Source organism: Beta vulgaris, chromosome 1 (assembly GCF_026745355.1).
Source record: "Beta vulgaris subsp. vulgaris cultivar EL10 chromosome 1, EL10.2, whole genome shotgun sequence".
In the NCBI taxonomy this organism is placed as follows: Eukaryota; Viridiplantae; Streptophyta; class Magnoliopsida; order Caryophyllales; family Amaranthaceae; genus Beta; species Beta vulgaris.
The window spans coordinates 33,198,904-33,270,992 of record NC_079202.1 but is presented as its reverse complement, the minus strand read 5'-3'; the positions used below and the strand labels follow the sequence as shown (position 1 = coordinate 33,270,992).

At 35.4% G+C, this 72,089-nt stretch overlaps 4 protein-coding genes and 1 long non-coding RNA gene across 10 annotated transcripts in view; 3 read left to right on the top strand and 2 right to left on the bottom strand.

Moving 5' to 3' along the window:
* The window catches only part of LOC104897827 (protein TORMOZ EMBRYO DEFECTIVE), a 16,915-nt gene extending 6,513 nt beyond the window's left edge, over positions 1-10,402 (top strand). Inside the window, exons 4-15 of one of the 2 annotated variants that reach the window (XM_048644470.2) lie at positions 160-371; positions 503-788; positions 931-1,065; positions 1,531-1,649; positions 2,750-2,906; positions 3,945-4,188; positions 4,263-4,339; positions 4,546-4,650; positions 6,416-6,535; positions 7,058-7,188; positions 7,341-7,515; positions 9,826-10,402. In XM_048644470.2, the coding sequence (XP_048500427.1) occupies positions 160-371; positions 503-788; positions 931-1,065; positions 1,531-1,649; positions 2,750-2,906; positions 3,945-4,188; positions 4,263-4,339; positions 4,546-4,650; positions 6,416-6,535; positions 7,058-7,188; positions 7,341-7,515; positions 9,826-10,182 (2,118 nt within the window). In that variant the 3' untranslated portion in view covers positions 10,183-10,402. The remainder of the gene's footprint in view (positions 1-159; positions 372-502; positions 789-930; positions 1,066-1,530; positions 1,650-2,749; positions 2,907-3,944; positions 4,189-4,262; positions 4,340-4,545; positions 4,651-6,415; positions 6,536-7,057; positions 7,189-7,340; positions 7,516-9,825) is intronic. The other variant, XM_010684777.3, reaches the window with a different exon arrangement.
* A 2,757-nt stretch (positions 10,403-13,159) lies between these two features.
* LOC104898145 (MA3 DOMAIN-CONTAINING TRANSLATION REGULATORY FACTOR 2) lies at positions 13,160-25,902 on the bottom strand. Its single transcript, XM_048635799.1, has 4 exons — positions 25,766-25,902; positions 25,131-25,185; positions 24,935-25,033; positions 13,160-15,001 (listed from the first exon to the last, which is right to left on the bottom strand). Exons 1-4 carry the CDS (start codon positions 25,900-25,902, stop codon positions 13,160-13,162), a joined length of 2,133 nt encoding a protein of 710 aa, XP_048491756.1.
* A 467-nt stretch (positions 25,903-26,369) lies between these two features.
* Positions 26,370-26,954, top strand: LOC104898156 (uncharacterized). The gene has a single exon (XM_010685189.1). It carries the CDS (start codon positions 26,370-26,372, stop codon positions 26,952-26,954), a length of 585 nt encoding a protein of 194 aa, XP_010683491.1.
* A 16,434-nt stretch (positions 26,955-43,388) lies between these two features.
* On the top strand, positions 43,389-61,973 carry LOC104897835 (uncharacterized). 4 transcript variants are annotated; one of them, XM_010684787.4, is made up of 15 exons: positions 43,391-43,578; positions 43,662-43,721; positions 43,838-43,943; positions 45,416-45,488; positions 45,590-45,635; positions 47,482-47,592; positions 49,760-49,835; positions 50,243-50,339; positions 53,529-53,589; positions 53,700-53,830; positions 54,471-54,588; positions 57,148-57,271; positions 60,762-60,875; positions 61,005-61,079; positions 61,559-61,973. In XM_010684787.4, exons 1-15 carry the CDS (start codon positions 43,513-43,515, stop codon positions 61,639-61,641), a joined length of 1,341 nt encoding a protein of 446 aa, XP_010683089.1. In that variant the 5' UTR covers positions 43,391-43,512; the 3' UTR covers positions 61,642-61,973. The 4 variants fall into 4 exon arrangements, 2 of the variants coding, with proteins under 2 accessions (XP_057249122.1, XP_010683089.1); XM_057393139.1 differs by lacking the exon at positions 61,005-61,079 and having other exon boundaries at positions 43,389-43,578; XR_008968494.1 differs by lacking the exon at positions 61,005-61,079 and having other exon boundaries at positions 43,390-43,578; positions 60,773-60,875.
* A 2,921-nt stretch (positions 61,974-64,894) lies between these two features.
* LOC104897855 (uncharacterized) lies at positions 64,895-66,692 on the bottom strand. Of its 2 annotated transcripts, XR_790704.3 has the most exons (3): positions 66,377-66,689; positions 66,171-66,298; positions 64,895-65,166 (listed from the first exon to the last, which is right to left on the bottom strand). It is a non-coding gene; the product is annotated as an uncharacterized LOC104897855 (long non-coding RNA). The 2 variants fall into 2 exon arrangements; XR_007268411.2 differs by having other exon boundaries at positions 66,171-66,692.
* Between the last annotated feature and the right edge of the window lie 5,397 nt (positions 66,693-72,089).

Sequence of the window (72,089 nt, the reverse complement as noted above, 5' to 3'; positions counted from 1 at the left end):
CGGATTTTGAGATGGTTTCCTAGCTTACTGTTCTGAAGAATTTGTTTGTTGTGCTGGAAGCTATATAGAGACGGCACCATAGTTGGTGGCCATAACTCTAATTCCTTTCATTTTCTAAATTTTACCTGTGCAGCTTTAATAATTTTGTCTTTAATATAGGTTGTTAATATGTGGGACCTCAAAAGTTATGAATGCAAAACGACCATACCTACATACGAGGTGCTTGAAGCTGTTTGTGCTGTTAATTCTGGAACTGCGTTCTATGACATTTTGTCAGTACAAAAACCTAAGAAGAGCAAAAGTTCCACGCAAGAAGTTTACTTTTTAACTGTTGGTGAACGTGGGATTGTTCGAATATGGAACTCAGAAGGGTAATATGACAACTTTGAAGATTTACATTTTGCATGTTCAAGGCATAATATCTCATGGCTATAGACATTGTTTTGCATTGCAATTTATAATAAGAAATAATTATATTCTACTTATTATGTTTGTGCAACAGTGCAGTTTGTATATTTGAGCAGAAGATTTCAGATGTAGCTCTTAGTTCAGACGAAAATGATTTAAGAAGAGGTTTCACTGCTGCCTGCATGCTACCATCAAATCAAGGATTGCTATGCATCACTGCTGATCAGCAGTTTCTGTTTTACTCCCTCTTGAAGCATTCTAAAGAAGATCTGGATATGAGTCTTTGTAAGAGGCTGATTGGATACAATGAAGAAATTGTCGATATGAAATTTGTAGGTGAAGATGAAAACTTTCTTGCTGTTGCCACCAACCTTGAACAGGTAGACTTTATTTTATCTCCTTACTGTGGTTATTAATGTTTTTGCTGCACAGAAAATCCTTTCGCGGGCTTCAATATTTTTTTTGGATTATAGGGATATGACCCTTACATTATTTTTATCTACTAATACTCTATGTTTGCAGGTGCGGGTTTACGACCTTGCTTCAATGTCATGCTCCTATGTACTTGCTGGGCATACTGGGATCGTTTTGTGTCTTGACACCTGCATAGCAAGTTCTGGAAATACACTTATTGTAACTGGAAGCAAGGACAATAGCGTAAGCAGTCCTTCCCTTTACATTGCTGACACTCTGTTGATTGCTCCTTGCGTAATACCGTTACCATATTATACAACACTTCTTTAGAAAGTTCAAATTAGTTGCAACTTTACTTTATTTGGTAATGGGTTCTCGCTCTCTCTCTCATCACATGGGTCCCTCTTTGTTTCTCTCTATCTCTCTCCACTTCACATGCATTACTTAGTTTGTCTCCGTCCATGTTGCAACTAATAAGGAACAGAGGAAGTATTACTTCTGGAGGGGCAGCACATGTTTGCATGGGGAAGTGACCATTTCTTCCCTAAGTGCTTGATCATTGACATGCTTCTGGCATCATTTATGCAAGCTATATATGAAGTTGTGGCTCTCTAGAGATCTTCTGTGCGTTAGCTGGATGTTTGTGTCCTACATAACTTCTTAGAATTTGTTTGTTTTTATCACATTTTATATTACTGTGCCAAACAGGTCAGATTATGGGATTTAGAAACTAAAAGTTGCTTAGGGGTTGGAATTGGTCATACGGGAGCTGTTGGAGCTGTTGCTTGCTCGAAGAAGTGCCGGGATTTCTTTGTTAGTGGTAGTAGGTGAGTGTTATATTGATGTGATTTGGTTTATATCTTTTGTCTCTTGCTTATTTGTACTAAAGTCTGGGTCTTACGGTCGGGAGAACTACGTAAAACAATGAAGAAAGTTGACAGCTGGATTGATGTACTTGGTTTCTAGTTTTTATGGCAGTATTAACTTGAAGTGGTTCAATGAATGTGGGAATGAGAGAGAAATGGTTGTTCAACAAACCTGCAGACATATTCAGTGTCGCGTTAGAGCTTCCTGAATCTTGAGGCAATTTGCCTTGAGGTGTATATGGGAGTGTCTAGTAGATTATTTACCTTCGACGTGTACTCTTATCTGAAATTATTGACTAAGGTGCTGTAGCATGTTGGATTTTATGATAGAGATTGTTACTTATGATGAGAGATCTTCTATGGATTCTGATGTGATTATGTTGTGCATTATGATGACCTTGTTTTTATTAAGAGGGGAGGGGGTGTCGGAGATCCCCCTCCCTTTTATCCGAGGAAGAAAGAAGAGAAAAGGTAGAGCAAACATAAGGAACTGGATTGAGACACTGGTATATTCTTTTCCCGAGGGGTGCTGTGGGGAGAGTTGTACCTACGACCCTCATTCCCGCCCCTGTTTCTATTCTGCCATTAGTCTGACAAATGAGCACCAACTGGCAACTGCTGTGAATTGGATTACTCTTTGATCGTATTTTTGCTAACTTCTGCTAGGGATTATAATTGTATGTAACTATAAAGTATAAAGAAATTAGGGGGCGTTTGGATGAGGTAAAGGGAATGGAAGCAAGAAAGTTGTACAGGCCCTACAGAGGAAAAGGAAAGCAAAACCCTTAGATTTGAAGTGTTTGGTTGGAACATTGTCATTCCTCGTTTTTCCTCCTCTTACCATTCTTCCACCATAGCACCACCATATCCTCCCTCTCTTGCTGTGCCCCTGCCACCCTCCTCACCCAGTACAGTCGCCATGTCGCTGAGCCATCGCTCCCCCCTCCTCCCTTTCTATTGTATGGTAATATAAAGTACAGTAGGAACCGTTACAAAAATTTTACAGTAAAGAATTATCTAATGTTTTGTATAACCTAATATGACTGCTCTCATTTGCACAGTGACCATACAATCAAAGTGTGGAGCTTCGAAGGGCTTGACAATGATACAAAAGAGGCGACCAGCCTTAATGCAAAAGCCGTTGTAGCAGCTCATGACAAGGATATTAACTGTCTTGCTGTAGCACCTTTCGACAGCTATGTCTGTAGTGGTTCTCAGGTTTGTTTACTGCTAATCTGTTGCAATTTTTTTTTTTTCACAAAATTTGATAAGTTGATTGTCAGCAGATTAGCCAATTCCCATGTTAACTTAGAATAAATTCTTTGATAATAGGAACTTTTGAAAGTTCTGTGCTCTGCACATTACCTTCATCGGAAAGAATGCATGTTTAGCAATGTTTGCCTATTATTTTTTGTTCAACTATAAGTCAACTGAAAAGTACATGCAAATGTTAGTTTAGATCATTTTTTTGTTTTTCTATTTATTTTCTTTTCAAGAGTCAAAGAACAGAACAGTGGTAGAAATTAGATCATTTATCTGTTTTTGCTTTTCTATTTATTTTTATTCAAAAGGTTAGCACAATGGTTGAACGTATGTCTATTGTCCACTCACACATCCTTATTACCGTGTTCTAGTTCATGTCTTACAATGTCTAAATATTTCCCCTTATTTTGTATATGAATTTTCTGTTTTTCTCCCAATTAGCATCATCCTTGATTCTTTTCTTCTATCTTTTGGGGGGAATTGGATAGGCAGGAGAGAGATCATGATATATAGGAGCTTAGGAAAGAGATGGGAGGGGGGATCTTTGGTGAGGGAAACTAAAGTGCAAGGAAAATTGAAAATGAAAATGGGTGTATGAGAAATGCACTTATTCAGCCAATTGGGCGCTAAATGAACCTTAGAGATTTTCAAGAAATCATGATGTCATGAGATTCTAAGATTTGCCTATGTGAAAAGTGGGGTCCTGCAGGTGGGTATCTTTTATATACCAATCTGATGTTCATGTCCTTCTGGCTGTAAAATTTATACATTACTTCATGAGAAACCTTCTGTAAGGGCTCATGAGTCATGTCTTTTTTTTCAGCTCTTTTCTTGCCAGTGAGAAGGGAAGCTATGTTTTTACTGTAACCATGATTACTTTGTTGCATCTTTGTATGTGGCTTTCCTTGGATAGACAGATTTAACATTAACCTAACTAGTAAGGTAAATTTCCTGTTTGTTCCTATCTAACTTCCTTAATTTTGTCATTATCAGGATCGTACTGCTTCTATATGGAAGCTTCCAGATCTAGTGCATGTGGCAAAACTCAAGGGCCACAAACGAGGAATTTGGTCTGTGGAGTTTTCACCTGTTGATAAATGTGTCTTAACAGCATCTGGAGACAAGACAATGAAAATGTGGGCTCTCGATGGCTCTTGTTTAAAAACATTCGAGGGACATACATCTAGTGTACTTAGAGCATCCTTCATTACACGTGGGACTCAATTTGTTTCGACTGGTATGGAGGCATTTCGTTTCCTGACAAATTATTTGTTGATTCCATTAGTGACTAAGATGGAGTATCTATTCCAGGTGCTGATGGGCTACTGAAGCTTTGGACAGTAACAAGTAATGAATGCATTGCTACTTATGATGAACATGAAGACAAGGTTCTATTGTTTTTCACTATTTCTAAATACCCAATGCTTGTGTCTCACATAAATAAAGCTGCGGAAATGTCAGAAAGTGGAATTATCTGGATTCTTTATTTAGATATTTCTGTTCGTAGTTATCATTCAAAAAATTGTAGCCATTTGTTACCTGCGTAGCTGCAAATACTGTTAGCTGATAAGCCAAAGCTGCCCTGCTTTGGCAGATGAGACTATATGTTTTGAGGAGATTGCTCATGCCATGGTGCTTCGCTCTCCTACTGCAGAAGATGTCCTCTGCAGGAATAGAAGGATTATGGGAATTAATCCTGGTACCCTTGAGTACTCGTTTTTTCCATTCATTTCCTTTCAAGTAATGAGCCTTTAGCTGATTCACTACCTCAAATAATTTGTCTCTACATTACATGAAGCCCCATCTTTGGATTTTTTGACTAGATGGTGAGGTTCTTTTGTGAATTTTTCTTTTAAAATAATCCTCGTGAATGCAAATTAAGTGAGGCTACAACTTTTCTAGGGATCTAAAGAAGAGTTGTTCTTTAATGGGACTCTAGATATGAGAGAAATATTGGGGTATTCAATGTCCTTCAACAATCACATGTAAAAAACTCAGGATGTGTCTACTTTCCTAGTGTCAAACTACATTTAAAAAATTGAGATCTAGAATGCGGTCAAGCGTTTACATGTTTAACTTATTTGAGAAGGCTCTATTATTACTCAAAATGTAATTGTACAAAATTTCCGACCAGAATGGTGTATTTCGAAAGGATATATGTCTCTTAAACATGGAATGGTGAAACGAGGAATCACTTTTTTTTTGTATTGTCACTTCGCTTTAGTCTTTCAAAACAGGTTATTGGACAATATGAGATATCAGTGGTTTAAATTCTATAGGATAGATATTACATTAGAGTTATTATATGGGTATGAGTGTTGGAAATTTAGGGAGGATCACAATAAGAGATAAGGGTACCACAGATGCACATATCGAGATGGATGTGTGGAACCACACTGAGATAAAATTTGGAATGAAGACATCCGGAAGGGGGGGGGGGGTTTAAAGTTGCAGATAAGGGAAGAGAGAACTAATTGTTGTTGTGTCATGTGTGGGCATGCAAGGCATTGATTAGAGGACTCATCGGTTAGACTAGGGGAAAGTTATGATATTGGAGATTCTAGTAGAAGTTAGGGAGGCCAAGGATGACTTGGATACAGGATTTTCGAAATGATATGTTAGTTTATGGGAGCGTATAGTGCTTGACGAAAGTTGGGGAGGCCAAGATTGACTTGGATGTAGGTTTTGGAAATGATAAGTTTGCGGGAATGTATAGCACTTGGCAAAGAGAATGTAGGCAAAAGATCTATGTGGACGACAGAGATAAAATCTTGACTCATGTCGCCATCTTCATCCTATTATGATTAAGGCTCTGATTTTGTTTTTGTAATGATCAAGCTTTTCTTTTTTTCCAACAAGATCGAGGTTCTTTCAGGTTGGCTATGATGGTAGGTGTGCTTGTCATACTTTATCTTGTCACTGGAAAATGATAAGAAAGGCTCTGGCACTGTTGTTGATTGAATTTCATTGGTTTGCTCGCCATTTGTCTTTTTGCAATGATCACACTTCTTATTGTTACTTCATCAAGATTGTGTTGTTCCAGGTGGGCTATAATGATAGGTGTGCCTGTCATACTTCATCTTGAAAATGATAGCACTTTTTGGGATGGAAATATTATTACTGTTTAGTGGGCTTTGTGAGAGAAAATCATAGTATCGTTGGTTATCCCTTTGGTGCAACTCAATAGGGGTTTTTCTGGAGCTCTTTTTGAATGATGTGAAGGATGATCGATAAGCTATGTTTTTAAACTGATCTTGCTTAGAGGTATCCTGGACTGTTACTAATGATTGCACCTTCATTGTTCTTATAGATCATAGAGATTATCGCTTTTTTTTTACTCAGCTATTTTTTCTCCTGTCTTTTATTACGTATGAGCATATCCTTCAATTTTTGCGCTTATGAGTTGTAGTTTTTTTGTCCGTTAGATGTGTTGGATCCATCTTGAATTTAGTTGTGGACTACAGGTATGGGCCCTGGCAATTGGAAAGAAGACAGAAGTGCTTGCTACAGGAGGTGGTGATGCAGTTGTCAATCTATGGAGTGATTCCACTGCTGTTGATAAGGAAGAGGCTTTTCGTAAAGAGGTGAGTCTATTTTCTACAACTTAATTATGTATGACTGAAAATTAAAAACCTTAGTTAAGCGTATTGTTAGTTGGCTATAGAATTGACCTTGTTTCTAGCTACAGCTCATTGTCGTCATGAATGTCTTTCATTTCTATTCATCCATGCCGATCTTGATTGAACTGCCTATGCTTCTCGTGATTTTGTTTTGGTCTTTCAATGCTGCCTGGATCACGTCGCATTTAGAGACTTATAATTCATCCTGTTGCTCACCCTCTCCACTTCCTTTTATTAGTCAACTTGTGGATGGCCCTAGATCAGAAGCTTCCATCTCACACGTTCAAAATGACGATTAGTGCTAGCACTTTTTTTGTGTACAAGTGAAAGGGTTTTGTCCAACTTTGTTCCTCTTGGTTTTTCCATCTGTGTTCTGGTGTACTGTAGTGTAATTAATTGTTGCAGAATGTTCAGTGTGTTATGGCTTATGATCTGTTATGTAGATGCTATATTTAACTGTCTGATGGATCTGTGTTCTTGATACAGGAAGAAGGGGTTCTGCGTGGTCAAGAGCTTGAAAATGCTGTATCAGATGCTGATTATGCTAAAGCAATCCAGATTGCCTTTGAGCTTAGGAGACCTCGTAGGCTCTTTGAACTTCTTTCAGAACTTTGCAGGTCAGAATAGTAATAGCCTTATATCTGAAATACAGCTCTGAGTCCCTTGCTTTCTTTTCGAGCATATTTGCATAGAGTATAAAAAAATCTGCTTTATGCAATTATTCTGATTCTCTTCTTATACTGTCATTTTATGTGCAATAATCACACAGGGAAAAGGATGCCAAAGATCATATGAGGAAGGCTCTTCAGACTCTTGGAAAGGAGGAAGTTCGACAGCTTTTTGAATATATTCGAGAGTGGAATACTAAGCCGAAGCTGTGTCACATTGCACAGTTTGTGCTTTTTCAGGTTTTCAGTATGCTTTCCCCTAAAGAAATTGTTGAGGTGAGTGATTTAACTATAGGGTATTTTCCATTGAATTGATTATATGCTGCTGCAATTTAATTTCGCGCCCTTCATTTTATATCATGTATCCGTGACTCTCTGACATGGGCATATACACTTAACACTTTATTTTGGACCAAAGCATGGATATTATAATAAAATAGCCGTGACCGACCTGTATAGTCAGGTGTATTGATCATGGGTCCAAGGTACAACTCAGACCTGGTCTGACATGATAATGGGTCTAAGTCAAAGTTATTTTAGATCTAGCAGGTGGGTCCTGTGTTGGCCCGAGTCTCATGATTTCAAGTCCAAATCTGGCCCATAGAGACATACTTCCTTCGTTCTTGTTTACTTGCAACACTTACCATATTGGGTTGTTTCAATATACTTCAAACACCATCTTTTTTTGATATTCTTTCTCTATCTCTATCTTCATCACGCGGGTCACCTTTTTCCCCATCTTTCTTTCTTTCCTCACCTAAATTATTGTGCTTCCCCCCCTTGTTGCAAGTAAATCTGAACAGAAGAAGTATATATGTATATATCTTCAAAAATCTAAAATACAGCTTAGCAACTAGTAATGTCCACTAAGCCTAACTCAAGTAGTGCTGGTAGCCTAGTACTCCCTCCGTCTTCTTTTATTGTTCTTGTATCCCGCATTGGGAAATGTCAATATATTGTTTCTATTTTGAATCTTTCCATACATAGAGTAATTTTATGACTTAAATCCCCATTTGTTTTTAGCTGTAATAAACGTGTTCACGCTATTCAATAGTCATGTTTTACTCTTTTGCCCCTCAAACTTTTATCTTATTGGTTGCCTAACATAGGTTAACTCAAAGATTTTGTTAGCTAATCTATTTTTATTTAGAATAGTGGAATCTTCCACATTTTTTGATTGCATTGGTTTCTCCTTCGATTCCAAATAGGAACAACAAAAGAAAAGGGAAGGAGTACTAGATAAAGCCATTCATGCTCTCTCGTGGTGTACTATGTATGGAAGTGATCATCTTTGATAATGCTGGATTTTCAGAGTTCTTGTGTAAATGATTTTCTAATTGGATTAGGATATAATGGTTTTTTGTTGAGTTATAAATATAGCTTCATCATTCACGTTGTAGTCAGTAATCGGGCTTTGTGCTAACTTTGATATATACGTAAAAGTTGGACAAACTTCATCCATCCTAAAATAATTGAGACAAGCGAATTATGATTGGTTTTGGTTTATTTTTGGCCCAGGGCGAATTCAAAAGGCAAATTAGGTAACATTGCTTCCCATTCAAGGAAGTTTCAAAAGAATTGCAACAATATCTTATTTGACTAATGGATTCTCTCTCTCTATATTTCTTCACATGACATAGGTCTTTTGGTTTTATCTCTCTCCTCATCACATTGACACGTTAAATATTGTCTCGCTGTCATGTTGCACTTATAATAGGAGGAAGTATACAATAAAGGATGGACGATAAAAGAAGACCGGAAATAATAATATATGCATTTTTTACCCTGGATCCGCTAGACTTAGAGCAAGAATATCGGTAGTCTGGAGCACTGAGTCTCAGCGCAGACTTTGGTGAGTCTGGCTCCAGACTACCTATATTTGGACTAAATGGAATGATGAGTCTGGGAATGAGTTTTGGTTTCCCAGACTCAATCTCAGATTTGGTTGTGGGTTTTTGGTAGAATGAATGTTATCCAAAATAATGTTCAACTTTTGATAGAGAGTCTGGAGTGAGTCTGAGGGATAAAGTGTAAAACTGGAATGAGTATGGAGTGAGTCTGAAAAATAAAAAGTAGATAAAAATTAGTGGAAAGCTGATGTGGAACAGTCTGAAGGATGGGTTTGGGTCTGAGTGATAAACTCACCCTTAGTGTATCTGGGTAAGGTTTGATATTGTCATTACCCATTTTCTGTCTTCTTTTCCTTTTCTAAGCAGGGTTTCTCTTTTTGTAAGTCCTTATGTAGGACCGTTGTCAATAGCCCGGGGTTGGTTGGGGAGAAATTGTAGAGCGTGAGGGGTGGTTGGGGAGAGAAGACCGGAAAATAATAATACATTTATTGTGCCTGTGTAGGGATGGGAAGTCGGATTCGACTCTTTCCCATCCCCTCTCAAATTGGAGCTTAATGGCTTAATGCTCTACTCGTCTGCTTTGTTTGTGTACCCACATTTCCTAGAATATACTGAAAACTCGTGGAGACAGTAGATAAGATTAAGTGTTGTGGTAATGTGTGGTTTAATGGTTAACATGTAGAGTAAGGACTTCTGTTAAATTAATTGAACTGTCTTTGGATTCTCTTATGTACAGGTGAAAGGCGTGGCGGAACTTCTTGAAGGGCTCATCCCTTATTCTCAGAGGCACTTCAGCAGGATCGATAGACTTGAAAGAAGCACATTCTTGTTAGACTACACTCTCATTGGCATGTCAGTTATTGAACCTGAGTCTGATAGAGGTGAAACTAGAAACAGCTCCAGAAAGAAAGTGGACACAGATGACAGCTCTGATGATCGAGCAGCAGGAAAAGAACCTGTGTCTGAACCCACTGCGGAGACACAGCAAAAAAAGAGTTCCAAGAAACGAAAATCTAAGAAATCTGTAGAGGTTTGTTACAAGAAGGTTAAGTTACCGGGTGCAGAGGATTCAGCTGTATCATTGCAAGCGTAATGTAGCTATAATGGTTTTTTGTGTTCTGGCACTTGCTGTAGAGACAAGGCATTAAATATTCGTCTCATAATTTAATCAATTTGTACAAAATCACAATTTTGTAGCGATGAGATTTAGAAAAGTAGAAGGAAGAGAGCCTACTGTTCACACCTTGGAAGAGTCGTTAGCCTTGAGCATTTTATAGAACATATAATCTAATAGATTTCAAGAAGGTTTTTTTGGTTGTCAATCTTTCAAGTATCTCTATTGAGCCATAGTCACGCACCAAGCCATCACCCATGGAGTAGAGCTTAGTAGGGTACACTGGGTGTCTGGGTGTACCAATATACTAATAATTCGGAGCTGAGTTTTAGAAAGTGAGATGTAAGATTCAATGTGAGGTATTTAGTCTTGAAAGTAAGAAAATTGAGTTTATTTTTAGGAGAATATTGAGTTTATTGAGAGTTGAGTACTTGAGTTCTGCATTTATTAAAATAAACTGTCAGAATGAAAAAGTTAGATATAAGATGTTAAAATGAAATCGGAGTATAACCTTGGAATTTTAATTAGAAAAAATGTCAAACAAAAACTAAGCAATAAGACTTGTATGACATTGATGTTAATCATGAATGTTGGTGTAGCCTCATAGGTGCATGGTGGTAGTAGTGGTGAGAGTGATTATGGTGGTGGTGACAGTGTCGAGTCACTTGGGGTCTGGGTAACATATAACCCTTGAGGGAGTAGATAATCAAGGTAGATGAGTTTAAAGTAACTCGAGGGAAGGAAAACAAAATAAAATAAAGTATGTTAAAAACAACTTTTTTAGATATTACTTTTTGTCAAAAACAACTTTTAATTTTTTTTTTGGCAATTTCAGACCTTAAATTCTTTTTTGTGAGAAACAACCTTAATTAAATTTCCGGTGTTGACTAATGGATTTCGGCATCCCTCACCCTGCCTTTTACCTTATAGTACACGAGACAAAAACCTCAAATATTGGGTTGATGAGAATTGAACTCCCAACTACGAGGTTAGGAGGTGGGAGCTCCAACCATTAGACTCCCACATGATTCTTGATTGATGGCCCCTTGGTCCTCGGAAAGCTGCATCCATGCATAATACGTGATATTGGTACCATTTTTGTGTTAAAATGATACTTTTTAAAACAAAAGTTGTACTAATAATAAGAAGTGTTTTCTTTGTTCTAGCTAGGAAGTGACTAAATAGTATTAAAAAAGTGTTTGGTTGGTACTAGATCAAGTACCAAACATACATATAGTAATACCAGTATATACCCAAATGGTACTACTCTTTCTTGCAAAAGGTACCATTTTAATTTTTTTTTTCTTTTTACGAATTAAAGAGAGTCCATAAAGACAATTGATGTAGATGAGATGTGATCTCAAGTTTTAGGCATCACCTTTTAACACTTTAACCAACTAAGCTAGTTTTTTTTTTTTTTTTTTTTTTGATAATATAGGTTGCTTGTATTTATTTAACCAAAGAAGGTACACTGCAAGTTTCTCCACTTGAGGCAGTGGGTATTACATGATATCACCAATACAAAACTTATTACTTGCGTGCTATTGAAATACAAGCTACTGCCACTATTATAGCCAGGCTAGAAATTCATTCTCCCTCCCGAGTCCTTGTTTTGCGAGTGCATCCGCAACTATGTTAGATTCCCTTCCCTTGTGTATTATCCGGAAGTTCAAATGAGATGATCTAGCTGACCTTATGAAATTCAACATAAAGTTCAGTTGCCAGGGGCCTCCATTGGATGCATTACACCATTCCACATCATTTGATGAGTCGGATTCAATGACGAAATGATTGTTGGTATTATTTTCCCATGATAAGGAAATCTTTATTGCTCTGAAAATGGCATAAACTTCTGCATAGTTTATTTCCATTGGTGGTATGGGAGACGAGAATACGCATCTAAATACACCGAAATCATTTCTCCAAACTCCACATACTGCACTTTGATTGCGAAGGGGATCAACACTTGCATCAACGTTCCATTTCATACATGAGGAGGGGGGTGGGCTCCAAACACTTGATGTTCTATTACCATGACGAGGGCCTAACAGAGTTTGCTTTGAGTTCCATCGCAAGCATGGAGGATAGCGAAGGATTTGCTCAGGTGTGTATGTGAATTTATCTCCCCACCCCTTTATCCACCAACCTAGTCTCAATAAAATTAAATCACGAATCTAGGATGGAGTACTAGTAGTGCCACTAAAAATTCGAGCATTCCGTTCCTTTCATGTAGACCACAAGATGATGAAAAAAGAGGCCAACCATACCTTCTTGAAGAAGAAATCAATTTCACTAAGCTAGTTGACATCCACAACACCATTTTACTTATAGATTGGTATTAATCATGTTCGATCAGATAGATGCCTATCATAGCTCTACACGAAGTAATATTATTTAATGTATGGTTTCTAAAACGAGGACGCAAAATAGATAAGTGGTAGTTAGAAATCTCCATTAGATTTTGAAAGCATTATCATCAAATATGATCCTGCTATCTTATTTTATGTATAACAAAAGTGGAGGTAAACATTTTATGTTAGATTTTATAAGGAGTTTGTTTAAATGAAATAAGAATAACCATCATAATAGATGTTAGCTCAAACTAGATGAAATCATGCAAAGGTTTACAAAATTATGAAGCTATACATGTCATTATACACATAACTATATTAAAGGCCTCAAACGCGCATTCTTAAGTTAGTAATGTAGTTAATTTCTTATTTCAAGATTGCAATAATCAAAGAAAATAAAGAAGTTAGTTATGCTTTCAAGCATGAAACTTTTTTATATATAAATAACTTCAAGAATGGTAGCAGATTAATGCAACATAACAACTAACTATATATTCCTTACTTTTATAAAGGAGTGATTCCTATTTACTTAGTGGTTAATTGTCTACTTGTCTGTTGATGGATCTACTTAACAAAATGTATAACAAATGAATTGAAAGTATTTTTTATGAACAAAAATCATTGTTCTTGACTACATGATCCTTAGGTTTGTTTGGAAAAGATAAAGCATCCAACCAACCTGAACTCTTAGCCTTCTGAACAGAAGATGTAAATTGTTGCTTAGCATCTGGCACATCTAAAGCTAAGTCATCAAGGCATTCTTCTACTCTTGCAAAGCCCTTTGCCATTTGATTCATAGTTATAAGTCCAGAGGTAAAACACTCTTGTAGCAATTTCCACAATCTTTCATTTCTCTTTTCCACTACTATCACTAATGCTTTTTTCACAACTTCATGATGAAAAAAAGGCACTCCTAACTCCTTTATGCACCTACATGCTTCCCTTATATCCCCTCCACATTCATACTCTTCTAAAAGTTTCCCAATCTTGTCCTTAACATCATCGACGGTCCATCCATTTCCTCGACTTCCCTCTCCACCCCAACACCTCAATATACGCTCCCCTGAAAGACGAGCTTTGAGAAGTGAGTTAGTCATTTGGATGATCTTATGTCCTTTTGAATCACACCGTGTGAATTGGTTACCTATGTCCTCTAAGTGAGAAGGCGCGATCACTTCATCAACTATTGCTCTAGCTAGAAATTTTACTAGGTCCTCGACAATTACTGGATTATCCAAGGCAATATCATCAGCTGATTCTATTAGCATTATAAATCCATTAGCGACATCATCAGCTGGTAGACATAAGGATGAAAGGAGAACAGATGCCATTTCTTTCTCCTTATTTTTGCGATCCATTGCTAAATTCACCAATCTCTTTACAAAAATGGCATTCAACTGAGAAGACGAAGTGCAATTCTCTGATTCTAGACAATTATATACTTCTATTGTATCGCGTGATGAAAAATACTCATGAATGATAGCTTGAGCCTTCATCTTGAAAGATCTTGCAACTCCTTCTTCTAGTGATTTAATTTTTGGCTCTACTGAAAATGACTTTAAAGAAGAAGCTGATAACCATCCTTCAGAAGCACATTTTGAGATTATGGACTGAAGAATTTGTCTTGCATCTGGTATGTCCAGTGATAGATCATCGATGGTATCGATCATTCGATTAAATCCTTTTGTTATTTGACTTGAATTGATTAGACCTTCTTCTGCAGCCATTTTTAGCAATTGCAAGATCCTATCTTCAACTTTTCTTCTCTCCATCGCAATTATCAATGCGCGCTTCATGATTTCATGGTGAAAATATGGAACATTCAAATCTTTTATACACATACAAGCCTCTTTCTTATCACCACTTACAACAAATTCTGTCAGCAAGTTGTTAATCTTTGTTTTCACACCTTCAACTGAATTATTCTTGCTTCCTCCCCATTTGTTTTCTATTATCTCTGCATGATAAGGCACATACAGATAACCTTTCTCTGTTCTTTTGATCACTTCAACTCCTTTGGACTCTTTTGGCAATATAGTTTTTTGCTTTTTCAGAAAAATAGGTGGGAGAATATCATCTACTATAGCTCTTGCAATGAATATAGCTAGTATATCTACAGCATTTGGTATATCCACAACCAAATCATCTGCGCATTCGACCAATTTCGAAAACCCCTTATAAACTTGTGCAGAGCTTATCACATCTGCATAGAGTGAAGATAGTAACACTGCAGCCATTTCTTTCTCTTTGTCATGTCTATCCATGGCTATTGACACAAGTTTTTTAACAAAATAATAATCATAGTTAGGCATCCCAAGCTCTCTTAATTCGTTTGCAGTCGAGATAACATCATCATTTGTGAAGTATTCTTCTATGATCACAATTGCTTTTTTCCTATATTCCTCCATTGCTATGCTTCTTGTTCTTGGGGTTAATACTTCATTTTCCTGCAATAAGATCGCATTCCATATCACATAACCAAAACTAAAAGAGAAGAATGGTTTAACCTTATAATTTCCTTCGTCTTATAATAAAGGGTTTTTCTACATAGTACCCTTGTATTTTACGAAATTCTATGTTGTACTCGACGTTTTTAAAATTTCCATGTTGTACCCCTAAGATTTCTTAACGTTACTCACAATACCCTTATACACGATATCAAACAATAGATTTTGGGACTTTCTTACCTTGTGGGGGTAGAGTAGGATGTTTTAGCCTTGTTAGTTGATTGAGGTTTGGGATATGATCTGATAAATTGAAAACTAAGTGAGGTTTGGAGTAGGATTTTCTATTAGTAAGGGTACTTTGTGTGACGTTTAGAAAGTTTAGGGGTACAATGTGAAGAGTTCAAAAAAGCTGGGTACAACGTAGAATTTCGAAAAACACAGGGGCACTACGTAGAAAAACCCTATAATAAAATTCACATATGATGATGCGTGTTTAGATGTGTTAATATGTCAACCATTATATTCTATCACTACATCATTAGTGCAAAATTGATAATATTGTGAAAGCACATTCTAAACATATATTTTAACCTTATAACTTTGGCACAAATTTTGTTTTTTTTTTCCAAAAAGAGAATTGGTTACACAACAAACAATATTGTTTTTTTTTTTTTTTGTTAGGAGAACTAACAACAATATTGTTATTTGTATACATAGGTAGTAATAAAAAATTTCCATTGGAATGATTTCATCTATGACTAGTTTTCTTGAAATTCTTCCATTTTAAAATACTTGTGACACTTTGACTTTGATACTTATTAAATAAACATGTTGATTATGTATTAGTGAAAATTATAATATCTTTTATATCAAGATTATACATTAAGAGTAGTCCAACCACGCATAGATAGTGCAAATTAAGGCCGCAGTAGAAAAGGTATTTTGAAGTGAAAGAAGTATTAAGTATATCTAAACTCTATATAATTATCATTCTAGAGGGTATATTCTTAGAAGATACCCATTTTAATGACAATTATATTTATTGAATTTTTGAATTAGTTTAAATACTTCAACTGATATAAATGTAAATTAAGTAAACCATGGGAGTGTTAGCTTTTTCTTTCATTGTTTTATTTAAAGATAATTCAATATAATACTCCATCCGTCCCATAAAGATCTGCACACTTGTTAGGGATATGTAGTTTAAAGTTGATTTGTAGTATGGCTATTAAATGTTATTTTATTAAAAAATTAGATGTGATACGCGTTGATGGGGTACTTTTATATTGGAGATCGAAGAGGGAAAGTTGGGTACCTTTTTACTAATAAAGGTAAAGTTTGGGCCAAAGGATTGTAAATGAAATAATTTAGTAATACCAAGACCACGTCATACATGAAAGTGTTCAACCTAACTTGAGACAAACATAAAATAAAAGTGCCCAAACTATAAGCAGAGGGTTCAAACTATTAAAGGACCAGAGGGAGTAAAAAATTAAATATAAAATTCGACGGGGATGGGGGATTCAACAAGGGTGGGGGAAACTCGATGGGGGTGGGGGAGCTGCGGGAGGCTCGATGGGGGTGGGGGCGAGCTGCGGGAGGGTGGGGGAGGAAGGGTGAACCGTGAGAGGGTGGAGGAAGTTGTTGGGGAGGGGATGGTGGGAGGGTTAGAGTTAGGGTTTAGGTTTAGGGGTTAAGGTTAGTTTTAGGGTTAAGGTTCTGGTTAGTTTTTAGGATTAGGGTTAGGATTAGAATTAAGGTTATTTAGGGTTAAAATCAGATAATTAGAGTTAATGACTAACGACAGTGAACACCGTTAGTCATTAAGGGCATTTGGGTGTATTATGTTGCAACTGAGGGGTATTAGGTTTATTTCGAAAAATGCGAGGGTACCCGATGAATTTCGTGAAAATTCATAGGTATTTGGTGAAAGAACCGTAAATATTAAAACCTTAAGATTTTGATCTTTTTGAGACACCTCTTAAGTTTGAATATGTTTAAGAAGACTGGCCAAAGTTGGGTATGTCTCTAGATTTGTTCACACAAGATTCAAGAATTTATACCTTTGTTCTCTTAATTTCCCTCATCTCCTTATCGGGTTTCTTATTCTTTTCTAGTACTCCTTTTTTCCAAACAAAGAGTCAAGAAATGGAAAAATGTATTTCGAATGAACTAAATTAGTTACCTCATTCATGTAGTTGGGATCGTTATGATCAAGGGGATATGTACTATCTCTATCTAATAGATCGTCACATTTTTCTTTCCCATCTACTCCATCTGCATAAAAAATATTACTCATTTTAAGTTATAAAAGAAACTCTTACATGTATTACCATAAAAAAAAGTTACATATACACACATTTATTATCATTGAGAGTTGAGACCCCCTTCTCTATAGAATGGGGATGTTCACTAGTGAGAGTTCCAAAAAGACCCCATCAAGGTATTTTAGTATATGTGTCTCTTTCAATTGGTACATATATCTCTTTCAATTACATTTGAAATTGTAATAGCTACATGAGTACGATTGGTATTGAAATGGTGTTACTTGAGTACCAAATGAAAGAGACATGTATGAAAATACCAAAATTATCTTTGGTGGCGTCTTTTGGAGACTCCAACAATCGAATACCAACACTTTATTCTCATTAACTTTTTTACCTCTTGGTAGACTTATATTGGCTGATTTTATATTTCCTTCCATCTTTGGAGATGTTGTGGACTCTAAGAAGATCTGGATTCACGGAGGATTCTCACTTTCACAAATAGTTTGGAGTAGCTCTTGACTTTCCTTTTGGATTGAATGATCTTTAAACTCCGTTCCTTACATATTATATCCAAATATTTGCTATGTTATTTTTATTGATTTTACTTGAGCATTACAACATTGGCTTCATCAAAATTACAATTTAAATAAAACAAAAGCAAAATATGTACAATACATTAACGATCATTAAAAATAATAAGCATGATGTATAGATAGATCAGACTTAGGAGTTAACAATTATAATCATTTAACATGAAGATCAACATTCTAATTGTGACAAGGAAGTTAGGTTTCTGTAAAATTTTAAAAATGTCTATTAACATGATGGAATCTATAATATCAAAATTCATGTAAAGATTTCCTAGGTTATTAGAGTTTCACAACTCTAAATTCAGTATCATAATCTCTTATTAAAAAGATTATTAAAGTATATTATTTTTTTTTTATTAAACTCTAAATGAAAGATCAAGTTTGTAACAGTAATTATAAGAGAAACCTTTCTTTCACAAAATTTATAGATGAATAAAATTCATTCCGAACTATTTAATATTACATTATATTAGTTACCATAATAATTATCTCTTCTCATACTTTTATAAAGTTTGTCTATTGATACAAACTTTCCAACTCTAAGATAATAAAAAATAATAATATTATTAATGATAGTTTTGTATCACACCCCTAATGGGATAAAGCTAATTTTAACAAGAATTTCAAACTCTTTTTTCAAAAATTAATGCTCCAACATAAGTTGTAAAATTTATGCTAAACTATTAGAGTTAAAGTATTTGAATCAAGATGACACTATGAGAGATTATGTTAGTGAATTCGAAAAAGACAATGATAAAGTTTGATGTTCAACTTACAGATTTACTAGATGTTTGATTCAAATGTCATCATCAATTCTTTATATGTTGGAGTGGAGCAAAATGACTTTGGTTTTAAGTTGTATGTTTTAATTGTAATTTGTTTCCTTGATGCAGAACAAGTGAATTGTAGGAGATGACTAAATTTGGCAAGTAAGTTTTCATTCTGTTACAAATCAACATGATTTTTGACAAGTTAAACTAGATTAGTGGTTGTAGCTATCCTTATTTTTCTGCTTTGAGATGAAGAAAAGGAAGTCCGAGAACATCGTTGGCCTTGCAACTAAAAAGTTTAATGTAATCTTGAAAATGATCATAACTAATTAGAGTCCAACCAATTTTCAGGGTACATTCTATTATTGTCCTTTATGAGCTACGTCATGTGGAGTTAAAATAAGTGTACATATTCTCTCTTTATTACATTTATTTAATATATAAATATATCTTTTTTTGATTCATATGAGCCACGAAGGCAGTACAAAGTACAAAGAAGGAAAGGGGGATTCAAACCTGTGACCTATCGTTCACAGCACCTCAATCTTAACCACTAGGCCAAGACATCCTTGGTTATTTAATACTCCCTCCGTCCCATAATATAGTGCTTCATTTCCATTTTGGGTGTCCCAAAATATAGTGCTTGGTTCTATATTTAATTTCATATTTTTTCGTGATTTGCCTAGAAAAACCGTGTCACCATCATTTATTTGCTTTGTTTATTCAACCCAAGGGTTTACATTTATTGTTCTTTCACCAATTATTCTCCATTCTCTCTCCTAAAATCACCTTTTTCCACAAAACATTTATTTTAATAATAAAAAGTCTTTACTTTCCTCTTAGATTCTATTTACCTTAATTCCCGTGAAAAAATGGAATCAAGCACTATATTATGGGACGGAGGGAGTATATAAATATGAATAAAGATATCGAAGGTTATTGATATCATCTATGGCTTCGTCGGTGCAATCTATCTAAATGAAGACATGAAATATACTTAAGTTATATAGAGTTCCAATTATTTTGTAAAAGATTCTTTAATATTGTATTATATTTTAAACATAATGAAGTTAATGCAAAATAATCATGGTTGTAAATAAGTTTCTAATGGCTCACCATACGATTTATATGACCTTCTGTTGTTGTTCTACTGATCTTCTTCACTTAAGTAAACACATCATCAGTTCCTCCATTGTTGGCGACAACAACAAAAAAGTCCCTGCAACTCACAAAGAGAAAGCCAAAGATACTAATAAATCACGTATTAGACATCAATTCTAATATAATGCACACATTTTTTTTTGTCACATAATGAAAACATATAAGCCTAGTTTGAATAAGATTTTTCACGGTTTTTTCTAATTTCACCACTGTAAAAGTCAACAAAGCATTACACAGTTAAGTCATGCCTCCACCAATACAAACTATGAAAATATAACAACCCAAATGAAAAACCATAATTCTTCTCAAATTATGATCAACTACAGAAAATGAACTTGAAAAATTCAAGGTTAAGTCTTAACAAGGGATATAGACATAAGACATATAAATTTGTTTCCCTTTCTAGCGTGGGATAATGATGAAGATATCGTTGTCTGGATAAGTCTGAACGGATAAAGAGCAATCGAAAGTCCTAACCAAAATCTTTTTGAGTTCGAGAATATGTTTTGAACCCCATTAAAAAAGAATACCCAATTAATAATTCATAATAATTAATTGAATTCCCAAATATATCTTTCATTAAATGATTTTCTCAAAATCGAATTTAATTGTTTTAATTCGTTATTGTTTGGTAATGGTTAATAATATATAATTTAAAGCAACTATTTAAAGATAAAATGGAAATCTAGCAAAAGCCAGTTGGGTGCACAAAATGCAAAGAGTCCGAGTCAGATGCAAGACTATGTGCACGTGCAAACCAAAGATAGTTTGCAAAATCAGAATCTAACAAACGACGTCGCGTTTATGAGAACCGTGTGCATCACATATAGTCGCCGCGCGTAGGGCACAAGCTCTATTTTTCTTCACTGCGGATTTTCTCGAACCCTAATTTCTCTTTTCCTTGTGAATACTCGAGCATTTCTCACAGATTTTTAACATAAATTTCAACAAAAAAAAAACAACATATTTTCAATACATGTTCAACATTATAAAACTCTAATATTTTCCACAAACACATTCAAATATACTAAACAAGAAGCTTCATTCTTTCTTTTTTAAGTTTATTGCTTTTTCAAGGCTTTATGATTGATTCTTTCGATGTTTGTAATATAAGATCTACACCAAAAAGGTATTAAATCTGATAGTCAATTCCATTTTCTCTCCTTTTGTACTAAGAGCATGGTTAATCATGAGTAGAAAAAAGAAGATTGTGAAGACAACCTTAATTTTTGGGCCTTTAACCATGAGTAGAAATAAGATTGTGCAATAAGTAGAAAAATTTAGAGGATTGAGCCTAGTGAATTGACGATCAGACGTAGGTGGGCACCCAGCCACTGCCTGATGTGTCGATTAAAATTTTTATTGCTCTCGCTCCATTCAAAACGACGCGTTTTGACTAGAGGGAGAGCAAAAAATAATGCACTGCAACTGACACACACCCATTCCAACACACCACTTGCCACACATTGATTGGGGGGGGGGGGATATGATGTAAATCTAAAAGCACCCTCCAAAGGATTGGATGATGATTCTAAACTTACGAACAATAGAACACTCACTTTGACAAGAAATCACTCGAAACAAGTAATAGTACCAAAACACAAGAACACACTCAATGTTTTGGGGTTCTAGGTCAGAGATAAGACTCACTCAATCTTTCCTAGGCTTATCACTCAAGACTCACTCAAAGTAATAAAGGTTAGCAATACTTGAGACAAACTCAAAGTAAAAACTATAAACACAAAGGTTTTTTTATCAAACTCAAATCTGATCTTCTCATAGCTTAAGCTCTCCTTATATAGCCAAATGAAGTAACAAACACACAAAAAACATCTAGCAATCAATCCTAAGCTACGGTTTTAGGAGCTCCAAATGCTCCTTGATTTACGCCCCAAGTAACTCCACTTTATTAGGACTGTTACAATGAGGTTACAGCAGCATTTCTTCACCCTAATATGATGCTTAGACTTCCCTAATAATCAACAAACCACACGCCTTACATGAGCTTTACTTGATGAGTAAGCTCATGATTTATTACAACTCAAAACAAAGAAAAACAAATAGATTAAATAGGAATCCAAATAGAACTTGGACTTCCTTTACAATCATGCTTGAAACCCAAACAGAACTTGGGCTCTTCAAAATGTGATGCACGCCTTAATCCACCATCCAAGTTAAATAATAAAAACACCCACAAAAGAAGCTCAACACGTCCAACTTCAAGCAGCAGCTCCTTGGGTCTTTAATCGACATCCTATGTAATGCAACACTTGAATTCAACCTAAAACGTGTCCAAATTAAGTGTTTGACCACTGTTTCCGTAAGTTCAGAATGTGAACTTATTGATGGACCTATTAAAGTCCACGAAATGAGCCAAATTGACCGAGTTATGGCTGTTGGAAATATAAGTATCAACACTAATGCATAGGAGTTTCTTCTAGACCTTGGACTTGCATCAGGATATAACCATTATTAATTTGCAACGTTTATTTTTAAAAAATGCAAAGTAAAAAAAATACCGAGTCAATTTTATGGAGCTCTACAAATAAAGACGTATCTTGCAACATATTTGACACACCTAATTTTCTCGATCTTCACTAATTTCTTCGATTTGTTCTATTTTATTTCATAACTCTTCCATTGATCTTTGTTTAAAGATCTCTACAATAACCCTAATAATTAAAAAAATCAAAACCAAAACCACTGAAAAAACCAAATACCTATACAAAAAAATCGCCTAAATACCTCTTAAATTAACTCAAATTATCGCCCCCATCTCAAATAAAAACGAATGAAATGGGTTAAAATTCTCAGAATTATTCTGCTCAATATGATAACCTTAACCTTGAAGATCCATATCAAAATGTTAACATTCCATATCATCAATCTTATTATGATTACGGATTTTTCAAAACCTAGATGAGCCATCTCAAAACCATGTGGTCGATGTTGATCATGAAGGTGGTCAATACCAAGAAAATGATGATGATTATTAAGAGTTTGTTTAGCCAACTCAATCCTTATCACGGTTAGTACTATCACCTTCTGTCTCTCAGCCACCACCTCCCCCACAACCACCACCCATCAATCACAAATCCCACCTCCAGAAACAAATTGTGGTGGTTTCAGAATCCGTTCACTAGTGGAAAAAACCCAAGGGGATGCGGTCAAATGTGGGCTTTCGGATGCGGTTTTAGTCCGCAACAGGTGGGCTCGCAGCAGGTGTGTAAATCATTTTGATGCGGTCCAAAATCGCCTCAGAATTGGATAATCTGATGCGGTTTTAAAGGAAAATCGAATCAGATTAGATTAAAATCTGATGCGGTTTTCCCAAAAAACTGCATCAAATTATGGTCTTGGCACCAAGGTTTTGGATCTCTAGGTGTACAATCTGATGCGGTTTTCTCCAGAATCGCATTAGGTTTTTAATATATAAATAGAGTATATATATGGAAAATTTGCACAAAACCACCATAAGTTTTCACTTATTTAGAAACTCCCACCTTTATGTTTTTTTTCTTAAATTTCCACCTAAACTTTTAAAAAAATTTATAAACTCCCACCAGTTAATGCATTTTGCCAAACTCCGTTAGTGGTGGGACCCACGTCAGTTATTTCTTTTATTTTTCCTTCCAAACAACTCACTTCCCGCTTCTTATATAAGAGAATTTCCCTCCAACACAAGCAACAAAGGGGACATACCTCCTTCTGATAAGATGTGGGTGAAGGATCAAAGGGTGAAAAGGGAATTTTTCTTATATAAGAAGGGGAAAGTGAGTTGTTTGGAGGGTAAAGCAAAAGAAATAACTAATGTGGGTCCCACCATAACGGAGTTTGGCAAAATCCGTTAAGTGGTGGGAGTTTATAAAGGTTTTGTAAAGTTTAGGTGGAAATTTAGGAAAAAAATTCATAAAGGTGGGAGTTTCTAAATAAGTAAAAACTTAAGGTGGTTTTGTGCAAATTTTCCTATATATATATATATATATATATATATATATATATATATATATATATATATATATATATATATATATATATATATATATATTATATATAATATAATATATATATAAACCTGCTTAATTAGAAAATATCTCACGCACATGTCGTATAAAGTACTCAAAATGGTATTATTATATATAATATAATATTCATAATGTACTATAAATGAAGTTAAAAATAAGTACTAAAATCAAAAATTAACATATGAAGTGAGTGTAGCTAGTAACATAATCCTAACAAAATAGCTCAAAGCTGCGACATCATCCTCACATGCAGGTGTCGGTAAGGTAGCATGCTAGCAAATCCCGAACCTCGTTTATCTCGGAGGTGGTGAAAGAATCCTTCCTTGGCTTACCCTTGATGAACACCTTTTAAAAACATTCATAACGAAACACACATAAGAAGTCAATAATGGGACTAAGTACGGGAGGTTAAAGAAATTAAAGTTGAGCTAAGAAGTCAAATATTGACCCGAAATGACCTTCATTTACCCAAATTGGGTTTCAAAGCATAAGAAATGGTTTTTCTTGACTCTAATGGTTATATATGTAGCTATTATTACTATATATGTCTTAACATGTGGCTAAATATGAGAATTTAAGGAAAATGAACATGAAAGTCTAAAATCAACCCTAAATGAACCTTCATTTACCCAAATTGGGTTTCAAAGCATGAAAAATTGTTTTTCTTGACTCTAATGGTTATATATGTAGCTATTAGTACTATATATGTCTTAACATGTGGCTAAATATGAGAATTGAAGGAAAATGAACATGAAAGTCTAAAATCGGCCCGAAATGACCTTCATTTACCCAAATTGGGTTTCAAAGCATGAGAAATGGTTTTTCTTGACTCTAATGGTTATATATGTAGCTATTAGTACTATATATGTCTTAACATGTGGATAAATGTGAGAATATATGGAAAACGAACATGAAAGTCTAAAATCGGCCCCAAATGACCTTCATTTACCCAAATTGGGTTTCAAAGCATGAGAAATGGTGGTTCTTGACTCTAATGGTTATATATGTTACTATTAGTACTATATATGTCCTTGTGTCTAAATATGGAAAAATATGTAAATTGAACTTCAAAGGCCAAAAAAGGTCCAAAAAGGCGAAAATGGGTTGTCATGTATAATACCTTGTCAATATCCCCGACTTCCTTGCAACATGAGGCTATATCAAACATGAACCTCAACACATAGTAGCCACACTCGGTTCTCCCAGGTTGTTGAGCACACTAATTATAGAATTACATTAAAAAAAATCATGTAAGAAACATACATGTTTGTTTATTGTAAAATTAAAGAAAGAAGTAGAAAAATAATATGAATTACCTTCATTGCTTTCCACTGAGGAACTCTTCCTGTTCTCCCAACCTTCTTCAAGCAGCTGTAGATATTTTAATTTCATGTCAGAAGCGGACAAAGGAAGAAATTAGTGGAACGTGTTGGAGCTAATAATAAACATACCTATTTATGCATGATTTGAGGAGTAAGGATCGTGGTGGATGTTGAGCTGCATAATCAAACTGATATACTGTGTTGTTTGTAGGAGAAATCACAAGAAGCGACCAATGGGCACTAAAATCATAAAATCAAGTTACGAAGCAATCATGTGAGTACATACTTGTATTGTATAATAATTATTAAGTGCTAAAAATGGATAAGGTTAAGAACTATACTCTTCAAAACAAGGGGAAAATATGAACTTATATTGTGAACATTGAGCTCTTTGGAGACATAGCCTAATACACTCCTTAACCTCAGCTTGGTTTTGCAAATAGTTGTCAGCTCGGACGAAATCTGGACATAACCACCCAAACTGACCGCGTCCACAAGGAGACTCTTGGAGTAATGTTCAATTCAAATCACAATCATATACATAACATAGATATATTATTAGATATTGCAAAGAAAGTTCATACATTTCATAAGTACCGATGTTATACCTCATGAATGCTTAAATTAACGAAACATTCAACATATCTCCACAAAGGAACTCTTTTACATCATCCTTGGACACCCATGTCGACAATTCCTCGTGGTAGTTGAATTCCGTGGCACCCAACTTAACCTCCAAAGGTGTATCATCCGGCATATCACGCATATTTGCATGTAGCCACGAGCATGCCTTACTGACACCTTGAAGCATTGATGACTCGATCCAAGTAGGTTTAGGAGGGTTTTGTTTGGGACAAAAACCGCATCTGATACAAAGTGACATATAAGGTTTTTTCCATTAGTGGTTGTATGAGTCATTCGTACCGAGGGCTCAAATCCCGCTCTTTGCATATATCTATCAATAACCGAATCTTACTATTTGATTTCTCTTTTGAATTTATTAAGTCTTTTATCATCATTTTTTTCACATTAGATATAGACGAAATATAGTTTCTACTTCAAACTTGGGATCTAGTAGAAGATGAAAAATTTATCTCAACATTTATGAACACTTCTCTTAATAAGGTGGTTGGGACAAATCAAAATAAATGCGTCTTCTGGGAAAAATTTAGGGAAGCTTTCGAGGCAGGAAAAAGGGCCAATCTAATATAAATTGCTCTAAGAAATGCGGATATGGTGAAAGGTCTATGGAGTAGGATTACTCCGTCGGTTTTAAAGTGGGCGGCATTCTATGATGAAGCTCTTACGAGAAAGAGGAGTGGTCAAAACCATTATGATGTTCTTCAAGAAGCTCACTTATTTCACAATAAGAAACATGGTAGGTTCCTTCTTGAACATGCTTGGATAATGATGAAAATATTTCCTAAATGGATGGCCACGGTTAAGAAGTCATTGGAAAATCCACGTGGTCGTCGCAAAGCTCCACAAGAAACTGTGGATTCACCTAGAAGCAGGAGTAGTAGTAAAAGGTCGAGAGTTGATGGACGTGATTCAATGCCTAACACACCTACCAGTGGTGAAGAATGTGAAGTGAAAAAACGACCCGAAGGTGAGAAGAAGGTAAAGTCCAGGCTCAAGGGTGTGGCTGGTGAAATAATTGAGTGTTTCAATTCATTTAATGAAAGACTTCGGCTCCATTTAGAGTTTAGGAGTAGACATACTGAAAGAGAAAGGGAAATGTTGGAGGTCCAAAAAGAGAAGGTTGCTCTAAAGAAACAACAAATGGAGGTGGCAACTAGAAGCTTAAACTTGCAATAGTATCGCAACAATTGGGACGTACTATGTAATAATACCACTCATTGCCAATAGACTTGACTCTGTATAGGTCGAGTGTTACTACTACAAACATTGTCTATGAAGGAAAATCGTTTGCCATTTGAGAAGGCAATGATACAACAAGTAACAACATGGTTTGAGAACTATAAAATGGTTGGAGTTAATTTATTATTTGAATTGACATCTCAATGCAGCTTTTTATATTATTGTTCTACTTTTTACATTATAGTTCTGCTTCTTATATGGCATTGCTTACAATATATAACCATAGCATACTTATTCACCATATGCTCACACCAAAAAAAACCAAAACTAAATACATAGGTAAATTTGTTCAATGAACTTTTACAAATTAAACTTCAGCTCTTCAAGTTCCTCTAGTTCTGAGGACGAAAGAAGATCATCCCGAGCAAGATGTGATCCGAAAATAGATTATTTCTTGATCAGTGTCCTTCAAACAACTTTTCCAACTCTAATATCAACTGCTACATACAGAATAGTTGGGGGGTACGATGATCAGTACCTCAGACTTAGATCTTCTGCTGCGGTTTGACCTTATGTAGGGTGTGCACACTAGGGGTCTTTGTCTATAGTTATCCGGAGGGCCTAGCTAGCTCAATAAGGAAGAAAATGCATTACATTCCATAGATTTATGATTCTAAGATTCTGGAAGAAATTATTTTAGCAAAGACAATAGAAGAATATTTAGTTTGGAAAAGAAATGAAGAAAAATGCTTATAATGTTTTTATTTAGCATTGTGGTTGTAAAAGAAAATGATTTGTAGGATATGTTTAATGTATCCTACCTGCATATATATTTGGCTTTATGGTATGAGATCTTACTCAGCCAGTTTGGCTGATACTACATGCCTGGTATATGCAAGTACATGAAGGTAATGTATAACGAAGAAGGTTCGATGTTGGAAGTTTGTTGTATGCTTTATACTATTTGTATCGCAGCGAGGATGATCAACTTTGTAATATTATAATTAATAGTTAAATTGTAATGAAATTAAAAAAGTTTGAGTTTGTAAAGTCTAGACTGGTTTTGGTTGTTGGGTTTTGAGGATACATGTTATGAATCGAATGCGAGTCCTAAATTAAGTTTTAGGCGTTATGTATTACAAACGAAACTCTACCGAATTTTCTTTAGGATTTTAAAAACAAAACTAGTTCTTCAAAAGTTTAGGAGCATTCACTTAATATAGTTTATTAGAGTTTAGAGGTTTCAATATAGTCATTACCATCTGAAAGTTTTAATAAGTCAAGGTTTTTGAACTCCACACTCGTGATGAGTGTGATGGTAATAGCTCGGATTAGGTTTTCTGCTGCATTTAGATCTTAATTTTAAAGGAGTTGGGGTACATGGTGAGCGAGCCATGGCTTTTCACGGGAGATGGATTGATCAACATCCCTGTTACAAGTTAGCAAAGGTTCCTCGATATTGTAGGTCATTTCTAGAATACGGGGTAGCTCCCGTATTTCGTCTTCTTAGTGAAGGCATTAGTAGATAAGACAACTCAGGTCCAATAACTATTCCATTTGAGTATTAAAAAGATATTTAGAGTTTAGTTCAGTTAAATGTTATATGGTCATACTATTATTTATCCCTGCATGTTAATTATTTAGTATCATGTTAGGAATATTATGTATTAGTATGTAGTACTCAGCTTTGCTGATTACGTGCTTTGTTTGTGTTTGTGATCATGACTTCGCCTTATTGATCCTGTGATGATCCATTTTGGTGAGCAGATTCATTAAAGCATTGACATTACAGGTTCGCAGATGTGCATCATTGGGAATCTGAAATGGAGAGAATATGTGTAACTAGTATATTTTATTTTTCCGCATTAGTAGGAACATTAATTATTTAGTTTGTTTGAAGAAGACTCATTTAGATTTGTTGATTTCTAAATACTTATATATTTAATTAATTATAATAAAAGGTTAAACTTTAATTATATGTTTACGCGAGCGATAATACTTGGGTAATTCTCTACTTTTATATTATAAAGGTATTTCTGAAAAGCGAGAATTATCGGGGTGTTACACGTACAACGCATATAGCTCGTATCTTGTGCTTATGTACCCATGTTGTGCGTCGCACTCCTCTTTGCATGCGATACAAATTACGTTATTGCGTCGTTTTGCCTTTCATGTGACGCAAATAGGGCAACGCAAATCGTCATTTTCTACTAGTGGTATACAAGATAATAACTACAAGTAATCTGATTACCTACATAATAAGATGTTAGCAGATAGGTGCAAACAACTCAGTTTAAACACATAATAATGATAAAATACAAACTTAGACTCTCTAAGGATGCAGGAAATGTTGTGCAAGGATTAAGGCTATGCAAAGATAAGGAAAATGACACGTCATGCAAGGTCAGGGTTACGCAAGACTAGGATACATGAAATGGCAATGTAAGGTCAGAGTTTTGCATGGCTAGAAGATATGGATATGTAGAATGCTGGAATAATGATCATAAATAGATTGAATGATTTTGAAAAATCATTTTTAGTAAATTAGCAACGTCCGTAAACGAGGTGCGCAAATTACAACTTTTCGGGAGTTTAATTTGGAGGAACCACCCCATGTAGGAAGACCCCACTTTGGGTGAGCTTATCTTGAATTGAGCGTCTCGAGTCTTGATTGGAATGTAGTTGATTTGTCTTGAACGTTCAGAGTTTTCATTGGGGATTCTTCTTTGGGAAGTCGATAAGGCAAAGTCAAATATCGCTAGAAGCTATAGAGTAGTTAGAGAGTCCTTTAGGGAAAATGAGAGTTTGTATAACACCCCGACAATTCTCTATTTTTCAAAATATCTTTTTAATATAAAACTTAGAGAACCAGCATCAAAGCATTATCGGCTTATTAAGAAATTTGCAACGGAAATAATAATGGAAAAATTGATAGGAACAGTCCCAAGTATGGGCGTTCCGTCATTTTCAGTCCAACTAAGGATTATTTATGAGAGATCCCAAATATGCATCATTTTTTACAAAATTGGTCCCACCAGTTCAATGACCTGCTAAAATAGGTAAAATACTTTTTTTTCTTTTTCTTTTTCACCACCACATATTCAACATCACCCCATCACCCCACCATCGAGCACCACCAACACTTTCTCTCTCCACTGCAAAAACCACCACCCAGATCCCTCTCTTTCCATGAAACCCCTCTTTCTCACATCACCCCCTCTTTCTCCTCACCCACATGTGCTGATGAACCTCCCCCCAAAACCCAACATTCGTCACTCCGATGAAACACCCTCGAGGCCACCAGGTGTGGCGCTGCAGCCTCCATCTCTCTTTCTCATCTCGTTTCTCTGTCCTTAATTTTTCTCTCTCATAACTCATATTTAATCCAACTCACCAGACCTCCTCCTCGAAACCCTACTAATGGAGACACATCCCTAATCCTTTCTATCTCCTCTCGAAGCTTCAGCACTGCATCACTACTCGCGCAATTCCTTGTTTTTTATTTTTAAGCACTAAACTTTAAGCTTCTGCAATAGCTATGTTGATCTTTATTGTTAGGATCCCTCAATCCCCTCCAAACAATCTATTTAAAGGAGTTGCTGGTGTTTATGCTAAATGTAATTTGAACAAGTTCTTTTTTGTTCTGAAATTTTGGATGTTTCTAGGGGATTTAGGGCAAGGGAAGGGGAGAGGGGATTTCGGGGCTGGCTGGGAGGGATTTCGAGGTAGTTGGAAAGAGGGGATTTTTGGGTTCCTCCTATCAAACTTCCTTTTCCAAATCGTCAAATCAAGAGTAAGTTGGACCTACAATTCGGTAAGTTTTTGGAAGTCATCAAGAATCTTTAGGTAACCGTCCTTTTCACAGCATTAATTACTCAAGTGCTTGCTTATGCAAAATTCATGAAGATATATTGACCAGAAAAATGGCTTTTAATGAGGTGGAGATAGTTGCATTTACTGAGGAATGCAATGTCTTTTTACAAAATAAGTCTCCACCAAAGTTTAAAGATCTTGGTAGTTTCTCTATTCCCATTGGTAGACTATTCATAGATAAATTATTGTGTGATTTTGGTGCTAGTATGAGTTTTATGTCATTATCTGTTTCCTCAAAATTAAATATAGGAAGTATGAAAGTTACCAATATTACTCCGCAAATGGCTTACCGTTTTGTTAAATACCCCTAGGTATTCTAGTGGATGTGCTTGTTAGGGTAAGTAAAATTTGTATTCCCGTTGATTTTATTGTGTTTGATGTGAAAGAAGATACGCAAATTCCAATTAGTTTGGGGAGGCCATTCCCTCTTACTGCGGGTGAAGTAATTGATGTGAAAAATGGTAAGCTTTCACTATCCGTAGGAGATGATGAGGTCACTTTTAATCTGAGCAGACTTTGAAAAGTCCTATGCTAGAGGAAAAATGTTACAGTATTGATGTGGTTGATGTGATTTGTCATGATAACATGCCCCAATCTCTATATGGAGATCCATTGGAGGCGGTACTTTGTCTTGATTTTTCCACAGGTGATGGCAGTATCTGGAGCAATGAAGTAGATGCTATTGAGAAGGCTCTAGCAAGCGAAGCGGTCGGTCTTGGTGAATGCCACAAGGTAAAGAGGTTAGTTCAATCTATGTGCAATACTAAGGTAAAGAAACCTGAACTTAAACCTCTCCCCTTTCACTTGAAGTATGTATTTTTAGATGAGCATGAGTTAAATCCTGTAATTGTCAGTGCTGCACTTGATGACAACCAACTCACCCAATGTCTGGATGTTTTGAAAAATCATAAGAAGGCTATCGGGTACAGTATTGATGATTTGAAGGATGTAAGCCCCGATTTTTGTTTGCACAGGATACACCTTGAGGATGATCATAAGTTGTGCATTCAACCACAAAGGAGACTAAATCCAAACATGTAGGAAGTGGTTAATAAATAAGTGATGAAACAACTTGATGCAGGTATTATCTATCCTATTGTTGATTCTAAGTAGGTTTGTCTTATACAAGTAGTACCAAAAAGGTGGTATGACTGTTGGGAAAAATAAAAAGAATGTGTTAATTCCTACTAGAACTGTGACTGGATAGTGTATGTGTATAGACTATAGGAGACTCAATATGGCCATTAAAAAGGACCACTTTCCTCTACCTTTTATTGACCAAATGCTTTAAAGGTTGGCTTATCATAAATACTTCTTCTTTGGATAGGTATTCATGTTTCTTTCAAATTCCCATTCATCCTGATGATCGAGAAAAGGCAAACATTTACCTGCCCTTATGGCACTTTTGCATATTGTAGAATGCCCTTTGGTTTGTGTAATGCACCTGACACTTTTCAACGATGCTTGATGAGTATCTTTTCCGAGTTCATAAAGTCTATTATGGAAGTCTTTGTGGATGATTTTAGTGTGTATAGTTCTACTTTTGATAGATGCTTACACTAGTAGAATTATTGCTTATTGTTGTGGTGATATTGCTGCGGTGATATTGCTGCCCGTACGCAGCAATATATCACGTTAAAAGAAAAGATAAAATATAAAACAACCATATTGTTGCGGTTCTCGACAGAAACCGCAGCAATATTGTTTCAATGGAAAAAAGTTTGAAAAAAAGTTAACATTTGACCAAAAATATTGCTGCGGTTTCTGACAAAAACCGCAACAATATATTTAAAAATTAATGTTTTAATAAATTGCTGCGATTTTTGTCAGAAACTGCAGCAATATATCTAACAAAAAAATAAAACCCTAAATTTAAGTTAAGTGGGACGCCTCTCTCCTCCTCTCAAATATCCATCTCTCGTGTAAACCCTAAAAAAACTCCCGGCCCTCTCTCTCTTCCCTCTCTCTTTTTTATACCTCTCTCTTTCTCTCGTGTAAACCTTCGGTCATATACCCTCTCTCTCACTCCCGGAAATCTCACTCTCTCTCTTCCTTTTCGTTCGTCCTTCGTTCCACCAACCTTGTCGGCCGTTTGTTCAACCAACCTTCGTCAACCGTTCGTTCGTCGCTCTTATCAATGGACCAATGCCTGCTGTGGCGGTCCTACTTCGCATAACGAAGCAACGAAGACCAGTTTTCTTCACTGAATTTTTTGTATTCGTTTTATATAGTTTTGGGGCTGAGCGGCGGCCGGTGGTGATTTTTTTTCAATTCATTCGTTTGTTCTTCGTCTTCCAAGTCATGGTGATTTCATTTTGAGTCTGTAATTTTAGTCTCTTCTTTTTGTTTTTGTTTTTTTCATTTTGAATCTGTACTAATTAGTTAATCTCACTAAGGTCATGAAAAGATGTGAAGAATATAATTTGGTACTAAACTGGAAAAAGTGTCATTTTATGGTGACTGAAGGAGTTATTTTAGGCCATATTGTTTCTAATAGGGGCATCCAAGCGGATCGAGCTAAAGTCCAAGTGATTGAGCAATTACCAGCACCCACTAATGTTAAAAGGGTACAAAGTTTCCTTGGTCATGAGGGGTTTTATTGTCGCTTCATCAAGGATTTTTCAAAAATTGCTAAACCACTGATGTAATACTCCGTATCTTTAGTAAGTTATTATTTATAATTTTAAAAGGGTTTTATTTATCAAAAAGGTTTATTATTAATTATAAAGATTTTAAATAGGTTTTTATAATATATTATAGATTTTTCAAATACATTATAGCCCAATTTAAATATTGGGCCTGAGTTTACAAATCATAATCCAAGTAGTTAGTTTATAGTTGAAGATATTTCTCAAAAGAAAATAAGAAAATATTTACAAAAAAGAAAATAAAAAAAGGAATTATAAAAAGAAAAAGAAAAAAAATTTAGCCACAATCTCACGCGACAACGTGAAGTGATAGTCTTTGGTTACCCTTTTCCATTTTAACTTATCTTATAATTTTTTACCTGTTATAGTTATGTATTATGGGATACTTTATATCTTTTACAAATCTTAGTTGGATAATAATAAATATTAGTTAGATCTTAGCTAGATTAGTTTATCTTTTTCCCTAAATTTATCTTTTAATTTTCTAGTCATATTTCGGTTCTACCTATCCAACTAGTATAAATAAGGGGTCTCCATCCATCATATTATTCACACCAAAATTGAGAAATTAAATACATCTCTTTTCTCAAGTTTAAACTCTCTCTCTCTTAGCTTACCATTTCTCTACTCCCTTAGTAGTTATTAATTTTCAAGGTGCGTGTATATGTAGATCTTTAATAATTATTTATCTACCTTATTATCATGTTTTTAGGAAAATATTTTGAATTGAAGTCCATGTTTTTATAAGTTTTCATTATGAATTATATGTGTTTTGTATGAACATGTTTGAATATTTAATTTCATTACGCACTTGAATCCTGCCTCTAGTTCAATATTATTATAAAGTTTGATTTTTGAATCTATATTCATATGATTTACAAGGAGTTTTTGAACTAGTATTATTTTTCAAAGGTTTACCCCTTGAGCGAGCTATTTTATTTATGCCTTTATATGGCTAAGTTTGTAAGAATTATTATTCTTTTTAAATGAGGATTATTTCCGAAGGATTTCTATTAGATATATGATATTTTATGATCGCAATTATAAAGAGGCAACAACTTGTTATTTATTAACAAGAACGGAAGCTAATAATATTATTTATCCAAACAACGGCTTGTTATTCATTAGCAAGAACGGTAGCCATTATATTATTTACCCATGTACTTTTTGTATAAGTCATGTGGACAAGGTAGTAACTCCTCGTAATAGACTCGGTAAGGAATACTAAACTTGGGGGGTGCACACTTTAGGAAAGGTATCTAGGCAAGGAAAAATAATTTTTATCAAGGTTATATACTTTATATTATACAAGTATTATCAAGTATCCAGAAAGGTTTTTCGAAATTAAATATTTTAAATGTTTAATTAAATAAAGTGTTTAATATTCTACAAATAAATGTACTCAGTATTTTTACTGACACGCTTTTATTTGTTTTGTTTTGTTTTATGGCTTTGTCCCTGTGATGATCCTATTTTGGCGAGCAGATTTTACAGGTTGATATGATGCATATTTCATATGGGGGAGCTAGTGAGGAATCATAATTAGTCAAGGAGTTGTTATTTTATTTTCTTTATTTCCATTGTTATATAGTTGTACAATAAAGTTTATATTAATAAAGGCAAGTTATTTAAGTTATCTTCACTGCATTAGTTTAAGTTCAATTAGTAGTTAATTAGTATTAAAGCCTTTAACGTTATCACGTGGCGGTAATACTCTCAAGTGTCTCAAGGAGTTTTATATTAAAATAAGTTTTCCAAAAGAGAGAAATTTGGGGGTGTTACAACTGACCCAACTCCTTCTTAAGGATGCTCCATTTAATTTTACTGATGAGTGTCTTGAGTCTTTTGACACGATCAAGTAAGCTTTGATAACTGCACCTATTACCCTTTCTCCCGATTGAGAACTCCCTTTTGTGATAATGTGTGATGCAAGTGATTATTTAATTGGAGCCCTACTCGGCCAATGCAAGATAAGGTCTTTCATGCTATCTATTATGTTAGCAAGACACTGGATGAGGCTCAAGTCAACTATGCTACTACAGTTTAGGGACTTTCAGCTATTGTCTATGCTTTAGAGAAGTTCGGATCTTATCTGATTGGCTCTAAAGTCATTATCTACACTATTCACACTGCCCTGAAGTACCTTCTCTCTAAACGGAAGCTAAGCCTAGCATCATTCGATAAATTCTTTTGCTCCAAGAGTTCGACATAGAAATTAGTGATAAGAAAGGAGCAGTGAACGTAGTTGCAAACCACTTGTCAAGGATTCGGTATGAAGATGGTATGAAATCAACTACTATAGATGATTTTTTTCCCGACGATCATCTGTATGCAGTCACCTCATAGATTCCTTGGTTTGCCAACTATGTTAAGTACTTGATAGGCGGTATACTACACCCTAATTTTGTCATACCAACAGAAGAAAATGTTCCTCCATGATGTTAAATTATACTTTTGGGATGATCCTTTCTTGTTTCGTGAATGTTCAGATGGTCTTTTTTGTAAATGTGTTCCTGAGTGGGAGGTCAATGGAATTCTGAATCGCTTTCATAACTGACCTTATGAAGGGCATCATGACCCTTCGAGAACTGTTGCAAAGCTCAACGAGTCGGGTTTCTTTTGGCCCAAAATGTTCAAGGATGCACAGTCTTTCATCATGTCATGTGATGATTGCCATAGGACCGACAAACTTTCAAGACAGCATGAGATGCCCCAAACAGGTATTTTAGAAGTTGAAATCTTTGATATTTAGGGTATTGACTTTATGGGACCATTCCCATCTTCCGTTGGGAATTGTTACATCTTGGTTGTGGTCGATTATGTTTCTAAGTGGGTTGAAGCCATGGCGTCTCACTAGTAGAATAAATGCTATTTGCTGCGGTTAAAAAGTGGCATATTGCTGCGGATTTGGGCGCGCAGCAATTAAGGGCGCAGCAATAGGTAATAATTATATTGCTGCGGTTTTAAACCGCAGCAATATCTACAAATATTGCTGCGGTTTTTAGTCCAAACCGCAGCAATATTATTATGTATTATCGATTTAACAGAGAGTATTGCTGCGGTTTTGGGCCAAAACCGCAGCAATATGTCAAACTATTGCTGCGGTTTTGGCCCAAAACCGCAGCAATAGGTCCTGGTAACCAAAAAAAAAAATTTTTTGTTTTTTGCATTTTGCAATCACCTTTGGAAGATTAAAATCAGGCAACAAATCCATCCACTATCCACCAAATTCATAAATGAACTGAAGATAAAATGACATAAATAACTAATAAAGTAATTACATAAATAATACAAAAAATAAAATGAAAAAGCAAAAATAAAAAAACAGATACAACTAAATAACTAATAAAAATATAATAAGAACAATATTAAAAAAATAAAAAACTGAAAACAAAAAAAATAAACTGAAAAATGAAAATGAAATATAGCCAAGAACGTAAGTTCTTCAACCCGGCGAACAGCGATTCAACCCGGCGAGCAGTGAGGAGGACGAACAGCGACAAAGAGGACGAACAAAATCTTGCAAAAATAAATGTAAACAACTTAAAAAATTAAAATCGCAAAATTTAAAGCAGAAAGGAGAAAATATCGAAAAAAAAAACAAGAAATTGAATGTCAAAATCAGAGAAATACCTGACGAAAATAAGATCTGAACGACGACGGCTTCGAGAGGAAAGACGAAGGTTCGCCAGGAACGACCATCGCGGGCTTCGAAGGGTCGATCTGAAATACGACCGAACGCAAGTTCTTCGACCAACGAGAAGAAATCTCGAGACGACGAGACGTTGCGATGCTTTGTTGTTCGGTGGTGGAATCTCGAGATGGGCCACCGAGACGCGATGCCGACGACGTGAGAGGTGAGAGTAGAGGGTGAGAGGAGAGAGAAAACGATTGAGAGATTTGAGAGAGCATTTGAGGAGAGAGAGGATGAGAGGATGAGGGGAAACGGCTGAGAGAGCATTTGAGGAGAGAGAGGCGCGGATGAGAGTGAAAAAAAAACCCTACTTAGCATACACACGTAACACGCTGGCCATGCCTTATTTTATTTTTTTAATAATTTTTAAAGATATTGCTGCGGTTTTTATAAAGAACCGCAGCAATATATTAAAATATTATCTTTTGACATCATTTTATAATATTGTTGCGGTTTCCCGCCCAAAACCGCAGCAATATTAGTCTCTCCAAGCCCCATATTTTTTTTAAAATGTATCCGTTGAACAATATTGCTGCGGTTTTGGGCGGGAACCGCAGCAATATTGTTATTTTCTATTTTTTCGTTTTTTTTTGCGTGTAATATTGCTGCGTATAGGTAAAACCGCAGCAATATCACCGCAGCAAATAGCATTTATTCTACTAGTGTCTCATACCAATGACTCTAAGGTAGTCATGGCTTTGTTCAAGAAAATCATATTCCCAAGGTTTGGGGTCCCACGAGCCGTGACCAGTGATGGAGGCTCCCATTTTCATGAACGACATTTGGATACCCTTTTGAAAAATATGGAGTTTACCAATATACTAGATTAGCGTACCATCCTCAGACGAATGGGCAAGTAGAGGTTTCAAATCGCAAAGTTAAGTCCATTCTTGAGAAGGTAGTTGCAAGGTCTAGGAATGATCGGAGTACGAAGTTTGATGACACACTTTAAGCTTACATAACTGCATTCAAAACATCAATTGGTACTTCACCGTATAGGCTCGTGTATAGGAAAATATGGCACGTCACTGTATAGGCTTTTTGGGGGATCAAATAGCTTAATATGGATTAAAAGCTTGCAGGGGAGAAACAACTTCTACAACTCAATGAGCTTGATGAGTTTCGGTTGTTAGCTTATGATAGCGCACGAGTATATACAGAGAAAACGAAGAAGTGGCATGATAAAAATATCCCACCAAGGGAGTTTACAGTGGGAGACAAAGATTTATTGTATAATTCTAGGCTTAAACTCTTCCCAGGAAAGTTGAAGTCTAGATGGTCAGGCCCTTTTATGGTTATTAGAGTGAACAAGTTTGGTTCTGTAGAGATTATGAAAAAAAAAAAGTAGAAGTGTTCAAAGTGAATGGTTAGCGTCTGAAGTCGTACTCTAGCATCATCACCACTTGACGAATAAGGGAGGTAAACAGTCGTGTTCGAGAGGCAACCCAATTTTTCATTTTTTTCTCTTCCTTTTTCTCGTAGTATTTTTTTTTTATTATTATTGTTAGAACAGTGAGAGCAAAATTTTCATATAATGAAACTTTATAGTGCAGGCATGTGTGTCAAAGGGTCACAATTCGAAGCTTCACAATGAGAAATAAAAGAAAAAAAAAAAAGGAGGCAAAAACTCAAAAAATCGAGTTCACTGGGCACCGCCTGGGTGGGTCAGGCATACCTCGCCCTGTCGGGCCCGACCTGGGCTCAGTCGTAGAAAAATGAAAATTTTCTAAGGAAAAGTTCCGCCCGGGTGGGTCGGGCTGATTCCGTTCGGGTCGGGCCAGCAAGTGCGATTCCCTGGGCTGAAATGCAGAAAAATAAAAATTCTACAAGGAAAAAGTTCCACCCGGTCGGTTGGTGAGCAGTGAAGACGAGTTTTCTCAATTAAACCCACGAATTTTTCCCTTTCCTCCCTCACAACTCATTCATCTTCTTCCTCTCACTCTCTCTCCTCACAACAAAACGCCAAACCCTACTAACACCAACTCTCCTCTAAAATCCATCCTCCCAACCCAAACTATCATTTTTTTTCAAAATTTAACATCTGCCATTCATCCTTAACACTTTCCTCACTCCAATTATACTTTTCCTCCCCTCACTCTCTCACTTTCTCTCCCCGTCTTTCTTGGGTTTATTGAGTAAATGTTTGAATTTTGTGATAATTCTTGCTAGTTTTGCCTTGTAATTAGTGTTCTTACACTTAATTGTACCATATAAGCTGATTTTACACCATTTCTTTAATAAAATGTTCTATTTTCCCTATATTGTGTTTGTAAAAGGAAGGAGTGTTACATACATGACAACACTTACATCCTTTTTTCCAGAATTTATTTTCATATACATTCCACCCCCATTATGCCAGGTTCTAGCCTTTTCTGTTTCAAAATCTCCCCCAAGGCCCCAACTCATATATTTAAGTTTATAGCAACAATATCCTCCCTATAATTGGGGCACACACATCAACACACATTCACCAACTTATATATTATTACCAAAACCAAATAAAGTAGAAAAGGAGAAACAAAGATTCATGTTTTTTTTTTTTCAAATTAGCAGCACAAGGGCCACAAATTACTTAACTAATTACACTAAGAGAATAATTTAATCAATTATATTAGTGGGGAATCATTTAATTGATTGTTCAATTCAATTTAAGCAATAAAATATTTAGGGTTTCAATTAGTTCAATAAAAAATTAGGACTCCCAATTAGATTGTCATACAAATCAATAAAGAATGTCACATCATATAAAGCTCCAGATTTCAATTCGAGGAGTAAATTTCGTACCATTATTGTACTTTTCCCTCTTATTAAGTTGAAAAAGAGTTCTCCCTCTTCTCTTAGTACCCTTTCGTACCTCATCTTTGCTCATTCTTCTGGATCAATGACAATGAAAGCTTACTACACTAAGTGATGTAAGAAATGCGGAGTGCAAAGTAATGAAGACTGAGAGTTTGGACCAGGGAATCTTTAGTGCAAAGATAATTTTGAGGAGAAAGAGAAGTGATGGAAGATTCTACTTACCAGCAATTACTCATTGTTCTGGATTCTCCAAGCTTGCTTGAACATAGTAGCTTGGTTCATGGTGATTAGATTTCTTAGGCCCAAACTATCATCATGTTTGTGTTTCTCTAGTTCCTGTCTCTTCCTCCAATAAATATTTTTCTTATCTTTACTTGACTTCCACCAACATCTTAGTAAAGAAGTTATTTTTATTAGAATCTTTTGGGGGAAACATATAAGTAGCCATCACATAGGAAGAGTAGGCCACTAGTATGTTGTTGATAAGAATCATTTTTCTTGCTAGATTGAGATGAGAGAACTTCCAAGATGTTATTGTCGCATCAACCTTTTGATGGAGCTCCTGGAATATGTTTAGAGTACGACCATCCACATCCATGGGGCATTCTAGGTACTTACCTAAGTTTTCCTTTGTCTCGACCTTTAAGACCTTTGTTCAAAAGTCTTATGAATTTTCTGGGATCATTTTTGCAAACTGCATAGGATTTTTGTTGATTTATCATCTCCCCCGATAATTCACAAAATTTCCTCAAAACTTTATTGATTTTCCAACAATTATCAATTGTTCCTTTCAGGAAAAATAGAGCATCATCCGCAAAAAATAGATGTGAAATCGAAGGAGCTCTTTGTGCTAGTCTCAAGCCTTTGATCAAACCCACATCTTGTTGTCTACTTAGTTGCATAGACAAGGTCTCCGTACACAAAATGAAAACATAAGGAAATAGAGGGTCACCTTACCTCAACCCTGCTAAAGGATTAATTATTCCTGAAGGTTCCTCATTTACCAACACTGAGTAGGTAAAAGTCGAGATGCATTACATTATTAAGTGAATCCAAAGAGGAGGCATACCTATTTTTCGGAGAACTTTTTCCACAAACACCCAATTTACTATGTTGTAGGCCTTATTAAGGTCTAAATTAAGTATTAGGGAGAAATCAGAGTTTTTCTTCATTTTTTTTCACATAATTTAGCATTTCATGAGCTATAATGCAATTGTCATTTGATAGAACGTCCCTGGACAAAAGCACTTTGAAAATTCTCGATTAAGTACTTCATGATAGATTGTAATTTACGTACGTACCAAACATTTTGAGATAAATTTATACGTAGTTTTGCAAAGACTTATAGGGCATAATTGACTTACTTATACTAGTCGATTAACTTTTGGTATTAGAACAATATGTGTTTCATTTGTTTCTCTTAACAAATAGTCGCCCAAAAGAAATTTCAGCGTTGCTTTTCCCATTTCTTCACCACAAACATCACACTGAGCTTACATGAAAACTGGAGGAATGCCATAAGGACCAGGCGATATAAGAGGCTTCATACTTCTCATAACATCTTCAACTTCCTCCATAGTGAAAGACCAAATGAGTTGCGATATATGGTTCACTGAAAGATAGCTCATAGGCTCTAACCATTCATCCAATTCTTCTACTTGTCTATTTTACAAAGCAGTCACTTCAAAGAGTTTTGAAAAATAGTTTACAAATCCCAACTTGATTTCATCTTGGGAATTAGTCCACTCCCCGTTGAAAATTTTTATTGCTTTTATAACATTACGTCCTTGACGTGTTTTTACACTTTTGTAAAAGTAGGACGTTGGTTGATCACCTAGTTCATCCCAATTAGACTTCACTCTTTGTTTCCAGTATTCAAGTTTGAGGTTTGTAGCAAACCAAACTTCTTTTCTTGCTTTTTTCTGCAAGTCTTTACTTTCATTATCACCCAAATTTTGTTGGAGATTGGTCAATTCGGTGTTAATCTCATATTCTCATTCCATTGAACCTTATGCATCTTTTTAAACTCAAGGCACCATTTTTTGCATTTGTCTTTTGCCACTTTCAGTTTTCTTTGAATTACAATATGATGTTTTCTGTTAGTTAGTTGCTACTCAATCTTTTAAAATTTATAAGGCTGTGTTTTCTAAAAAAAAGTAAAATAATTATTTTTAAAAGTGAATATTTATTAGATGAGTAATTTTTTTAACCAAAAAGGCTTTTTTAGAGTATGTACAATGGGGCTCTCCAACTAGCTCTCCAACTAGCTCTCCAAGGAGAGAGAAAATTAAGAGCCACCTCTTACCCAACAATGGGGCTCTTGGGTGTGTCTTGGGTGTCTCTCCATGGAGACACTTTGCCAAAGGGCTCTTGGGGGAGATATCATTTGGGTTGATGGAGAGATGGCTCTCCAATGTGTGGGACCCACTTTTTACACAAATTATTATAATAGACGGTCTAATTTTAATATAAAATTAGACAATCCAAGCCTACATTTTCCTAAGAAGCCCATTCAATTTTTCTCTAACCTAACACTATTTTTAGGTATCTTGCACTATCCTAGTCGTCAATTCTCTTCTCATTCCTTTGGTTCCCTTTGAATTTCGAACTAGAACAAACAATTTTTAAAAATAGTCCGACAGTCTTACAGAATGGATTAAACTAGTCACTAAATGGATTAAATCAGTCACTAAATGAATTAAAGAATGTTATTAATGAATAGATTAAACTGGTCACTAAATAGATTAAAATGGTCACTAAATAGATTAAAGTAGTCACTATATTAAGAATGATGATCCATTCTCTTCTTAATATTGGGCTTGGGCCGCGTCTACTTTTAAATTAAAAGTAGACGGTCTCTTATAAGACCAACTCCACTTTTTATTGTAATTACTTCAATTCTTTTTTCTTCATGCAACCATTTAATGATCTATTCTATAAAAATTAAAAAAAAGATGGTAATAATTATTATGCTAACAAGTATAATTTTCCTTTATCTATAAAATGAGCCTAATATTGGATATTTAAAAATTAGTTTTTCATGTTGTAGGTTAATTCTTCATTCCATGCCAAATTTATGAAAATTAAATATTAGCACTCATAATTATATTGTTTTTTAAAAATTCTACTTTGCTTAAATTATGAAAAAAAATAATTTGTAATTATATTTAATTTACATGAATAACTTAATTTATATAACTTTGATCATAATATGAAATGAGGTTCATTTATTGACATGAGGACCACAAAATAATGAAAAGTTGAATGGAGAACTCTTTAAAGGGTTTTATTGTTGTTGGGTGTTTTTAGACATGGCTCTTGAGAGTAGCTTGAAGAGAGAGAATAGGAGAGAGAGTGTGGAGAGCTAGTTGGAGAGACACCAACCATTGTATATGCTCTTATATCTCCTTTCTCATATATTCTTGTGCTATAGGCAAATGGTCCAAGTAAAAAGAAAAGGAAGGAAGTATATGCAGCATAGAAATTCAAACTGTTGACGAACATCTAACGCCATTGCAAAGGAAGAAGACAAGCGAAACACATGGAGAAAGACCAACTCATATCTTCTCTTCACTCCCAAATTGATTCCCTCCATTGCCGCATTAAGGTACTTTCTTCCCCAAAAGTATAAAATTAGATTTAGTAAATACTACTATCTCGGCATTAATCATGTTTTTGAATGTCACTTAGAATTTAGAGGTTGAGAATGCAAAATTAGCGTCACAACTTGCGAAATGTCGCTGCACTAAGGTACTCTCTTTTGTTCTCTACTTAAGCTACTTCATAGTAAACTTTTATGCCTTTTAATTAGGTTTTGTTTCATTTCCCAATTCAAAATGCTGAACTAGAATATACAATTTTGTCAGGTTGAGGAAATTACTGATGCTAAGTTGGGAAATGCAGTAGTTTCAGTTGAAAATAATCAGAATTTGCGGAAAAAGGGTGGCAAGAGCAGAAAAGCAAGGTTAAAAGGTTGGTGATTTTTGGGATATTTTGTTTAACCGATGTATTTTTTGTGGATTGGGATGAATGTTTACAAGCGTATAATGTCATTTCAAGTTGATTGTCCCAAATATCTGCGAATTCTGTGATACACTAGTTCACTAACACTAATAGACTTAGCGTCAGCCTTATAGTTGGCGACTAGTGGTTTTCGGTTAGAATTAGTGCTTTAAACCAAGCTAGATGATTGATTAATGAATCTGTAATTTACATGTTTGGTAAGAGAGAGGATTTGAGTTTCAGTTTATCTTGAATCCATTGATTAGGCTTCATAGAAGCATTTTGGGGGATGGATTTTTGTTTGAAAAAGACGTGTATTTCCAAGAGAAAAGTAACATCTACGACACAAGTACACGACACAAGTACCACCATTTCCGAAGTCAAACATAGGGTCGTGCTAATTTAGTTGAGCAGCTCTTGAGCAATTGGAATTCAACTCGAGCTCGAACCCAAGTCGTCCCTCTAAGCTCGTGAACTGATGGATAAATTTTTAAACATTATATATTAGAATATTTCAAATGTCAACTATTTTTAGGATAAAATGTTAAAATTATTACTCCCTCCGCCCCAATTTAGTTGCTACATTTTGACCGTAGGCACTATTTACGTCATAACTTTGACTATCTTTTACTCCATATACATAAGAAAAAACATAATCATGTTGGATCTTGTTTGATTCTTCCCAATTTGTATTTTCCAAATATATAATTTTTATAATTTTTTCATATATGTAACTCAAGATATTGGTGTTTGAAGTTGCATCTCGTAAATTGTGATAAAACAAATGTAGCAACTAAATTGTGACAAAGGGAGTATTTGTAAGTTACGTGAAATGACTATCAAATTATGAACTTTATATTAAATACAAAAGGTAATAGATTGATAAAAGATAGAGGAAACTTTATTGCGAATAATTTAGGGGAACTATGCAAGTATATCTCCTTGCGAGCAACTTGAAATCGATTCAATACCTTAATGAGTCGAGTCAAGCATAGATTTGCTCGTGACAGACTAGCTCGATAAGCACCCTTAGGTTCAAATATTATAAATAACAAATTAGTAGTTGAAATTGAACTTAGTAGACCTTGATCATTAAGTCAAATAAAACATAAATGTATCGAAGTTTTCTACAATGTGACAACGGAGAGAGTAATATCCATTTGGTGAGAGTTCTTTGTAAAATGGCATTGTTTGTAACTCATGGCTTAGGAAATTGAGAGAAGTTCAGTTTTATATCATCCTACACCATAAGCATAGTGTTCCTGAAACTAAACATAAGTTTTTTTTTTCTAAGCATATAAAATTGTGTATTCATGAATCTTGATATCCCTGAATATTGTTACCAAGTTACCATGGTAATTCCGGACTAGATTATGTTTCTTCGTAGTAAAGAACGTGCGAAATGCATTTGAAAGTTGTTTCACTTTACTTTGTGTTTATAGATAGGAATGTGAGGACGCTGCATCATCATCCAAAGAGATATGTCGCCCTCAAAGTCATGTACTTTGGTCAACGGTATGTGTTATTCAATTTTTATGCTAAGTCTAAAAAATAGTATTCTTTGAATGCCCTTTCTCGGTCTATCATTAGAGACATTACAGTTGAATATGTTACAGGTTCTATGGCTTTGCATCAGAGGCCCAAAAGGAACCTACTGTTGAGGTGAGCTTATATGCTATTTCATATCTTTACTTTAATTGGAGAAGCTCTTCAGGAACTTTATATGTCATGCTATTTTTGAACTCTGTATCTTTCGCAAAGCTTACATGATCACCTGAATAAACACCATTTGGACTGAGCTTGTTGTCGTTATCATTGCAATAAAATGAAGTATATGCTTTCTTGATGGACTAGCTAGCAAATTAGATTGTAGAATTTGAATATGCTTCTTTTATGCACCAATTAGCAAAAGTCTCACCATTTTTTAATTTTAAAGGACTACTTCTCCTCCTTGAACGGCTGAACGCCCTTTCATTAATGATGTTTTGTGGTGAAAGATCAGACTATCAGAGTCCTATGCCACATACATCTTAAATTCTTAGACTAGACACTTCTCTTAACAGGACGTCCCCTATAGAACCTTTATTATGAAAATGTGCTTATTCCTATCTTTCTACACAACATGGACTGGTTCTGGATATGCAGTTCTAAGCTACTAAACTCTATTTCCTTGCTTTTGCGGCATTCATATACCAGACAAACTCGGCATCTATGGTTACAGGGGTCTGTTTATGCTATGCCAGTCTACCGTTTCAAGACTCTTTCCCAATTTCCAGCTGACAACCAAGAAAAACATGACTGGTTCAATCTGAATAGGGCTCAGCTGCTTTTAACTTACAAACCCAGCTCTAGCATCATGAATAAAACCTGATCAAATCTTTCAACTGTGGGCAGTAAAACTTTGCTGGTATGCCATTAAATGAAGGATGGCCAGGCCCAATTGTATTTGAAAAGACATCATATCGCCTTTTGAGAATTACGAAAATAATCATTATATAACCGCTTTAGAATATTTAAATTTAGGATGTAGGTTGACAGTATGATTCCCCTTCAAGCTGTCTGCTTATTAGTTAGAACATTCAATGTCTATCGCAAACAAAAATGGAGCTGGATCTTCTTGTCTCCAGCCCTTTTTAACTTATAAACGCATAATAGGATCAAGGAGCTTCATTCAGATAAGAGTAAGAAGTAAATAAATACATGTCTTCACCTGGCCAACAACATTTGGACTCTCAAGTCAACCCATGGCATTTCTTAGAAACACTCAGAACACGAAGTTACAAGGCTTTTGTGGATCAAGTAGCAACTTTTATCATACATACAGGGGAAACATTATTACTGGTATAATCCTTAATATTTTTATGGCACAGAATTACATTGTCCACTGTAAAGCCTTCCAAGAATAAAAGCCGAATTCAAGCATGACCCACAATGTTTTTCAACTGCATTTTGTCATCTCATATTCTCATCTATAACACTTAGCAATTAACTTATAAGATAAGAGTATCACGAGAAACTGGTTTTAGTGAAAGAATCGGATTTACAAATGGTAAATCAAGACTCCAGTTAATATATCTCAACATCTCCCGATTTAGAAGGCAAAAAAAAAAAAATCTTTCTCTTACTACCGCGAACACGTCTTCTAAAGTAGTAGATAAAGCATATATTGGAAAATGTTGCACTAAACTAATTGATACAAGGGGATTGAAAATCATATTTAGAGTCTAAATCTTTCTTCATCCTAGATTCAACATAGGGGTTGTGAATTGATAAATTGTGGGTGTGTTATATTTAATTGAATTATGCTGAACTGAACTTATCAAAACTTATTTCAGTAACCTATTAGAGCTTATTGGAACTTGTCCGAACTTATTTTTCCAAAATTCATTATTTATGGTGAAGAGACTGCCCCCTTTTTGTGGTATTTGCATTTGATGATCATCTTGAATTTTTTTTCTGAGGGTCACTTATCATTGAGCTTTGTGTTCCTGTTTGGTGTCTTCTGCAGTCTGAACTTTTCAAAGCTTTTGAGACGACAAGGTTATTAATTGGTGACAAAAAGGATTCACAGTACTCAAGATGTGGCAGAACAGACAAGGGAGTTTCAGCAGCTGGGCAAGTAAGCGAAGCAAAATCTTCCCTGAAATTTGTTGCCTTTGTTGAAGATTTTTGTTTTATATGTTTATTGTTATTGTTACCCCCTGCATTTTAAAATTCGTTGTTACCCTATATTATTTACATATCTTATGTCTTCACTGTGCCATAAGTTAGTATCTTTAAAAGTCCTTAGTTGATGGTACTCTTTCAAGAATAATGCAACGAACCTAGAAAGCAATATAGATAGAATCAAGGAGGCAATATACATCACTCTTTCAAGAATCTTCAGAAATTTCCAAAATCCTCCATGAACAAGAATCCACGCTTACTTTTGCATCATAACCAGGAAGATAAAATAATGAGGGAGTTTTACTTTAACATATTTTTTTCATTTATGTTCATATGCTTATGAGATTTTTGTCAGCTTTAAGAATTGTTCCACTCATTTGAAAATTTGCAAGCTTATTCAGTTGTTTCTTAGGATTTGCAATGCCAGCTGCTTGAATGTTTATTCGTAGGGTAAGCTTGCAGTAGTTATTGACGGACTATTCATCAGAAATTGAATTATGAACCTTCAGAAATATGCTGGTGTAGGCTAAGAAGCACGTGAATTTCTTCTAGGTCACATACCCGTACGGCTGTACCATATACAATACATTTCCAGTACGATATGGGGTACTTATACGTGTACCCATGTCCTAAAAATGTTGAAAACTTGCCGTTCTCGTCCCCGTACATGCACCCATCTCTGTGCAACTCATGTAGGGTGCTAGGCAGGGAAGGGGAGCATAATTGTGGATGGCTAATATCTAATTTCTGAAATTCAAGATATGGGTATAGCAAGAAGGACACAAATTTTTAAAAGGTTCAGAAATACTTTATACATTTTTTAGAGAAAAAGGAAAAGAAAACATCCCTAGCTGCTTGCACTACCACTAACATAAAGCTACAAAGAGTAAAAATTAGTGACACTAGACATGTCGCTGGGTAAAAGTTCGAAAAACTTATTTGAAGTTTTACAATTCATAAAATGTCATAAAATAACAAGTCATATTTTCATAAACATCTAAATTATTTAAAGAGGCAAAGACATATTGCATTATACGAAGAACTATTCCATAATGGACATATGACTGAGATAGAGATTAGGCCATTCAGTGGCTAAAGTTGCTGAGACATACTGACGTTTGAAGACTGAAAGAAAGCAGAGAGATAGACTCAAGATCTGGAAGAGAATGATGGAGAGAAAGAATGTCAGAGAGATAAAACCAGGGAGAGAGAGAATAAAGAGAAATGAGAGAAATGAGAGGGAGGCAGAGTCTAGTGGTTGTTCTGCCACTGTTGTGCTGTCCAGAAGGTACCTTTGCTTCCTGCTGTGTGATGCGAGTGCTGGTGACCATTGTTTGAGAGCTCCAATAGGCCTATATGTGATGGTTGCAGGTTTTACTGTGCTAGAGACTTCTTGAAGGAGGTGAGAAGAGAGAGACTCATGGAAAGAGAGAGAGAGAGTGAGAGAGGGAGCCTGGTATTTACAAAATATCTGTGGGCCCTTTTCCAGTCAATTTTTGGGGTTGCGAAAGGGAGGGTACATGCATGACTTAGTCCTCACACTTGCTGTCCCTACGCCTTTCTGGTCGTGAGACTTGTCGAGTACGGGAAAGGCTTAACAGTAGCTGCGCTGTGCTTCCTGGGTAGGGTGTATAACTTGATTGGAATTGCCTTCTCCTGTGTTTTTAATTCGAAGACTCCGGGCTCATCTCATGTACCTCATCTGTTAAGTTTCCTCTGTACGTCAATGTACTTTTTCTTATTTAATTTCCATTTGAGATTGTCAAAGTGATTTAGTATAAAGGGGTTAAATCCTATGCATTGGTCTCCTCAATAGACTATGTGAGCTAGTACTCTTCCCTTGAGGACGATTCTGTGGAAGGTTTTGTTCAAGTAGTCATTGTCTCTTGGATGCACACTGAAAACCAATAAAATACAGTATGAAGAAGGTGATAATTAGAACAAAATTTGCCAGTAATGCTAATTGCTCTCTTTTTTATGTTTCATTGCCAAAGCCATGGTGGAAAGAAATGTCTTATTCTACTATATATTTAGGTCATTTGTTTGCATTGATGCATTCTAAATGTTTTCTCTGCATTCTCGAATAGATTGTGTGGAAAATGAAAAGCTTTTTTATGCAGGTGATTGCTCTATTTCTACGGTCAAACCTTAAGGCTGAGACAAGTTCTGCTGGAGTCATTCTTGAAGGACAATGTGGTCTGCAATCTTCTTGTTGCTTATATGAAGTCCTGGAACACTATGAACCATTTATCTAAAGACCCTTCATTTACTAGACCTAGTAGATTAGTGAATTACTTGACCAAGGCTTGGATAATTTAGGGTTTCTCTTTGCTCTATCGATTTAATTTGAAATCTCTGTTTGTGAAAGATGCCTTGCATATGGTTGATATATGGGTTTAGCTGATTTTAAACAGCTTTACTTGGTAGTGGTAGGCACAAACATTTCTTAAAGATGAATTGATTAATACCCAAGAAAGGTTGACAAATTATGGACTTGATATGCTCTCTTTGCATATGCTTCTTACATCTATGTACAACACCCATTGTTTTATTTCTGATATCCAGTTGTGGAGAGCTCATTTTTGTGTTAATTTTCATTGCAGAAGGAGAGATGGATTATGTGAAAATACTGAATAAAGTCCTCCCGAAAGATATCCGGATTATTGGTTGGTCTCCAGTTCCTATGGATTTTCATGCAAGGTACCATAGTAGATTGAATTTATTTCTGTATTAGTCAATACTGTAGTGAGTCTTGATTAGATTTTATTTATCTATTTATTATAGTTCCATGTTAGAAGAATACTTGAGGTCGTTGTTTGATGCATGCAAATTATGATATTGGAGTAGAAAACTACCATGGTAACAGATTTCGTGTGAAAACATTTGATATACTTTTAGAGTCATATTACTTACTAGTTACTAGTCCACACTACTTGACTGACTTCTTTGTCGTCAAGTGTAGTGTTGGGCATACTTGTTGGAACTCTTTGCCTCATAGTCAAATATATGTATCTCCTTTCCAAGGGAAATTATCAGCCTCCTCTCAGGGGATTTTCACCCTCTTGTTTCTATATCTAGTTGTACTCTATGCCTAGGCGGTTACGCCTATGCCTATGCCTATGCTTATGGTCCATAACTCCAGATGCTGTAGATAGTTGGATGTTTGATTGCTAATATATTTTTTAAAATTTATTGGGCTTGATGTGAATAGCGGACCACAACGAGACAGCAACATTCATTACAAATATAACAGTAGTCAATTAAGAGACTACGGCTTATATAATTTGCAATACTTTTTAAGATTTAGTATAAAAACAATAATTTTCAGGATTATAAATATATTTATCATTTTGGCGATGCTTCTCTGTTTCTTGGTTTCGAGAACTGCTGCTTACTCGTTCCCATCTGGTTTCGGTTTCCATGCTACCTAGGTGGGGGTGGTGAGAGCCTACTGGTGGTGTCAATTGAGATGTTGAGGGGCTGTTGTTGCAGTTTGTGGTGGAGCTGGGGGTAGGATGTTTTTATGGTGGTGGACAATTGGTTGGTCAAGGAAACTGGTCATGAAGTAGAGTTTGGAATACTGAAATCTCCTTTGGAGGGGTTGTTGGGGGGGGGGGGGGGGAGAGATATTTGGGGTAGTTCTAAACTGAAAACAGAGGAAAGGAAAGGGAAACACAAGTATTTTCAAGTTTTCAACTCAACACACCCTCATAACGAACAGGCCAAAACCTACTGGATTTACATTTTCAAATATATTTTGTAGGTCCTCCATCATTCCTTAACTTGTTATCTTGTGAGTTGTGAAGAAACCGAAAGCAATAAAAGTTTGTTGCAAGTAAACTGAGTTTAAAGTTTTTTCTTGTATGTGATTACAACAGTGTCCATTTTTATAAGAGGCTTTAGTAACTTATTCTATTGAAATATGTTAACACGAGTCTATCACTAATGTTCATCTTGAATCTAAGAAGTAAGAACACATTTTATAGATGGGCTCTTGATAGGGAACGACAAGTTGAAAATCCTTCATAAAAGACAAGTATATACAAGACTTGCGTTTACAAATGGGAAACACATTCAAAGTGACAAATAATTTTTTGTTTCTTAATTTCTTTTTTATCCCTTACATTGAGTAACTTGTCATTCATTTATTTTCTCCAAAAAATGATTACTATACTCATGCTTCATAGAATATTATTTTTCAAAAATACTTTTTATTGGAACACACAATCCCATACTGAAGGATCACATATCGGCAACTGTCCAGTTGTCAACATGCATATTGTGGTCAAAGACTTAGGTGCAAGTCTTCAAGGATGATCACTTGCCTCGAGGGAACGTTTATAAAGGCTGCTTCTTTTAAGTTGAAGTTTAATGATGTTGCTAATTTTATTCTTTCTTTTCTTATTTATAATATGTAATTTCTCAAAATATTTTAAATTAAAAATTTAGTGAACAAATTGTGCTTTTTTCTTCACCCACGTCACCTTCATCTTAACCTTATAGCTAGGCTCCAAAATCCTCTTGGCTTAGGCTCCATTTGTTTTGGAGGAAAACGTTTCCTAAGAAAACGATTTCCCCCATTTTCTGTTTGGTTGGACAAGGGATATAAAAAGGAAAACTAAGTGGAAAAGAGTTATCCTTACCTTTGTAAACATGTTCCTCCAAAATTTGAAGCAAAACCATTTTCCTCTACTTTCTCATTAGTCATTCCCAGCATTTCTTTTTTCCCCTTCTTAGTTTAAAATTTTTCCATCAGACCAAAGAAAGGAAAACTAATACTTCCTTTGCCCTATTTTAATTGCAGCGTTTTCCTTATTTGGAAGTTTGACATTAATTGCAATGTTTCTTTATTTGGTAATATCTTCTCTCTGTCTCTCTCCTAGCACATGGTCCCACTTATTATCTATCTCTATCTCTCTTCGCTTTACATGACTTTCTTGAATAATGTGTCAAGGGGTGATGTTGCAATAATAGTAGAACGAAGGAAGTATTCATTTTCATTTCCCACCGGAAAATGTTTTTCATCAAACCAAACGGACCCTTAGTGTGCCTCATGTTCCTTGAAACACTGGATGAAACTAGTTCACCACAATTTTTTATTCAATGCTTGACCTTCCATTAGATGCTCTCTGAAGAAGATAGTCACTTGAGAGTTTGAAACTTGTATAACCATGAGCAAATGCATCCTCTATGTGTGCAAAATCAGCAAATATTATGTCAAATTATCTGTTTAGCAGAGTCATCCATCTGTTAATTAGATTACCATATTTAATTCAAACAAAATGATGCAGAAGTAGAAGAAAGCTAAGCTGTTATCCTTTTGTGATATCTATTAATTATAGAGGTCAGTTTAACTGTATGGGGTATAAATGAGCTGGCTCTATCCGTCACATTCTAATACTTCGCAAATAAGTACATGCACCCAAGTCCATGTAGAGCATGGTGCACTCTTTTCTAAACTACGTCGTTTTATTATTTTTAGAGTCTATAATTTAAAAAAAAATTGTTATTTGTTTCCTTAATTTTGCAAGTAAAGATTCCTTTTTCAAATTTAAATTTAAAAAGATATATGTTCTTTACCTTAAGGGTAGAGTTCATTTACTATATGTTCTTTTCATTTATAACATTTGTTCTTTTATAAATATAGATTTACACGTTCTTTAATTTTAAACCGTGTGTTCTTTTTTAAAGTAGAAAAATTGTTGAAAAAAGTTCATGTTCTTTTGTATTAATTGTATGTTCTTTTTGGGTGCACAATGAGCATTGTACACCCTAGTCCATAATCCACACTTTGCTAATACTTACCTTAAGATAGAGCTAGTTATAAGTTCATTCTTTCAGGCCTCAATCCTGAGTTTGGGTAACTTCTTGCTTGGCCAATGATTACAGGTTTGGCTGTTTGAGCAGGGAGTACAAGTATTTTTTCTGGAGCGAAAATTTTGACTTATCAGTAAGTAAACTTAGGTTTTCCAAAGTTTTCTGTCGCTAAAATTAATACACAAGCAATACTATATGCCAACCTGGATATTTCAATCTTTGTGTGTTTCATGTGCTTTGCAGGCAATGCAGACAGCAGCTAAGAAGTTCTTGGGTGAACACGACTTTAGGAATTTTTGTAAGATGGATGCAGTGAATGTGCACAACTATAAGCGATGTATCATGTCATCTGATATTACCACAAGCAGTGCAAAGTAATATTTCCAAAAAATTCTATCTGTTTATTTATCGTATATTTGTTCAAATACATTGTATCCTTCAGATGAAGCATAACAAAGGAGAATCTGCAATAATGTATCCCTCCAATATAGTGATTTGTGTCTGTTGGATGGTCAAGGTCATTGGTTATCATATGGAGAAATTAATCCATATCAAGTTCTTAGTAGAAATTTGTCCTCTGAGATGTAAGTTATGGTGGCACATCTATTGTATGATATCTTCAACTTGTAAACTTGCTAGTTGGATATTGAAGAATTCGTTAATAAACAGGCTGTAGTTAGGCCAATTCTAAACTTTTCTTCATAATGCTTCATGATAAAGATGACCTTTATTCTGTTTCAGGGTGTTACGAGTTACAACCTCTTTGAACACAAGTTGTCATCAAAGATGTTTAGTGATGAATGAACTCTATCACTTGTTTTGGTTGGCTCCGTAACATCATAGTCAGCTATGTTCCTTAATCTTATTTGCTAATAAGATACATTGACCTAAAGAGTTACCTAAACAATAATATATACTGCTTTTACCGTAATTCAAAGCTGTAATATAATTGGTTTAATTGAAATCGTAGTTGTGAAAATCATAATGACTTGCTTCATGAATATTATGATTCAGGTTCAGAGACAAAGAAATACGGGCCATCGTAATTAGAGGTAGTGCATTCCTGTGGCACCAGGTCCGATGCATGGTTGCTATACTGTTTATGATTGGACGAGGCCTGGAGTCGGCAGAAGTGAGTATTAGCTTGTCTTTGTAGTAATAAATGTGGATGTTACTCCTACAATATTTGGGTGTGTAATTATATGAATATCTACTATGATCTTTTGGCATTTGAATCGTAAAATATGTTTGTCTTTTGTTGCTCTGCTTGAAAGAAGAGACTCACTGAAAATGAGATAGTAATTTGATCTTTTGATAGACAATGTTGATTCACTTTTGATAATGAGATCATGAGGATGAAAAAGTAATCCTGTCACCTTGATATCTCTATATCAATACCTCTCTCCTCTTTTCTTCTTCCTTGTTTTCTTGGTTGGGGCTGTAGAAGGAAACGTTCACTGACATTTGGAAATTATACTCAATTGTTACAAAGGACGATTTTATGTTTTATTTTGTAAAACAAAGTAGCTCCTGCTGCTTTCCATTCAAATTCATGCTTTCATGGTTTGAATCAAGAAAAAGTTCCATTAGTTATGAGATTGCTGATCTAAGATACTCAGACCTGGGTACTCTTGTCACACAGGTCTGTGTTCTAGTGCTACATTCGGCCAATATGAAATATTACCATGTTTTAGGTCCAGAGATTTCCATGGGCTATTAAGGTGATAAGTGTTTGAGTGACATAGACAGTGATACAAAGAGGGGAGCCAGAAGTCATCCAAAAACAAGCAAAAAAGAAAATAGAGCTCTGATCATGAGCTACATTTAGAAGGGATAAATCAGGATAAGCATGGTATCAAACAGAAGCTTAAACTCTAACCCCTCCCTGACAAGAAAGCTGGAATAGGCACATGATCTCATGATGTCCTATCAATCCTCTCCCACTAAATGACCCTCCAGACAGGAAAACAAGGTGGAGTCTGAAAATAAAAAGTGCCCTTTAGGCCTTCCAGATACATATTGTTTTTGCGTGATTCAAAATAGTAGGCAGATTAACCCAATTGATCCCAACAAGAAGATCCTCTAGCGGATCATGATGACAGACAAAAGGGGGAAGCAAGTGTATCAAGGAAGTGAAAAGAATTAGTTGAGCTGATGCATAAAATAAGCTGTTAATTGCCACGTAAATAAACAGGTCGTTCTTCATCTTTTCACTAGTATAAAAAAAAGATGCACACAAGGTGATAATGCTTTAATTGGCCTCCGAATAATCTGTAGTTTTCAGAGGTATTTAGCTTTTTCAAACTGCTCCAAACACCCTGGTTTGTTACCTAACTCCAAATGAATGTGATATAGGGAAACAGAAATAATCACAAGTCAAGGAACCCAAACATCAATTACCCGAATTCATTTGTCGTGGAATTTCATCATAGATCCAAGAATAAACAACAAATTTGCAACTGTTTCCATGTCCTAGTATGAGTATTCCTTTCAAAAAGAAGGTTATTTTGAAAAATTAGTCTGTGAATACCTCTTATGCAAGAGGAAGTAGGAGTCATCCAAAAAAAAGTCCCCCAATAAAGGAGTAATTATTCTTGAAATCATAGGTCTGTTTCTTGGGACATTGAAATAGCTCTTTATTACTTGATCCTATGCTTTCACTTTCTTGATTTCTTAACTTCATCTCAACCAAACAGCCCCTCGAACTTGAAGATTGATCCAAGCTTAACTTATCACAGAATTCAAATGCTCAGTCCTTTTGATGCAATAACTCTGTGGATGCTTATGTTTAGGGTTTTTGGATACCTGTATAAAATTTAGTTGGCAACTGCATGCTTAAACTTGGATGAAGATGGAATATCTCATGTGGATCTCCAACACTCACACTCCGCTGTGAGGCCTGGAAGTCTAGTAGCACTGGCTTTGAGAGACTAATCATTTACGGTTTAGATACTTGGAATCCTCTACTTAGTGTCAAGGGAAATCAAAATGTCAAATTATCGTAGCTTGTTTGGAAGCTATGAAATTTGCCAACTCAATGACATTAATATAAGCATTACCCAATGCCTTTAAGGAGGATTCTTCTTTGTGCAGGGTAGCGCACTAGTATTGCGTAACACATGATTAGTAATTAATAAAATGAGATTAGAAACTTGGGGTATTACACATCGTCCCTACCTAGTTAGGTTGTGTCCAATCGACCTTTGATTCATTATGCAGTGGCCATGCGCTATTGTACAATAAATAAGCAGATATTATTTTAAAAGTTTATTAAGTCCTTTATTATCCACAAGTCCAAGAGTCGTAAATCTTTGACTCCATTAATAATGGACAAAGCAAACAAGCTGAATCCTATCATGATCATTGATATTACTGTCCTCCTCATCATTTGCTATACAGTGCCACTTTTGTTATTTAGCACTACGACTCCCACACTTTTGTCAAATGGTAAGCAGCAAACATTTCATGCTAAAGATTCCAGAGCTTGTTATCTACTGTTTACTTTGTAGAAGTGTCATCAATGACAATAGCTATTTGTGCTCGATTTCATTGTTTTTAACATCAATAGTGAATTTCTTGAGTAATTGTATTATGGTTTTGAAGATAAAACTTGTACAACCTTGTATTTCTATTTTCATGCCCAGGCGAGTTTTTACAGTCTTTCCTGAGCTTCGATTTCTTTCTAATGCAGATTATAGATGTGTTACTTGATATAGAGAGAACGCCAAAGAAGCCTCAGTATACTATGGCCACGGAAATGCCGTTGGTTCTACACTCTTGTGAATTTGAAGGCTTGCAGTTCTTTACTTCAGAAGGTAAGTCTCCATTGGATATATCGTCAGGTTCAGTTTCAAACTCTATTCCATTTCCGAAATGATGAATATACTGAGCTCTGTTGAGGGAGGACATATTTTGTTTACTTCATTGTTTTACTATGAGAATTTCATTGTCGAAATTAATTCATCAATAGCTTCAATTGTTCAGCGGGGGCTAAAGATTAGGAGTTTGGTAGTGAACATTATAGTTTTGATCATGCTTCGAAAATACGGTTATGGTCATGGTCGAGGACACGGTTGCAGTTTCGTGGGAATAAAATGGATATGCTAAACACGGATTGCATGACAGTTTATCACACTGTTATTTGCAAAATATTATAGAATTAATTTATAGTATTTGTTTTTTCAACTTAAAACCATCATAGATCTTGATTGTTGTTTGTTTGCCTCTTCTTCTCATTCTTAATCTTCTTTTGTTCATTTATGTCATTATTGGAGAGAGGTGTAGGGAGCAGTGCGAATCTCTGGAAAAAAAACCTCTAAAAAGTAGCGTCTTGATACGAAAAATGCCAGTGAACTTGGCTTGTCATGGTTTCAGCTGAAATTTCAGCTTATTTAAATCCGCCACTTTTGAATGGTCAAATTCGATTCGCCAAAGTTGAATACTGTTCCACTACGAGAAAACCAAATTGATCGGCCATATTTTTAAACCATGGTTTTGATACCTTCACTTTGTTGAGTGATTGGTTATCTAGCATTAGGTGAAGTGAAGTGATGGAGAATAACCCTGATAGAGCTACTATGCCGTGGATGGGGAATACATGCTCTTGCTTGTTTGCATAAACCAAACTTATACTAATAATGGGGCTTTAAAGCAGCATGGCATAAGATAAGTAGGCAAAGCACACATCTGCTCCTTTTCAGGTGCAGCGTTCAATGTTCGCTAGCTTAAACATCTGTTTCGCCAGAGATGTTCTCTCTTTTTTATTTCCTTATTTGATCTCACCGCTTACTTCTCTTATAGTCATTTTTCTTATAGACCAATTTCTATGTGGCAAATTGTGCTGATTCTTTTCTTCTCTTGCGATCAATTTACTTCCGTATTCAATTTTGGCTACCTTTATGCTCTATATAATGTACCTATGTAATTTATTGCAAGATATTATGTGATAACTGTGAGATACCTATTTTGATATATGAGATGTGTCCATATGGTAAGGGTGTTGTTTCTATAAACTTCATGTAAGTACTTCTATGGTATTTTGTAATGTGCCACTCTCGTCATTGATACTGTGCCCATGACGATTTTAATGTACCTCTACCATTGATGCCATGCACGTTCACACCTTATAATACGTATGATGCATCTCCTTTACCTCTTGTGTATACTGTTTGGCATTTAGGAAATTAAAACATTTCATATGTATTTCTTCTTAGTTTCCATGGCTTTTCCTACCTAAAACTAAGTTGCTTATTCAATAAATTACTCCAATAGAAGAATAAGAGAAGCCTATATTCGTAGAAGTGTGTAAGTAAGCTAATGAAAATATAAATTAAGAATATGCTTTGGCAACAGTCAAACGTGGAATGTTTGGGAATGAGATGAACTAATCGCCCAACCAACTCAGCTAAGTCTATTTACTGTATCAAAAGGTGAAAGTCATGGCTCGGAGCTCATACTCCAACGACACTTGCCATAATTTGCCTGCCCAATATGGGTCCTTATTTAGGAGCTTATTCTTATATCTTACAGTTTTTTGCCTCGAACATTTTGAATGATGCTAGCAAGAAACTTCAGCCACATTACTTCCTTTATCTTTTACTTTTTCACTAATCTTTAATTAGAGGGTTAAGGGTTCGCAGACAAGTGAGTTAGTGCAACATCGCCATTTAACTTATCTTGTAGGTTATAACCTGGTTCAGCAATGCATAACATATTTTTCAATTGACTTAATACAATGGAGTTTCACTTGACATGGAGTTTATATTATGGTTTACTTCTATATATGCCTTAATCCTTTCATAGTTAGAGAGAGAAAATTCTGAAAAACAATGATGTAATGAAGAATGTAAAACCACATCTAATAATGTAATAAAACAACGAAGGTGTTGTGAGTATTTTGTATTGAGATCTGCAGTAAAAAGGACTGTGGTAATGCTTCTGCTACTTAACATTAGTGGGAGACTGATATTTTTGTAATGGTCATTCCTGTGTAGGTTGTATGGAAGCATTAGAGATAGTTGTGAACTCTTGTGTTTTAGTTGGTCATGGTAGCAGAAGGATTGAGTCGTGCTAACTTTTGCAGCGGGGTGGGGGAGTGGGGGGCTAAAAGTAGGCTGATGTAGCTGCTAAGCAGAGTCTTTCTCAACATGGAATCAAATTATTGAAATCCTCGCATTTTGTTCGAAACAGTGAGTTGTGACCCTATCTATATTGCAAGTGACTAAGTGACTGATTGGTACTGCAAAAAGAAACCACTCAACATTTTGTATCCACTTTTTCTCTCGTGTTTGTGTGTGTATGCACCTACATCTATACTACCTCCGTTTTTTACTTGCATCATGTAGCTTGCGCACGGTTGTTTAGAAGACGATGTGAACAGGAGAAAAGGAGAGAGATAAAAAATGAGAACATATGATAGGAAAGAGAGAGAGAAAACCCATTGCCAATTGAAGTACTAATGACGCAAATATTATGCAAGTTTCATACAAGGCAAATGATGCAATTATTACACAACTTGGGGTTACCATTGAGAAGTTCCCAAAAAGATTACTACTTAGAGTTCTCTTATTATCATATAACAGTTGTTGTCGCACAGAGAGAGAGAGAGAGAGAGAGATACAGACAGACATAGAGAGAGGCTAACTCGCTGCAAGTGAATAAGTTATTACACTTCCTAATGATCATCACTCAAGCTTAGGCACCCGCTCGATCCGGTTTAAGAATCAAACCTCGCAAATGGTTCTGCTGGACGGGATTTCACATCTAGATCGATTTCTAACAGCTGCTACACACACACACACAACCCCGTTGATTTTTGTATTCCCTTTCAAGTAATATTTTGTTGGGGTTTCAGCAGCCATAGTTGTCTTTCTTAGCAAATATAGTAGATGAAGTATATCCAGTTGAAGGCAAGTAGTCGCTGTCAAATAAAAAAAAAGTGGCAAGTAGAGTGGAAGAGAGATATAGTTCAAACTTAAAACTCAGTTGGATGCAATGTTTAATAGACGATACAATAGATTGTCTACATGTAGTAGAAATCAAAAGAAGAGAAGGATGTAATTTTATGATCTTTATCCAAGCAGATTCTGCAATCATATATATGTACATAATGTTGTGGATCTCGTGCATGGTGGTCAAAACAGATGTATCAATAGATCGCATGCATGCATCTTAATCACTTAGTGCATGTGCGCGTGGCCATGTGCCTACTTTTGTAGCCTTTCTTTTTTCCTGGGCCTCAAGTCATCGAATAACTTCAGGTACATAATGTTGTTTATCTAGTTTTGATCTCTGAAGTTTGTGTAGATGCACGGCAGGCACTATGTACGCACCTGCGGAATGAATGCCAAAATTTGATGCTGCAATTCGCGATTTTTCAGGATGCGCTGAATAGCTGCTCGTCCACAGAAGATAATGAAGGTGGCTATGGATCTATCTTTATCGTCTCAATGTCTTTAATTATCCTCTCCAATGTATTATTCAGAATCACATAGTGACATAGTGATGAAAAGACTGAAAGTCAGACCTGATGTGCCCTTTACTTTCCAGGAAGGAGCTCACTAATAAAAACGATGGGGATAAAGAAATGTTTGCACATTCCCTTGATGACAAGACCAACTGAGCGTAAGTTTGACAACACAATTATCATGTCTAGAGAAGCATGGAGAACAGGAGAGGAGGGGGGGGGGGGAGAGGTTTCTTGCTCATCTTCTAATTGTTTGCATGGTGTGATTGGTGTCAGTATCCTTTTAACCACTTCTGCAAAGATTGATATGATATTGTAGCATTTTCTCTTGATAACTGATGATATTAATAGTTGTGTGCAAGCTGGGTATTTCCAGTTTTTGAGCCAATCTATGCCAAATTATGTATGTAATCTAATTCATCACTTACAGCCATCAGATAGCTAACGTGATAATATGTATATATTAAGGGATTTAACCTCTTTCACTGGAAGTCGCACAGGATTCAGAATTTGCTTGGGTGAAGTTTATTTCAAACATGGTCTGCTACTTGTTGAAAGATTGTATCAGCAGTATGTTCATTTTCCCTATCTTTTTTATTTCAACTTCCTCAACTTGGTTGTTACTGTTTCTTTTCAGCATCATATGAGGAGCGACGTGCCAAATTGAATTCAGGAGGCTTAAAAAAAGGGATTCTTGGAGATGCCAAGGAGCTGGAGTAACTAAGATAGTGCATGATGAACTTTACATGTCTTTTTTTTTTTTTTTTTTTTTCCCCTTGCTCCTGTATAAAGTATCACCATTTGTGCTATATAATGAGATTTGAGCCTTTTTTCATGGGTGGGATACTGGGATGTTCGTTGTATGATTGCATGTTTAGGACTTTATTTCGGAGTTTTCTATGTTATCGGGCTTTGCATCATTCTGTGTAATGTTGTGTCAAATTTCTTTTATATGCAATCAATTCCAAGTTTTTTTTATCCGTCTTTACTCCTTTTGACCAAAAAAAAGGACAAAACTTGAGCAATGAGATGACCCCTTTTTCTCTGAATCATTCTTGTCTCCTCCATCTTTCTCTATTGAACGAAATTTGTTCGCATGGCTAAAGTTATTATTTAGAAAGAACTTCAGCTATAAGATTTGCACTAAATAGTAAATACCATCCATATTTTTATATCTATCTTTGTTACTTTTTTCACCTTAAAAATATATATTTAAGAATTTTTTTAGGGTGGATCTGAATTATATATTCGTCTCCACAATGGTGAAAGCGAAAAAAATTAAAATCAATTCCATGAACAGTAAAAATTTCTTTAAAAAAAAAATCAGAAATAGGGGAGGAAGGAAGAAAGATGAGGAAGGGGCGGGGCTGTAATAGATGCTATTTCAATATTTTGATTAACAATAAAGAAGATAGAGAAATATGGAGATAGAAGGAATAGAGAAAGAATAGAAGAGAATATAGAGAGAATTAGAGAGAGATAAGGTTGGGCATTGTCATTTAAATTCTGAATGAATCCCAATCATTGCTTAGTTTGGCTACTTATTATAACATAAGTTCTCACCAAAATTAACAAACTAATTATAACAAAATAATATTATGTTACAATCCTTCATAGTTATAAGAGCAAAATTGTGATAACATCAAGATTTTATCAACAATCTTGAAAATACAAAATACAACTAAGGAATCACAAAAAGTTGGACAAGTGGCTACAAATTGACCTGCCACGCCCATGTAGCTTCAGATATAGGACATCCCTCGTCCCTCCCATTGAACCAAACATTGAACATGAGTTGTTTTATGGTGCTTTACCATTCTCTTCTCTAAGAGAGCTGCTGGCTGTAAAGTAGTGTAAGTAGATGTACCGTGAAGCCATGAAGGAGTGTGAGTAATAACAGGTAACTCACCCCTACACTATGTCAATTGAGAAATACAAAAAATAGGATGAATCTGAGCATCATTATATTAGGTCATTGTAGTTTATATAGGCTACTTTTTCAATGGTATCAATATCTTTGAAAGGACCAAAGTATCTAGGAGATAGCTTCTCGTTTGTGGATGTCTTTATAGTCTACTGTCTGTCAGGATGTAATTTTATCCAGAACCAAGAGCCAATGTCAAAAGATATGCCTAATCTTCTAAGCTTTGCTTGCGACTTCATTCCATCTTTAGCTTTTTTCAAGAAGAATTTCAGCATGTGAATCATACTTTCACTCTTTTGCATAGATTTATCAACTGCAACCTCAAAAGTTTCTCCACGAAAATAAGGTAAATGGAGAAGGGGAGGTTGATTGTACACAACTTCATAGGGAGTGATTTGTGTAGAAGTGTGAAAATTGGTGTTATACCACCAATTTGCCAAGGGCAGCCACATACTCCATCCCTTTAGGTTCTCACTGCACATACACCTCAGAAAAGATTCTTATGCACTTATTAATTATCTCAGTTTGTCCATCAGTTTGAGGTTGGTAAGCTGAAGATAATACCATATTTGTGCCTTGAATTGAGAATAAAGCTTGCCAGAATTTGCTGAGAAAAACTAAATCCCTATCACTAACAATGGACCTCAGCCATCCATGTAGTTTGGATACATGATCCAAGTAATACTGAGCTACATATTCAACTGAGTAGCGATGAGTTAAGGCCATAAAGTGGTTGTATTTGCTCAGTTTATCAACCGCTACAAAGATGAAATCCACTTAAGACTTGGGTTATCTGGATATAAAATTCATAGAGACATAAATCTATACCTCATCAGGATTAGGTAATGGTTAAAGTAACCCAGACGAAGCCATAGTCTCATTTTTATGTGGTTGACCAAACGAACAATAATTCCTTACAAAAGCTATAACAAATTTGTTTAAACTTTTCCAATAAAACAAGGACTTAACTCTATTTAATGTTGCATCACTCCTTGAGTGACAACCCATCCATACTAGAAGAATGTACCCAATGAAGGACGACTATTTTCAAGTCATTATCTAGACCATTCAGCAATTTATTCTTCATTCTTATGAGACCATCTTTCAAAGAAAAAGAAGGTATCACCACACCATTTTGAAGATCAGACAACAAATGTTGAAAATTGTGATTCAAGTTATAACTTTGTTGGATAACTGATTAAAATTTGAATCCAACACTGAAAGCGCTAGACATGAAACCTCAACATCAGTCACCCTTGAAATAGCATCAACAACCAGAAATTGATGAAAAGGGTGTAGAAATCTTGTTGCAAGAGCCATTTTAGACTTTTATGTTCAATTCTAATGATAAATTGCTGACTAGATAGATATTGCTCACACTTTTAGACTGTTGCACTAGAGCCAATAACTCCTTTTCATAGACAAATAGCATTTTCCATTTAGGACCTAAGGACCTACTAAGGAAAGTTAGAGGGTATCCTTGTTGCATTAATACTCGTCCAATATGTGAGATAAAGGCATCAATCTTAACCACAAAAGGTTAAGAAAAGTCAGGCAAAGCCAACACAGGAGCTGAACTTCGAGCCTATTTGAGTTGCATAAAGGCTGCCTGAGCATCTGAATTATTTCAGACAAACTCACCTTCCTTCAATAATGAAGTCAAAGGTTCGCTGATACAAGCATATCCTTTGATGAACTTTTTGTAATAGCCTACTAAGTCCAAAAAACTTATGAGATCTTTCACACAAGTAGGATTAGGCCATTGCACAACAACAAGAATCTTATGTGGATCAGTTTCCACTCCAGGTCTAGAGATAAAATTCCCCAAATACTCCACTTTATCAATAGTAAAATCAATTTGCTATTTATAGAAAACAACAAGTTTTGTCTCATAATCTGGAATACTTAATGCAAATGAGTTATATGATCTGTCATATTTAAACTATAAACCAAAATGTCACCAAAGAAGACTAGAACACATTTTCTAAGTAATGGTTTGAAAATGTGATACATTCCGGCTTGAAATGAGGCAGGTGTAACACCCCAAAATTTCAAAGCAGAAAAGAAAGAAATAATAATAATAGAAGTATAGGACGATGGCGGGAACATCATCTTCTGGGAATGTCACTACTACAAGAAATGCGCTTAAATATCTAAGTGATAAAACCAACATAAATAAATAATATAAATAAATTAAATTGATAACCAAAAGAAAAACTAACTCTTAAATTAATAAAGAGTCTAGGCCTAAAACATCTAACATTTTAATGCTCACACCTCAACCCAAGCCCAAAACCAAATAAGATTCTCATCAACATATCCTGCAAAAATAAACAACAAACATCCACAATCAGTGGGGAGTAACTAACAGCTCTCCCAGCTCAATTAGGATCCATATAGGAGTTATCAAGCATTAATAAATAAGTCCCAAATAACGTAAAAGATCAAACTGAACCAAATAACAGCAAAACAATAACTAATAGTTTAACATGGTTAAATAAAGTAAATCATGATTAATAAACTTAATATAGACATACAAGATAAAAAACATAAGCCTCCAAAATAATATAAATAGCTTTTGAGAAAGAGCAGAACGCCAGTGGATCGCAACCCATTTTCTAAAGTTTGTCAGATCGAAATCTCCAGACAGCCTATGGGCTTACGTTCCCTACTGTCTGTGTCTAAGAATGGCCAAACTCCCGATGCAGGATAGTACCCAGCTCAGTACTTCCCAACCTCTCGGACGACAACAATTAACCCAGGTTATACCCCTAAAATCGCAACCTAGGTGGTTGGCATGTTCTTCACTGGGGACTACATCTATCCCGGACTCATATCTTAATCTCAATAAAAATATTTTCACAATTAAATACAATAATTCATTCATCAAATATAAAATAATAAGGATGCCTTCAGGCCTTACACCTAAAATCAGCAGAAACTAGGATCGCAATCCAAGAGTCTCAATTCAACAATATTTATTCTTCTCAAAGTAATAGTAATATAATACTAATAAAATCATTTCACCCAACTGAAGAATGAATCTTTCTTCAAACATAAATATACACCAAAAACACAGTATAAACAGATACTCCAACTACTACACTCTCGTTGTCTGAGTTTGGGTACAAGGTTAATTACAATGTTAGTCATAATACCCCTGGTACATAACTCTTGGCGAAACAGTATAATAATATTGTAGTTTTATAAATCAATATCTAAGTTGTCCACCCACAAATCATAGCATAAAATTACCCCAACTTAGATATTAAGGCTAAATAATTCCTAAATGGACTCTAGTCGTATTAGGTTCGCCATTAGTTACCTTTGAAGACCTCCAATTGCTTGCATTTTCATTATGTACTGTTCTGTTCTGATCTCGATTCCCGTCAATGGGTAGCTCTGATTTAAAATCTCTCCAGTCATAATGAAGGCCCAGATGTCCTAAATATGCTGTCCAAATTTCAGGGCGATAAACGGTTAGATCTTCAGCGATGATCAAATTCGTGAAGGTGCGACAGGAAAACAAACCTGGGTGACCCGTCTGATTGAAACAGAAAACTGCGACCAATTCTTCCAGTATCTTCAAAAACGAATGACACCACGAGCAAGATCTCTCCGAGTATATGAATTTCGACTACTAACACGTCCAATTCCGATAAGAGACGAAGGAGATATGGGGCAAACAAGATGAGTGTGCAGAAATGGCCGAAAATGCGAGAAGTGAGAATGACTCTTTATTTTTCTTTGTAAGGCTGGCGTGAAGGGAGTGTGCAGCAAAAAAAATGTGATGGTTCATATCATAAAGCAAAGGTTTAATTGCATTAAGATGGGTTAATGGGGGATGGCTCTTCACCTTTTGGTGGTTACAAAGAGGGATAGATAGAAGATGCTAATACTATGCTTAATACTTTCCTCTAAATTTTGGACAACATAAGAAGGATATGGGTTTGCGAAAGAATTCTTTATGTTGGTCGACCCATATTATATACAACACTTAAAAACTAAAATCACACGCTACTTAAATTTATCGAATTACTACCTATATGATAAAATAAATACGCACATTATATACACTTTAAATTAATAATCACAACAACATAACACAATATAAATAATTATACACTTTAAAAAAAATAGTTTTTAATAATAAATTATTTTATTTTAATAGAAAATATCATTTTAATGTAAACAACACCAAAAATAATGAGTGAAAATTACATGGTGTTACAGCAGGTGCATCAGTTAAGCCAAAATGCATAACTAAGAAGTCATAATGGCCATTATGAGTCTTGAATGATGTTTTAAACACATGCTCCTTGCTAACTCTTAACTGATGATATCCAATCCTCAAGTCCAGTTTACTGAAGATCTTAGCTCCTGATAATTCATCAATGAGCTTATCAACCACAAGGATAGGGAACCTATCCTTAATTGTCTTTTGATTTAGGCTTCTGTAATCAACACATAATCTCCATAAATAATCTTTCTTGCCAACCAAAATTACAAGAGAAGCAAAAGGGCTACGATTAGGCTAAATAATACCCTGAACCTCCATTTCTAAGACTAACTTTTCAATGATCTCTTTATTTAAGAGTGTAAGGTTTAATATTAATAGGATTGGTGCCAAATGCAATAGGAATCCTATGATCATACACTCCCATGAAAGGAGGTAAAGAAGTGGGTTCTGCAAAAATATCAGGATAAGCATATCTAGAACTTCTTGGACACTAGCGAGAATAACATGAGTCTCACTTGCACAATGCATAACACCCAAATCATCATCATTTTAACTAGCAATTTGCGTGAAATACAGTTTAATAGACTGATTGAACAACTTCTGAGATCCCGTAACAGTCTTCACTCCTTTAGGAGGTATCCCTTGTAATGTATGGTGTACCCCATCAAAGTCAAAATATATCACCAATCTTTTGAAATCCCACCTCACTGTACCAATCTCACTAAGCCATTGAATACCCAATACCATGTCACATCCCCAATGGTATCAGTAGCATATCATACTGCAACTCACATTAATGCAACTTCCATTTAAACCCTTTGCAGAAAAACTAACAAGCTAATTGGTTTCCATCTGCTACTGTAACAGACTTTGTAGCTATGGGTTCTAGGGATAATCCAAGAGATTTAGCGAAAGTTAAGTCCAAAAAATTATGAGTACTCCCAAAATCAACGAGAATATATATGTAATGGTTTTCTATCAAAAACTCAATTTACTCTCATGGTTTGATAGTTGTGACCGCCGCTCAAAGTTGTGATTGAAATGCAAGGTTTAACAACTTTAACTTCAATATTATCTTATAAAACTGCTCATCACCTTACTCCTCTTCTGAACTAGGAATTTCAATCAAGAAAAACTGAGTTTGTCTCAAATTGCACTTATGTCCCTTTTCATAAGGTTTGTCAAATGAATAACATTCTCCTTTTAACTACTTCTCCCTTCTTTCCTCCACATAAATGTTAATCTAAGGCCTTTGAAGATTGGATTAAAATGGTCTAGTGTATGTGGGTTGTATTGTAGTTATATTACAAGAGCTAGGAGGGGTAGGTAATAATGGTGGTAAGACATGTTTTGAGTAATTTTTGGTTGTGATGGTTGGTTTAGCTATTGTTAGTTGGGAAGCTGACACATTTTTTTCTTGTAATCTAGCATAATGCACTGCGTCAGTCATGGTTAAGGGTTTAAAAGCTCTTACAAAAGGTTTTAAATTAGGTTTCAATCCCCTAATGAAAGAATCTAAGAAATAGGAGTCGGATTCTCCTCAAAATTGATCTACATATTCCTTCCAGACTACCCTTTGCGAAACTTTATTAAATTTCTCCACAATATTAACCCCAAATTCATCTCCAAATCTAGTAGATAAATCAATGATGAATCCAGACCAATCAACATTTCTTCTATTATATATGTAAGTAGACATCCAATGTTCTACCTTATCAACCATCTTTAAACAAGCAAGATCTACTTTCTGATCATCAGAAACTTTACACAAAGTAAAGTATTTATTGCACTTCTTGATCAACATTCTAAGATTACTACCATCAAATTTAGGAAATTCCAGTTTAGGCACATACACTTGAACCCAATTGAAATTGGATTATGTGTATCTTGAAGACCCTCATTCAGGTGAACTAATCCTTTATTATGCTTCTTTAACCTTTCATGCATCTTAAAAAAAGGTTGCATCATAGAATTCATCGACTCCTCGAATTAATCTGAGTTTGTTGCCCCTCTAATCTTCTTACTTGAAGCTTTGATTGCTCTTCCATGACTGCTAACTTTCGCGATGCAGGTGCCAGAATGTTTAAAAGGCTCGAGAAAAATCAATTTTCTTTAGTTTTGCTCTGATACGAATCTAATAGAAATTTCAATAGATGCTATTAACATTATTGATTAACTATGAAGAAGATAGACAAATATGGAGATAGAAGGAATAAAGCAGATTAGAGAAAGAATAGAAGAGAATATAGAGAGAGATAAGGTTGGAGATTTTCATTTAATTTATGAATGAATCCCAATTACAACTTAGTTTGACTACTTATACCTAAATATTAGTTACAACATTTTGTTACAGAGGGCTGTGTGGGGAGGGGGGATTGTTGGGGCTAGAAGGGTGGGGTTGGGTGTTGGGAATTTTAGGGGGTAGGGCTTCGAGGAGAGGGATGGGCTGTAAAGGTGGGGCTGGGAGCACAGGGGGTGGGGGTGGAAGGGCGAAGGGGCCTAGGGGGCTGCCTGTGGGATTGGGGAGGCTTGCTACAGGGTTGTAGGGGTGTGGTAGGGGTCGTTGGAGAGGTGGGTTGGGCACTGCTAGGGTCGGGGTTGGTGGGTTGTGAGGGCGGCAGCGGTGCCTGAAGGGTGATGATTATGAAGAAAGAAGAAGTAGAGGAAGGACAAAGAAGAAAAGGTACAATATAAATACGGATAGTATACGGTAAATACGAGGGTAAATATAGGTCATTATCTACCACCCTTCCCAGATAAACGGGTAAAAACCCGCAATGCAACGGGTGACGAGTGGGTGGCGTGTGGAGTAAGTGGCTTGGCAGGTCGGAGATAGGTGAGATTTGTTTGACCCATCTCCCGCTCCAATCCATCCACCCATTACAGGTAGAATAAAAATATATATAATATATAATATACTACCATATATATTATTTGTTAGTATTAAATTTTAAAATGTATAGAATTGACAATCGCTTTGCTGTTAATCGATGGCTAAATTTTCATTTACTATTTTTATTAAATTGTTAAGTATACAAACAATTTTTTCTAGTATCATCTATCTCGCACCCGTCCTGTCCAAGGTTGATGGATGGGCGGATATGGGTAAAATATTTGGCGGGTGATAGAGAGCTTGGACGTGATTTGGTTCGCTAGTGATGGGGCGGGTTGAGGTCCACTAGCCCCATCTCCGATCCATTGTATGTCGTCGGCAAATAGCGTGGTTGAATTTGTATTGATATGAGATGTGATAATTGTACGAGAAGGTGAAATGAAGTATAAAAAATTTAAAACGTTTACCATTTTATGGCTTCACTTGATAATTATGTCAAGTCACGTCATACCTCCTTTCCTTTGTCACTTATTGGGTGAAACCTCCCTTCCCACCACCTTTGCAATTAACCTCAAATTTGAGTTGCTTGGCTCTACGAAGGATGGGATTGTTTACTAGTATGTCAATTATGAGCCTAAAAGCTTAGTAGATCATCGCAAATATTATTGCTTTTGTATCATAGTGGTTTAATTATTTAGCTTTTGCTGTTAATTAAAGTTAGTACAACCAACTTCATTATGGATTCAGTTTGTGGTGGGAGCCACTTAGAATTGATATACTTCCTCCGTTTTTTTTAGATGTTACACTTTCTATTTTAGGAAGTTTTAAATTAGATGTTACACTTTTATTTTGGGTAATAACTTCTCTCTATCTCTCTCCTATCACATGTTCACATGGGGCCCTTTTGTTTTCCATTCTCTTTATCTCTCTCCTCTCCAAAAATGACCTAGGAGTCCGTTATTTGAAAAGTGTAACATCTAATAAAAAACGGAGGAAGTATATAGTATGCTAATGATTGAAAGTGGACATTGTTAATAATGGCCTAATAACTTCTTAAATATGTTTGAGCAAATTAAGTTGTAGAGCTTCACGAGGAATGTTCCTAGAGATGTATTAGTTTAAATTTAATGCATGACTCTCCATCTAAGAGATTTTGTAATGGTGTGTCTCAATATGTTACTACTAATGCTCATTGTTGTATGGTTGAGTTAGAACTAACTCTTTAGTTTAGAAACACCAGCTCTTATTTTGCAAAAGTTTCCTCCTAACTTCTGTTAAGAGTTTCACATTTCACATATAAGAGTTGACTCTTAAAAAAAATTCTCCCTTAAAAATCACCTAAGATATCCCATAACTGATGCTTTAGGTGTTCAAACCTGTGAATATTACGTACATATCCCAAAAAGGAGAACTAGATTTCTCATAGTTGACTCTTAATATTGCAAAGTATATATATAGATGCAAATTAAACATGGTGTCGAATGTTGTACAAAGTTGTGTAATGAATCAACATAACTTGGATAGATTAAGGGCATGATTTAACAAGGAAGATCATAATAGATTGATAATTTTCTGGAAAGCTGGTAATAAAATATAAGTACAAGCTTTCAACTGACTTGTTCTATCCGAAAGAAATCCTTAAAAGTTTACCAAAAGACTAATCAATATTCATCATAATTTTTTTCTCCCTAACTATTACTATATATAATGATTTTCCCCTAACAAACTCCGATCCCTACCTTATTAATAGAGTATAAATCTATTCCTGGGGCCTCAACCATCAGCTTAAGCTTTTGGTTGAGTTGGTCCTTTGACATGGTATCAAGAGCCAGGTTGACAAAAAGGTCACGGGTTCGAATCTCATCCACCCCTCCTTTCTCAGTGGAATATTTAGCGCCAGGTATGAGGGAGACCTGTGCTGCATCCACACTTCAAGCCCAAAGGGCTCTTGCGTGAGGGGGCGTGATAGAGTATAAATCTATTCATGGGGCCTCAACCATCAGCTTAAACTTTTGGTTGAGTTGGTCCTTTGACACTTATTTCCAAACTACCCATAACTAACTATTACATGTAATGTCTAAAACACTCCTTCCCCCCTAATATCAATTCATTGTATTATCGAGCTCTCAAACTTTCACCCTGTCCTCAAGGTGGGTAGTAGTTAGCAGTCG

What these genes read in the sequence shown, in the direction of transcription:
- LOC104898145 (XM_048635799.1), bottom strand. Translation starts at nt 25,902, where the DNA reads ATGCGTGATATGCCGGATGATACACCTTTGGAGGTTAAGTTGGGTGCC. An exon ending in CTCAGTGGAAAGCAATGAAG is followed by an intron (nt 25,034 to 25,130) that starts GTAATTCATATT and finishes TTCTATAATTAG; the next exon opens with TGTGCTCAACAACCTGGGAG. An exon ending in AAGTCGGGGATATTGACAAG is followed by an intron (nt 15,002 to 24,934) that starts GTATTATACATG and finishes ATCTTATTGCAG; the next exon opens with GAAAATGAAGTATTAACCCC.
- LOC104898156 (XM_010685189.1), top strand. Translation starts at nt 26,370, where the DNA reads ATGGTGAAAGGTCTATGGAGTAGGATTACTCCGTCGGTTTTAAAGTGG.
- LOC104897835 (XM_010684787.4), top strand. Translation starts at nt 43,513, where the DNA reads ATGGAGAAAGACCAACTCATATCTTCTCTTCACTCCCAAATTGATTCC. An exon ending in CCCTCCATTGCCGCATTAAG is followed by an intron (nt 43,579 to 43,661) that starts GTACTTTCTTCC and finishes AATGTCACTTAG; the next exon opens with AATTTAGAGGTTGAGAATGC. An exon ending in GAGTTTCAGCAGCTGGGCAA is followed by an intron (nt 47,593 to 49,759) that starts GTAAGCGAAGCA and finishes TTTTTTATGCAG; the next exon opens with GTGATTGCTCTATTTCTACG.